At 33.9% G+C, this 69,915-nt stretch overlaps 3 protein-coding genes and 1 pseudogene across 3 annotated transcripts; 1 reads left to right on the plus strand and 3 right to left on the minus strand.

Moving 5' to 3' along the window:
* Positions 1 to 39,646: 39,646 nt before the first annotated feature.
* LOC120114291 lies at positions 39,647 to 60,138 on the minus strand. The gene is made up of 3 exons (XM_039135252.1): positions 60,132 to 60,138; positions 44,440 to 44,443; positions 39,647 to 40,617 (listed from the first exon to the last, which is right to left on the minus strand). The coding sequence occupies exon 3, from the start codon at positions 40,346 to 40,348 to the stop codon at positions 39,950 to 39,952; it is 399 nt and encodes a 132-aa protein (XP_038991183.1). The 5' UTR covers positions 40,349 to 40,617; positions 44,440 to 44,443; positions 60,132 to 60,138; the 3' UTR covers positions 39,647 to 39,949.
* Positions 44,484 to 52,196, minus strand: LOC120114290 (annotated as a pseudogene).
* Positions 48,378 to 49,284, minus strand: LOC120114292 (probable transmembrane GTPase FZO-like, chloroplastic). The gene has a single exon (XM_039135253.1). The coding sequence runs from the start codon at positions 48,891 to 48,893 to the stop codon at positions 48,519 to 48,521; it is 375 nt and encodes a 124-aa protein (XP_038991184.1). The 5' UTR covers positions 48,894 to 49,284; the 3' UTR covers positions 48,378 to 48,518.
* LOC120114293 lies at positions 54,838 to 55,602 on the plus strand. The gene is made up of 3 exons (XM_039135254.1): positions 54,838 to 54,964; positions 55,076 to 55,228; positions 55,477 to 55,602. The coding sequence occupies exons 1-2, from the start codon at positions 54,959 to 54,961 to the stop codon at positions 55,226 to 55,228; spliced, it is 159 nt and encodes a 52-aa protein (XP_038991185.1). The 5' UTR covers positions 54,838 to 54,958; the 3' UTR covers positions 55,477 to 55,602.
* Positions 60,139 to 69,915: the final 9,777 nt, after the last annotated feature.

Raw genomic sequence — 69,915 nt, forward strand, 5'->3', positions numbered from 1 at the left:
TTCAAGGTAGGTGTGCAACGTTTTCAGCGTTATCATTTTTTGTGTATAGTCCATCACGGTTGTTAAAAAATATCTTCAGTCACTCAAAAAGTGGCAAGTGCCACCTTTATAATTTTTTAAAAGTTTTATTTAAAAATTTAACCTGATAGTTTTTTTAAAACGCTAAATTTCTCTCAAATCTCATAAAAACCTAAAACTTTAAAATTTGTAATTCCAAACCCCTTACTATCATCAGCCCCATTGTTGTTGTCCCAGTTGTCGACCTTTTTCATCGACCACTTCATCTTCCATTGTACCCCTCAACGCACTAAGAAAGAATCGTCACACTTGTCTTGGTTGAGTGAAGCCAACGACGTTTGTCGTAGAAGCAAGGGATTTCGGTTGTTGGGTGATCGGCCTGTTGCACAATGTTAGAGTTTAGATCGATTGGCAGCATTGGTGATGGTTGGTGGTGGTAATGGAATTGAAATTAGGGATTTTAGGTTTTTTTGTAATTTTAGGAAAAAAAATAGGGTTTTGAAAATTTAATAATTTTAACTTTTTAAATAAAAATTTCAAAAATATAAATATGATGTGTCATGTAATAATTTTTTTAATGGTTGTGACAAACTAAAACTTAAAATAGTAACGTCGAAAACGTTAACTATTTACTTTGAGCGAAAAAACACTTTAGACACTTAAAATGAGCAAAGGGTATAATTTGAATACTTATTTTTCATTAACTCTTAATAAATCTATAATTTATATTTTTATAATGTACTTAATATAAATACTAATAGAAACTTTTGGCCAAAATTAAAGAAAATTTCAGCGCTCTAATACACAAATCTCTTATTTAATAAGAGATAATGCAAACTAACTAAATTAAATTACGAGTTTTTTAATATTTATTTTTTATCCATTTGGGTAATTTAATTTTTATATTGAGAAATTACATAACCAGTAAGAGACCTTATGAGCAGGCAACTAAATTTAGGTTAGGGTTCTTATCATTTAAAGTTGTATAAAGAATGTGTTGGGAAAAACGTTTCAACTATGTGAACAAAGGTAAGCATGTTGAACATATATTTGATTTTTGATATAACATGAATTATCAAATGACTTAATTTGTTAAAATTACACTTTTCAGAATGAATTTTCGGTACCAATACTAAGGTGTTGGTAACGTTATGAAAATTTGTCATAAAATATTGTCAAATATTTTTAATCATGAAAAATGATCTCAAGTATTCTTGAATAATTATATAATTTATTATAAATATTTTTCAAAGTTAAAAAATATTTGATTTTGTAAAAAACCTTTTTCCAATCTCAAAACCGTAATCCAGTATCAATACCCATTTTTCCAGAATGAATTTGGTACCATTACCAAGGTGTTGGTATCGTTACCAATAGGTGAGTATCGATATTAGCTATAATAATATTGATACTGATGGCTTCAATGGCTATATTTTTACTGTTAGGATGTTAGGTCTCAATACCAAAGTTGCAGGTGAACATTTAATGCACAAAATTAATGATTCCAATGGCTCTAATCAACCACCAATGACTCAAAATGGCTATAAGGGTATTAAAAGACATAAAATGGACCAATATTCAAATGGAGAACAACGATAAAGATTATTTAAAGATCAACTAACATCAAAAGAGTTTTTGAGCTTAAATTGTCATACTCTTTGTAATACACTTGTGATCTACATTGTTTAATTTTGCTCAACTGTGATTTTGGTGAGTGGTTATTATTTACAAACATATTTTCCTTTGTGAGATTTTCCTTTGTGAGATTTTCCTTTGTTTAATACACTTGTGATCAACTAACAATCAATAGTTATTGGCTTCAAGTTTCAGCTCTTACTATGTTAAAGGTTCATAATATATTTCAAGACCTCTATATTTCAATGGTGCAAACTACTCCAATCGAAAGAATAGGATGATGTTGTTTGTTCAAGATAACGATTATTTAGTTTGGGATGTCATAATTGATGGTTCACCTACTCCTCCAAGAAATAAGTCGAGATGGACCAATGAAGATTGGAAGTTAGCCCAACTCAACGCCAAAGCCATGCACATATTCTTTTGTGCACTTGGCTCTAACGAGTATAGTAGAGTGTTCTCATGCTCTAATGCTAAGGAGATTTGGAAAATCTTGAAGTAAATCATGAAGGCACAACTCAAGTGAAGAAATAAAAAATTGGTATTATCACACTTAATTATGATAATTTCAAAATAAAGCACGATGAAGACATCAAAGCCACGTCCAATCGATTTATCACTATCATCAACAAGTTAAAAGGTTTTGGGAAATTCTACTAAAATTAGGAAATTGTGATAAAGTTTCTTAATAGTTTTTATGTCATGAAAATCCAAGAGGACGACTATTGAAGAAGCCAAAGATCTTGAAGTTCTTATTCTTGATGAACTCATTGGATCATTGCTTACTCATGAGATGAGACTTCAGAGGAAAAAAGAAGAAGATGAGGGAAATAAGGAGAAGAAGAAAAATGATGTTGGCGTTGTTTTCAATTCTACTAATGAAGATGAAGAAGATTACATTGAAGATGTGGGTGAAGATGAACAGATTTCCAAGCTTTTCAAAATATACAAGCGATTCATGTTATCCAAAGAAAAAAAGAGAAACATTAATCAAAGAATAAGAAGGATCATATCATATGCTACAATTGCCAAAACCCTGGACATATCAAGAATGATTATCCTCAATTGAAGAAGAAAGGATCAAGCAATCCAAAGAATAAGGCTTTTATGGCTATATGGAGTGATGAAGACGTCACCAAAGATGAAGATGATGAAGTAGCCAACCTTTGTCTCATGGTCATTCAAAAAAAATCAAAGGTATCCTCTAACTCATCCAATTCAAATTTATATACGCTTGATGAGTTGCAAGATGCCTATGATGAATTAGTGTTAGAATGTGAAGTTAGGGATGGGCATGAGGTGGGGCGGTCGATTTTTTTGGTATATGACCCCGACTCGAAAATATATATCTAAAAACGACCCCGCCTCGCCCGGATGAATTTTAAATTTTTTCCTGCCCCAAACCCACCCCAATTTTTAGACTAAAACCTTGATCCCAATTTGATCTGAATATATTAATATTTTAAAATAATTAAAATAATATATTTTATAATATATATATAATTAGTTATTATATTTTAAATGGTTAAAATAATATATTTTATAATAATTTATATATATTTTTAACAATTAAATAAAATATTTTAATAAAAAATAAAATTCTTAAAATATTAAATATAAATATATATAAAAATAAAAACTAATCAGGTTAGGTCATGTCGGTGTTTTTCACCTTAAACTTGGCCCTGTCCCGCCCCAACATTTTTATTATATAACTCACTCTTACCCCCGAAATTTTTAAAAAAATGCCTCTATAGGTCGGTTGGGTCAGGTCGAGACTCATTGGGTTTGATATTTTAACCATCCCTATGTCAAGTCATGATTTCAAAACACAAAAAGATTCATTCAAAAATTGAAAATTGGAAATGACTTTCTAAGGATAATAGTGAACTTGAAAGAAAATTTAACATTTTGCAAGAAAATTAAATGATCTTGATAAAAAAAGAATCTAGACTTGTAAAATTTACTTTCCAAAGTTCGTAAGGATCGTCAAAGGAAAATTGATGACCTTGAAAAATAAAGAAATAGTTTTGACAAAATTATGAAAAATAAATTGGAAAGAGGAGATTGTTCCAAATCAAATTTTGTCAAAAATAGTTTTTTACAATAGACGTATTAATTCCCCTAAATATTTTAAAGGAAAAATGATTAAAAGAATATGGGTCTCTAAAGGACTCATTGCTACTAAAAATAAGGATATCCTATCACAAATTGATACTTAAGGGGACTAAATTATTTTAAACTAATGTCAATGGACCCAAAAAGATTTGGGTACCAAAATTTGTATGATTGGCTATTGTAGGTGTGTTGGAGCAATTGAGAGCAAATTCAAGTCATTTGGAGGCTTTAAACACACTAAGGAATAACACTTGAAGAAAGAAAAACCTAACAAATTAACCTTGATTCAAGTGGTAACAAAATTTAATTTCATATAATTTTATGATAATTATTTAATTTTATATGTTTTCTTGCATGATTAAGTATCCTCATATAGTAATTAATTGCAATTAGTTAGAGGGAGTTAATATTGCATAAATTGTATTTTTGTGGCCTTATATGCATATATTGATATCTTTTTGTCTTTAATTGTTTTTTGTGGTATGTTATGGGACATTGTTTGATCTAGTTATCTCATCAAAAAAAAACCATAATATATACTCTAGTAAAGTACCTAGTAAATGCCTTAATTTAGTACCATTTTTAATACTTAGTGTCTTAATAAGTTTCTAGTGCAGTTTATAGTCTTAAAATCTTTATGTGCTTATTTCGGAAGTGTTTGAGGGCTTAAATCATCAAAAATGTTGATTATAGGTGTTTTGTATCGACACCTCTTTCACGCTATGAAAATCTAAATTCCGGTAGCCATTTTCGATACTGATACCGACATTCAGTATTGATAAAATATGTTGGGTCTTAGATCGCCCTTCTTTGTATCGAGACTAAGGCTCTATTCTGTGTTGTAATACCCTAATCCAGTTTGACCCAAAGATCCATGGAGTTCGTTGTTACACAGGACTACCAAAACAATTACCCAAAAATTTTCTTAAAAATCTGTTTATAATCACAAAAAATAATCCATCCATAATAATAATAATAAAACATGATAATTTTGGATTTACAAATAATGGGAATCTCCAAAAATATATCTCAAAATAATACAATACCAAATGAAATTCAAAGATACGATTGAATACACACAATGGTCCATATATAGTCATGCCCTCTAAAGACGACTCAAGACGTACTCTGATGGTCTAAGATGGTCTGTACTACTGCACTTGAATGTTTAGCAATGATAACTCCCCACGATTTACCCTTAAGAAACTGCGTACAAAAACATATTCTAAACGCTGAGCTTACGAGCTCAATGCCTCACTAATAATTGTATTATACTATATGCATTCACCAAATGAGTTGGCTAGCGAAAAAGGTCTGAACATGCAAAGATACTAATTTAACTGTTGAGTAGGCATTATGGTGCGGATGATGGTTCTGTATCTTGGAGTTCATACACCTCGCTAGCCTTTCTGAGATACCCTCGGGTATCTAGGGTAAGATCCAGAGTTGTATCAGAAATGTACACCCGCCAACTTACTCCGTTGAGTCTTGAGGCATCTACGCTAAGTCGGTCACTAAATTGCCTTGGCACTAACTTTGATATCCACTGACTGTCATATTTCTGCTAAGAGGAACCCAGGTTTTCTATATGATTCCCGATTATCATACAAGGCTAGTTTTATGTAAACCTAATTATTATTGTTTCTACTATTTTGATATTATTTGTTGTTATAGCTTGAAGTCTTATTTATTGTTACTCTGGCATGTTTGGGGTACCTCAAGTATGATATATTAGTCTATGTATTAATTATCCAAAAATGTTAGTCAGTACTGATACTGACTCTTTAGTATCCTCTATTATTGATACCCACATGTTGGTATCGATACCCCCTGACTAACATAGGATGTTTGGGTAAGGTAGTATCAATACTCTTGATGAGTATCTATACTCTGGTGCTGGGGTATTGATATTGGCATGAGTGTCTATACCGAATTGAGATTTGATGTTTCTGAAAAGTACTTACAGTATTGATTCCACCCTTGTAGTATCGATACTTTTTCCTTGGTATCAGTACTCTATGTGAGTACTGGTACCAAAATCGTATACTAGATTGGTGGTCTTGATACCAACATGATTATTATCAAAAATGGGACCCGAGTATTGATACTCCTTGAATGAGTCTCGATATTTCCCCTTTAAACTTGTTTAATTTTTGACTAACTGAAGAACAATATGATATTGTTCTTACAATATCGATACTACTACTACGGGGTGCCATTTTTGGCTAAAAAAACCTATCTTTCTACCCCTAAAATCCCTAGTAAAGTTCATAACTGATGTTTAAGTGTTTTATCTAATATTAGGGGATCATAAAGAGGTTTTAATATATGCTAAAACACCCAAATTATGAATCTACCATGAAAATGCTTCAAGTTTATGCAACCTACAAAATCTCATCTAAATTATCTACACATGGTATAGTTGAGTTAAAAGTCAATTTCCTGAGTATCTAGGCTGCTGGAAACGTCAATGGCTCAACCCAAGGTAAGTTTTTCATTCCCTTAGCTTTGGAGCTCTCTCTAACTTCTTTCACTAGACAATAATCATGTACAAGGGGATTACTAACTAAATGTGGAGGTTTAGAAGACTTTAAAAACGTTTCCTAAGCCTAGAAATCACTGAAAATGGATTGAATCCCTGAATCTTTTAACCCCCAAAACCCATTTGTGACAACTATCACCAAACCTTATAAAAAGGGTCTTAAAATGAAATTTAGATGAGTAGGTTAAGTTTCTTACCTTGTGGATGCTGAAAAAGGTCTGAAATTCTATAAAGATTACACATTTTAGCTTGGAAGAGTTAGATGAAGAAAAGAGCTGGAAATGAGGAAGAAAAAGAAGACAAAAATATGAAGAAAAAAAATAGTGAACGAAACTAGATGTAATATCATCCAATTTTAATGGTTTTAAGTTTTTAATTTGAACAATGATATAATTACTTCCTTGGTCCCTCTGATTCTGACTACAAACTAAAAATACCCTTTTATCCACTATTGGCTTCAATTCAAGCCCAATTTCACTTGTTTTCGGGTCAACACTTCCTACAAGATAGAGATTTAATTCAAGGCCTATCTCGGGTTAGACCAAATCTTCTAACTCAGGATCCGGGGCATTACAACTATCCCCTCCTAATTAAAATTTCATCCTCAAAATTTACCTTAGTAGAAGAGGTGAGGCTATTAGAGCTACATATCCTCCTCGATTTCCCAAGTCACTTCCTCAACGCCATGGTTCCTCTATAGTACTTTCACTAAATGAATCCTCTTGTTCCTTAACTCCTTAATATCTCTTGTTAGGATTCTAACTGGCTCCTCTATATATGTCATGTCTAGGATGACTTCTATTTGCTTTAAGGGTATGACATGAGAGAGGTTAGAAAGATGTCTACTGAGCCTGGAAACATGGAACACATTGTGAATACGCTCCAACTCTGGTGATAAGGCTAGGATGTAAGCCACTGGTCTAACTATATCGAGTACCTCATAGGGTCATATAAAGCGTGGGATTAACTTTACCTTGCACCTAAAGCAGAGAACTTTTTCAAGTGGAAAACCTTGAGTAACACCTTTTACCCAACTACGAACTCAATGTCCTTACGCTTCAAGTACACGTAACACCTCTGCCTGTCTGAAGCTTCATTTAATCAGTTCTAAATCAATCAAATTTTCTCCTTTGTCTCTCTAATCAAATTCGGGCCTACTATTTACACTTACTAAGCTCTGTCCGACATAGCAAAGTCCTACACTTGCACCCATACAATGCCTCATATAGAGCCATATCAATGCTCAATTGAAAACTATTGTTGTATACAAAATCCACTAACAACAAGAGACCCTCACAACTACCCTCTATATCGATAATAGTACACCTAATCATATCCTTAAAAATCTAGATAACTCTCTCTGACTGACCATCTGTCTGAGGATAGAAAGTTATATTGAAGTGTAGTTTGGCTCCAAAGGACTCATGGAGGGCTTTCTAAAAGTGAGAAGTGAATTGAGTGTCTCTATTTGATATGACGGAGGTCGGAACACCGTATAACCTCACTATCTCACATATGCTCAACTGAGCTAACCTCTCCAAGGTATAGTCAATCCTAATTGGTAGAAAGTAGGCTAACTTGGTTAAGCACTCTACTATGACCCAAACTGCGTCATGTCTCTGTCTGTTCATTGGTAACCCGCTCACGAAGTCCATGGTTACCCTGTCCCATTTCCACTGAGGAATTTGGATGGACTGAAGCAAACCTGAGGGAACCTGGTGTTCTGCCTTAACTAGCTGACACACTAGATATCTAGCAACGAATTCTGGTACATCTTTTTTTCATACCCGACCAAAAGAATAATCATTGAAGCTCCTGATACATCTTGTTACTTCTTGAGTATATTGAGAGTGGACTGCAATGTGCCTCATGGAGAATCTTACTATACAACTGAGCGACTATGGGTACACACAATCGACCCCTGAAATATAAAACATCTCTATCACGTAACTCAAATTATGGGGCCTTGCCCTAACAGACCTGCTCAAACTGAGTTCTCAACCAATCATCTGAACTCTGAAGATTCTTGGATTTACCTATCAATTTTGGTTCAAATCATAACTCGGCTAATAACCCACCGTCAATGGATAAACTCAACAGTGCTATGAGAGCTCACAACTCTATCATCGACTTTTAGTGCAAGGTGTCTTCCATAACATTAGCCTTTATTGGGTGGTAATCTATCACACAACCGTAATCCTTAAGCAACTTGACCCATCTATGTTGTTTGAGGGTTAATTCTTTTTTAGTGAGAAGATACTTGAGGTTTTTGTGATCGGTGAAGATGTGACACTTCTCACAAAAGAGATAGTGCCGCCAAATCATTAAAGCAAACATTATTGCTTTTAGTTTAAGGACATGAGTGAGGTAATTATGCTTATGGGGTTTAAGCTATCGGGATGTGTAAGCTACAACTTTACCCTCTTGCATTAGTATGCATCCAAGTCCATTCAATGAAACATCATTGAAAACTATAAAATCCTTACCCGACTCTAGTTGGGTTAACACTAAGGCTTGGGTCAAAGCTCTATGTAGTTTCTCATCTCAAACGAATGGAAATTTCTTCTGAAGTATTTTGGTTAGCGGGGTAGATAGGGTAGATATCATTAAAAAACCCTAAATGAATCATCGATAGTACCCGACTAAACCAAGAAAACCATGCACCTTTGACATATTCATAGGTGGCTCCCACTCAATTATGGCCTGAATTTTCTGCGGGTCGAATCTGATGCCGTCAGCTGAAACGACATGTCCCAAGAATGCTATCTTCGATATCTAAAACTCGCACTTCTTGAATTTGGCATACAACTACTTGTCTCTGAGGGTCCGTAAAATGATACTGAGATGTTGATCATGCTCCTCTTCTGATCGAAAGTATACTACGATATCATCTATAAACACCACCATAAATTGATCTAGGTATGGGTGGAAGACTCAGTTCATTATGTCCATGAATGCCATCGGATCGTTGGTGAGTCTAAACGGCATACTTAAGATCTCATAATTATTGTACCTTGTCCTAAAAGTTATCTTTTCCACATCTACATCCTTAACTTTTAACTGGTTAGCCTCATCATAGGTCAATATTTGAGAAGACGTACGCTCATATCAGCTGGTCGAAGAGGTCGTCTATCTTAGGAAGTGGGTAACAGTTCTTGATGGTTAACTTATTTAGCTATCTGTAGTTGATGAAAATCCTCACTAACCTATCATTCTTCTTAATAAATAAGATTGGTTCTCCCCAAAGAGAGATGCTCGGTCAGATAAAGCCCTTCTCTATTAATTCCTGAATCTGAGCCTTTAACTCTTTTAGTTTTTTCAGTGTCATACGATAGGGAGAATTGGACCTAGGGCTCTTCTCATCAGTACCTCAATATCGAACTCTAATTCACACTCAGGTGACCAACCCGTTAATTCTTTGAGTGTATGCATTGAAATTCGAGTGTTGACTACGTGAACCAAGAATGAATCACACCCACAGTCGATCATCCTTTGGGCTTTCAAAGCTGATATTATCCTTGTCTGACTGGATCTCCCTTTAGTTATTACTAACTTGATCTCATCGATTGTTCTTAGTTTAAATCTCTTGACTTTACACCTCAAACTGACATCATGTTTGGTTAGCCAATCCATTACCCAAAATCATGTTAAACTCCTTGAAGGATAATTCCATCAAATCTTATTGGAAAATCTAATCATGAATTCTCATTGTGCATCGTTTGAAATTTTTTTTCCACATTGACTTCTAGTTCTAAAGGGCTTGACACTCAAACACCTAACTTTAGGTCCTCTACTGGGATTTTTATTTCTTCCACTAGGTCATAATAGATGTAGGAGTGGGTCAAACATGGTCTATCAATGCAGTAACTAGAATGGAAAATACTGTAAAGGTATTTGATATCACATCTGCCACATCAACCTCCTCTTGGTCTTGCACCTCATACTGTTTGAAGGCTACTCTAGGCTCTGTGCTAGCCACCAATATGGATGTCCCTTGGCTATGCTTCTCAAAAATTGTATCGCCACCCTTAGCTAGCCCTCGACCCCTCTACACTGATAGTACCGATCATTGAGTCGCTACGGATGTTTTACCCTGAGCTCCTAGGCAATCTCTAATGAAGTGGACCAGGGAGGCGTAACTATAACAATCCTTCCAACCCTGCTGGCACATCCCTGGGTGCCTTCTCCCACACTGAGTATAAATAGTGTGAGTGAAGACTCTGGTCGACTCACTGACGCTACCCTTGGAGGCTAAGTTCAGTGGTCTCTTCTTGGAATTGGGCTTACCTCCTCAGCCAAAACTCTGTCTAGTCTTGCTCGACTGTGCTGTTGGGGTCTCAACAAACCCTGATTATCTCTGGCCCTCTTGGTCAGAGTCTGAGATTGCCCCTCTAGCTCAGTGGCTCTCCTGATCTGTCCTGAAATCTAGCTAGACTGCCTAGCATGTTTATCCAATGCCCTCTCATCTTCCTTTGACTGGTGAGCCAGCTGGGCGAAAATCTTGGGAGGATCGACTACAAGATGTGTAAAAATATCGCAATGAAGGCCCTCTACAAACCTGTGATAGCGATACTCCTCTATCTGAATCAACTCTATAGTATATTTTCTAAGATTAAAAAACTCTCGCTCATACTCCATCACTGAGTGATCACCTTGAATCAAGTGCAGTAACTGCTTTATCAAGTCATCGGTGTGAGTCTGCCCAATGTACTTCTGCCTGAACTCTGTGAGGAATTGCTCCCATGTCGTCATCTTTACCTCCATAGCCACCTCAATCGTCTCCCACCAATCAATGAAGTTACCTTTTAACAAGGAAGTGACTCACTCAAGATTACCTTCTAGGGTAATATGTAATTTTTGGAGGGTGTGGAGCATATCTTTGAGACAGTTGTATGTTGCTATGGGATCGTCATCTGCAGAACTAAAGAATTCGATAGTCTTATACTTGCGGAGTCACTAAACTGGGGACTCATAAGGAATGACTATTGGATGAGTTGGGGGTACTGGTGAGGGAGGTGGTGCAGTTGAAGAACTAGGGAGGGATCTAGCTATCTGTCTGAGTACAGTGGTGAGGTCCTTAATAAAGGTCATTGGTGCCTACCTCTAAATTGTATCCGAGACAAACTTATCACAAGAATATGTCGCTAGTGAGCCATAACTCTCATCTCTACCCTCCTAACTATAAGATGGGTCATCTACTATGGGTTCTGTTTAAAATTAAAAAGAAAATAGGGTCATTATCGCCATTCCAGTTTTTTATTGTACTCTTGACTCCCAAGAGTTATGTACATATACAAACACTGACTGACTCTAACCCGTAAATTCTAGGAACGACTAAACTTGGATGCTCTGATACCACAAAATGTAACACCCTAATCTAGTTTGACCCGAAGATCTATGGACTTTGATGTTATACGAGACTACCAAAATAGTAACAAAAAAATCTTTAGAAATTATTTATGATCACTAAAAATAATCCATCTATAATAATAAAAATATGATAATATGGTTTACAAATAATAGGGAGCTCCTAAAATATATCTCAAAATAATACAGTACCAAATATAATTCAAAGATACGACTGAATACGCACAAGGGTCCATAAATAGTACATGCCCTCTAAAGATGACTCGAGACGTTGTCTGATGGTCTCGGTTGGTATGTATTGATGCACTGGAATATCTGGAGATGATAACTCCCCATGATCTGCCTCTAAGAACCTACACACGGAAACACATTTCGAACGTTGAGCTTACGACCTTAGTGCTCACTAATAATTGTATTATACTATATGCATTCCCTGAATTGTTCGTCCAGCTCAGTTGGTAGAGTGCAAGGCTCTTAACCTTGTGGTCGTGGGATCGAGTCCCACGGTGGGCAATTCATAATTGCCAGAGGTTTTCCACAGAAGTTGCTCTCAACCTAACGTTGGGGGCAGCCTACTACCCTACCTCCCTTTACCCCATTATATATGGGAATAGGGTCAGCTAATTTTGGGATCGAGTCCTACGGTGGGCAATTCATAATTGCCAGAGGTCTTCCACGGAAGCTGCTCTCAACCTAGCGTTGGGGGTAGCCTACTACCCTACCTCCCCCTTACCCTATTATATATGAGAATAGGTTCAGCTAATTTTTTATATGCATTCCCTAAATGAGTTAGCTAGCGACACATGTCTGATCATGAAAAGATATTGATTTAACTACTGAGTACGCATCATGGTGTGACTGAGAGTTCTACATCTCGGAGCTTACACACTCCTCTAGCCTTTATGAGATACCCTCGGTTATCTAGGGTGAGATCTGGAGCTGCATCGGAAACATACACCAGCCAACTTAATCTGTCGAGTATTAGGGCATCTACGCTCAATCGTTCACTAAAGTGCCTTAGCACTGACTTGGATATCTACTGACTGTCGTAATTCTGCTAGGAGGAACTCGGGTGTCCTGTATGTTTCTTGAGTATCATACAAGGCTAGTTTTATGTAAACCTAGTTGTTACTGTTTCTATTGTTCTGATATTAATTATTATTATCGCTTGACGTTTAATTTACTGTTACTCTAGGGTTTTTTGGGTACCTCAAGTCTGATAAATCAATCCATGTATTAATTATCCAAAACTATCTGTCAGTACCGATAGTGACTCCTCAATATCTATACTGACCCCCTAGTATCGATACCCACTTGATGGTATCGATACCCCCTGATTGACATAGGCTATTTGGGTAAGGTAGTACCGATACTCTTGGATGAGTATCGATACTCTGGTATTGGGGTATTTATACTAGCCTAAGTATCGATACCAAATTTAGGTTTGATGTTTCTAAAAAAATACCTACAGTATCGATACCACCCTTAGAGTATCGATACCCTTGTATTGATATTGATCCTCTATATGAGTATCAATACCAAAATTGCATACTAGATTGGTGGCTCGATACCAACGCAATCAGTATCAAAATCGTGTATCGATAACCCTTGTATGAGTATCGATATTTCCCCTTAAAACTTGGTTAATTTTTGCCTAACTGAATAACATTATCATTATTGTTCTTACATTATCGATACTACTACTACGGGGTGCCATGTTTTGGCTAAAAAAATCCTATCTTTCTATCCCCAAAAGCCCTAGTGAGGTTCCCAACTGATGTTTAAGTGTTTTATCTCATATTAGAGATCATAAAGAGGTTTTAATACATACTGAAACACCTAAATTATGAATCTACCATGAAAATGCTTCAAGCTTATATAACCTACCAAATCTCATCTAAATGAGCTACAGATGATATAGTTGAGTTATAAGTTAGTTACCTGAGTATCTAGGTTGCTGGAAATGTCATTGGCTCAACCCAATGTAAGTTTTTCCTTCTCCTAGCTTTGGAGTTATCTCTAACTTCTCTCACTAGACAAGAATCAGTACAAGGGGATTACTAGCTGAATGTGGAGGATTAGAAGACTTTAAAAACATTTCATTAGCCTAGAAATCACTTAAAATGGATTGAATCCCTGAATCTCTTAACCCCCAAAACCCGTTTGTGACAACTATCACCAAAGACAAAGATATGAAGAAAACAAATGGAGAAAAGATGGTGAAGGAAATTAGTCGTGATATCATCCAAATTTAATGGTTTTTAGTTTTTTATTTGAACAATGGTATAATTACTTCATTGGTCCCTCTGATTATGACTGCAAGCTAAAAATACCCTTTTTATCCACTGTTGGACTCAATTCAAGCCCAATTTCACTTGTTTTTGGGCCAAGACTTCCTACAAGCTAGAGATTTAATTCAAGTCCTATCTCGGGTTAGCCCAAATCTTCTAACATGGGATTTGGTGCGTTACATGCACTTTATAAGATATTTCAAACCCAAAACCCCCGATTCTATTTATTTTAAAACCCTAAACTCGTACCTCATCTTAAAGTTTTTCTACTCTAGCACACTTTTCACTTAAAATTTTGCCGAAATATTCATCATCTGTTCATTTATCGTGGGTTTGCATCAAGTTTTCATCAAAACTCATCATCAATTCATCAAATTTTAGGTAATTTTGTATGAACACTAAACATTTGTCTTTCAAAATTCTGATTCATAAATTGTTTTTAATCATGTGTTTAAGTCGTTTTTTCTCACTGAAATCATTTTAATATCTTTGAACACTTTTTCATAACTCGTATATCATGATTCTCACAAAACATTTTCAAAAATTATTTAAATATGGTTTTGAAATTCCTTTAAATTTATGCAAAACTTGAACTACATTGATTAAATTGATTGGTTTATGGTATATATTATATATATTTTTACTATAGGAAGTTAATCATTCAACAAGTTCCCTTTTAACCCCTATTTTTAGGCTAGTCCACCAAGTGTTTGTAAAAAATCCCCAAAAGAAATCATCATCCTTAGCCATTATTTTTTACTCTAAAATGCCTTCTAAAATGAACCTCAAGAGTCTTAGGACTAGTGGCTCACCTCATTCGGGTCAATCATCAAACTCGAAAAGCTTTGAAAACTCTTGCTTTAGGGATTTTAATGTCTTTAATCTCTATAATGGTTTATACAAAACAAAGCTCATTCGTACCAAGAGAATCGTTGACCCCAACTTCCTTATGTCTTGGTTTATCGATTTACTATCTTTGAAACATTTACTTCCTGAGATGGTTATACCTTCTTAGCATTCCTCCCAAAATTAACCTACATCTCGTTTGTACATTCGTTAACAATGTTATTCTTATTCATGAGGTAGGTAATGTTAATAATGCCATAATCATAGAGTTGTATCTTATGCGAAAAATCTTTTTGCTTAGTCCATCAACCAATATTAGTTTCTTGAATATAAATAACGATGGTCCTTTTAGGGGTGTGCAAATTCGGATATCGGATCTAATCCGAAAATTCATATATCCAAAATTTTGAATAGTCAAAATAGTGATCCAAATCTAATCAAAAAAATTGGATATCTAAATTTTCGGATCAAATATCCTAATATTCGATCCGAGCATGTTATATATTTTAAAAATAATAATTTTTATCATTTTCCAACTTAAGTAGTTTCATAATTCATCACACCAACTTAAATAAAAAGTTAAGAATAAAAATATAAAAAGGTAAAAACAGAAGCTTATAAGAAAAAAATATGTTCAGTTGGGGCAAATCTTTCTAGTTAATAGATGAATAATATGGTGATGAATAAAGTCATACCCAGATCGAATTACTCTTGGTTTTATAATTCTTGTGAGTTGTGTAGTGGAGAGTGGAGATTGGCCTCCAACATGCAATTATCCGGAAAAAATCATTTTTAATTTATCCATAACTCTTGTTTCCAATGAAAAAATCATTCGCTTGTGCAAGCATATTAAGTTGTGTTGGTGAATTTCAGCATTATAATTAATATTTAAATGATAAAGAAATAAAAAAAAAAAGTAAACAAAAAAATATAGGCAGAAAGTAAACATTGGATTGTTGGGATTGAATATTTTTGCACAATCCTACCCCACATCTCTTGAGTTTCACAAATGTCTCCTTATGCTCATCATTACATGGTTTTTTGTCCTTTCCATGATAAAGCCACCAACATGCGTGCATGTGATTATTGGTTGTTTTATTTTGTCAAAAACAATATTCGTCCAAACTTTACCATGGTGATTTTTTTAGAACTTATCGATGTTGACACAAAAGGTGTGAACTATGCCAAAACTCTACCTTATTGTTGTATCTTTATCTTTAGGTATAATCTTAGAGTGTCAACTTCCTTCGACCCTTCCATTGCTCTCGTTAATGTCATTGATCTCAAATCGGCTCACAAGGCCAATTAAGACTTCGATCAATATTTAAGTTAATGGAGTCCTTATTGAAAACAACATTTGGACGATGTTACGGAATAAGACAACGAAATGAAAGAGCCTCTCATGCCACCACCTCAAGAGGAGATCATTATGAACACCATGTATGACTACATGGTTCAAAATTTTGGAAACTTAAACGCGCAAATGCCTTCTATTTATCATTGCTTGAAAAATGTTGAGAATGACATTCGTTTGATGCGTCATCATTTTATGCCCCCTCTCCTTTGTCACCTCCTTCAGAAGAATAGACATTTTATGTTGTTTTCGGATTTTTTGCATTATGACTTAAAGTTTATACAATTTATGACTTTTTATTATTGTTTATGTTTTAGTATTTTTTAATTTTGGCACTTTAATTTAAAATACTCTTGTCAGTAATATTATGTTTATGAACTTTATTAACTTATGAGCATAAATTAAATTTCTCAATCAATGTTGAATATTTATTTAATTCTCTATTACACTGACATATTTTCTCATTTGAAGCTTAATTTGATTTCATTATAACAAAACGTGGGGAAAATATGTGTAAGTGTAAATTTACTTTTAGTCAAAATGATTTTTACTAAGGTGAGATTTAATTTTTTACAAATTTTATATGACAAACTAATTTTAAAGCAAAATTTCACAAAGGGTTTTGTTATGTCGAAAATGGGAGATTATTGAACCAATATTTGATTTTGATATAACATGAATTATCAAATGAAAAATAGTCATAAAGTATTTTAAGTTATTTTTTATTGTGAAAAATAATCTTAAGTGTTCTTGAATCATTATATAATTTATAAATATTTTTCAAATCTAAAAAATACTTGATTTTTCAAAAACTTTCTCCCAATCTCGAAACTAGTAATCTAGTATCGATACCCATTTTTCTATAATGCATTTTTGGTATCGATACCAAGGTGTTGCGATACTGATTGATGAGTATCAATAATAACTAGAACAGTATCGATAATGATAGCTTTAACGGCTATATTTTTTATTGTTAGGATGTTTAGTCTCGATACTCACTTCTCGGCATCGATACTAAAATTGTGGGTGAGCATTTAATGATTCTAACAGCTCTAATCAACCACCAATGACTCTAAACGGCTAAAAAGGTATTAGAAGACATAAAAGGGACAAAGATTCAAATGGAGAACATCAAGAAAGATTATTAAAGACCAAACTAATATCAAAAGAGTTTTTGAGTTAAAATTGTCATATTCTTTGTAACACACTTGTGAGCTACTTTGCTTAATTTTGCCCAAGTGTGATTTTGGCGAGTGGTTATTATTTACAAACATATTTGCCTTCGTGAGATTTTCTTTTGTTTGCTAAATTGATAATTCTTCTTTTGGAGAGAGTGTAAGCAAGGTTTTGAGGTATAAACCTCGTGTGTTGTTGTAAGATTACACCTTCTCATCAAAAGGTAGTAAATATGTGGATTTGAGAAATACTTAGTGTGGATGCTAAGGTAGTGAATGTAGACTTGGTTTAGAAGTTGAACCACTCTAAAATTGTAGTGCAAAAGTTTTATTTTTGAGTTGTTTCCACCACTATTTTAAAAAGGCCAATTCATCCTCTCTTGGCGTATTTTGGTTGATCGATAAAGCTAGTAAAGAATTTCACAAGTTGAGTTAAAAAAAATTGAATTAGTCTAGTTGACTGGTCATGTTCTATTATTCAAGTTGAGCTATTCAAGTTTCTCTTCAAATTTAATTATAATTATTTATAATATTACAATACATATTATTTCCAATTTAAATGGTTTTATCTAATCATGTAAGATATACATATATATTTTCTTCATATTCTTTTTCATGCGTATAATAAGTAAGATTTGTGCTATTTAATAAATCAAATAGCAACTAAAATTATAAAATATATTTGTAATGTTATTTTTTGTTTTGAAAAAATAATAGATTTTAAGGATAAAGTATTGATGAAAATATAAAAGAGTCAAAGATTTGATTGGAATAAAGAATTTATTAAAAAATGTAGTCAAATAATCAAATTAAATAAAATATAAAGTTGAGAGATTAAATTAAAAAATATATATAATTTATTGTTAAAAATTGGAACTGGGGGTTACATAAGTATTATATATTGATAGAGGAGAATGTGATTCAGATTTAATAAAAAATAGACTAAAAAACCAATGAGAAATTGAAAAATGTGTAAAATTGAGAAACTAAATTATAAAAAAAAAAAGAGGATAAATGTTTTCTGAAAGAAGAATGGAATACAAGGTATTCTACATTAATTTAGGAGGTGCTTTATTCAAATTTGGTCAAAGATGAATGAGTAATTTAAAAAAAATGAAAAATTAGATATTAAATCACAAAATAATCAATTTACTTAGTTAAAAATCAAATTACCGTGGTTTTGAAATTCAGTTTTCAAATTAGTAGAATTCAAACTAAACTCAAATAAAAAAATCAACTCACTAGTTTAAATTATGCGAGTTAATTTAAACCCTGTAACCGAAAAGAGATCATTAATGAGTAGAAAGTATTCTATGTTTTAAAATAGGATGATTTTTCTACGTTCAACGAGCAACGGTGAACACTACTAACGATGAATATCATTAATTTAATTTATAAAAATTTAAATTCTTAAGGAATCAACGTATAATTATAAATTAGTTAAAATGTAAAAAGATAAATTATTTAAAATAAAAAGTAAATTATATGAGTGACCACTTAACTATTGTCCTTTTCATTTTGATCAATATTTTTGAATTTTTTTTAATCATGTCACTCAACTATTTAAATGTATTCAATTAAGTCACTTATCGTTAACATTCAACTGAGAAGCTGATGTAGCAGTTAATATATTTGGTATAAATAGATATTTGGTCACTGTTACTTATATATTCTATCAATTTGCTCTTAATTTTAATAAATTAAAATAAACTTAACCCTCAAATCAAATGGTGCCATGTATAATGACTCAAACTTTAACCTTTTAGTTTAATTTACTTTAATTTTAAAAGTTAATACATATTCTATATTTATAACAAAAATAATTTATGATATCAAAGTTAAAACAAACTAAATTTATCGCCCTTTTGATATAGGTCAATCTCATAGTGGAATATATTTCATGCTAAGTCCATCGAGAATCTTATTATGAAATTTTAAAATTTTAAAGGAAGATTGTGTCAAATGTGAAAGAAATATATATCACCTTTTTCTATTAGATATTTATTGGATAAAAATTTCTTAGTTTTACAGGATAGACTATATCACCTTTTTCTAGTAGAATGTCATTTACAAATAGTAGTAGGATAAAAATTTTGTCCAGCGAACTTCATAGGCATGAGCTAATCAACTATAATTTCCTTAAAACCAACAGAGATTATAGTACCATTGACGGGATGCTTCTGAGAACCATAAATGGAATTTCAAGTAAAAATTTTGTTTTGTTATAAACATAGAACATGTCTTAACTTTTAAAATCTTTTAAAATTAAAGTTTTGAGGGTTAAGTTTATTTTAATTTATTAAAATTAGGACTAAATTGATAAAAATATATAAGTAACAGTGATCAGATGAGTAATTATACCAAATATTTTAATTATCACATCAGCTTCTCCGTTAAATATTAATATCAAGTGACTTAATTGAATGCATTTAAATAGTTGAGTGATCTGATTGACAAAATTTCAAAAATATTAGTCAAAATAAAAAAGGAGCAACCGTTAGGTGATCACTGGCATAGTTTATCCTTTATTTCAAATAATTTATCTTTAAATTTTTAACTAATTTATAATTATACGTTGAATTCTTTAGAATTTAATTTTTTATAAATTAAATTAATGATATTCGTTGTTAGTGATGCTCTTCAATGTTCATCGAACATCGAATTTTCCTTTAAAATAAATATAACCATCAATACCTATTTCCTTTCAATAATTCTGTTATTATTGTCCAATTGCATCATCATATTCATACCCACTTTCTTACGTAATGAAATCAATTTCATAGTTTGCCAATAAAAGATGTGCTGAGATTCAAATTATTTTATCAAACTAATTAAATCAAACTTCCTTTTGTTTGTACATTAATTAAATCAAATTATTGATTAATTATTTTTTGTTAGGCAAAAAAGGACATTTAATCCCAAAGTCCTCCCTTGTTTCGCTTTCAAAAGTTCAATGAAGTTATCTTCATAAATGGGTGCATTAATTCGTTATAAAATACTTGGTATTTATTTCCTTTAAAAAAAATTATCAAAGCTATTTCAGATAGTCCAAGCAAGCCACTCTTGCTTTCCCTCTCGGACCTGTTCCTTTCGAAAACGAATTATTTAATTGATTCCATCATAAAAATGTCTCCAATTATTTGTTTCTCCTTTGGCCTTTGTCAATAACACTGGTGATTTATCTCCTATGTTTATTTTATTCTGTATATTTAAGATAATTTTTAAATAAATTATTTATCTTATTATTATACATAACATTTATTTAATTATAATTATATTAAACTATACGGTAAACTAATAAACAATCCCCGACTATAGAGTGATGCTTTGTTGATCTATCAACTATTAAAAGTTATAAAATGGTATCCTGATTACAGTGCATCATTTTGTTGAGTTAGAAATTTTAAGGACCAACTGTTGCGTTGGCAACGGTCGATGACGACTGACAGTGATCTACGACAATGGTGAGTGGTGGTTGGTAACAAAAAAAATCGTGATTAGGTTCAAGTGTTAAATTGATATTTTATCTAAATTTCAAGGGTCAAATTGATATTTTATCTAATCTTTAGAGAACAAATTAATATTTTATATAAAGTTTAAAGATCAAATTGATACTTCATCTAATTTTAAAAGTCAAATTAATATTTTATCTAAAATTCAAGAGTCAAACAAAAATTAACTCATTTCATTAACATGTCACTTTATTTTTTTATAGAAACGACTAGTTTCATTAGAAAGATAAAATATCCAAAATTACAATGAATGTTTACGATCATAAACATAAACTAACCACGTAACTAAGATATTTTTCTATAACTATTAACACAAAAAGTAACCAATTAAAATCACACAAGGATCATACAAGAAAAAAACATAATCAAAGAACTTGAACAAAAAATAGATACAAACAAATCTGATTGCATCGGCAAACAAATCATGAAAGGGGATAAAGCTGTTAAAAGACTACTGACAAACCTAAATCAGAATAGAACGAAGTGAACAAACTGTTCACGAGCGCAAATCGTGTATCCAAATTCAATTCGATGGTCTAAAATAGAAAAGATCATCATAATAACAAATAAGCATCATTTTAATCAGTCGCGGCGATATCAAATCCGACTCTTAAGAAAAAAATATAAACTAAAACAAGGACCAAACGAACAAAGATGTACTACGAAGGTAGATAAAACATGTCATAAAAATAGAAAAAAAATATATACTATAAAGATAGAATTATTAAAAATTAAGAAAATTCAAAAAACGATTAAAAGAAAACTAATAGTTGTCGGTAGTAAACGACCAACGCTAAGACTAATGTAACCACCAACGTTGCAGAGATTGAAAAAAAAAACGTTAAACGGGATAAAAACATCGAAGAAACTATGGTAACATAACATGTCAATTTATCAAAGCAATGATATCAACGTTATAATAATTAAAACATTATAAATGGATAATATAGATATTTAAATTATTTTTCAAAATCAATGATAAATTATAAATAAAAATAGAACGAAAGTGATATTTTGATAGTTGACCCCAAAATGAGCAATATACAGGAATGGAAGATAAACTACCCCACAACCGCAAGCAGTCATTGCTGATGTCACTATGAATGGGATTTTGAGAGTTATAAAAACTGATATTGATGATAAATGATACTTATCCATTTGGCAAGATGCAGTTACAAAATTCAACCAAATCATGAGTAATTAATTAATAATTAAATGAGACGACTAACGTTTTATTGGATTTTTGAGGAGAACCGTATTAAGTGGGTGAAGCATTTTCACCCCGCATGTCACTGCATAGTATTTGCTTCTTTTTTTCAGTCTAATCATCATCATTTATACTCTCTTCAAAGTCTATTTTGACCACTTTTGAAACTTAAAAAAAGTTCAGATATTTTCAGGTCGAGACATTTTCTGCCTAATAAAAATTACTATAAAATTAAAAAAGTTGCAAACATGTTATATAATTCATAATATATGTATATTCATTCTCTTTACAATTTATTTTTTTTTTTGAAAATAAATGATACTTTGTATATAGGATAACACAGTACCATCCTAAGATCTCGTTAAAAAATCTCCCTACTTCTAAATGGAAGAAAAAGAGTGTCCTTAGGATGAAAATTATTATACAACCGTAGCCATTAACAACAGAACAAGAAGCCAAACACGCTACTACGGCAACACAACCAAGCAAAAACTAACAGCACCAGGCCACCCTAGAGAAAATACAGACGAAACGACGCACTCCAAACTGAAAACCAAGACCTGCTACAGACTAGGCAATATAAAAAAGTTCTACAATCTATCGCATAGTAAACCGTGATCCACCACCCCTGAGCCTTGAAAACTTCACCTTCCAATAAACCAGATCAACTTAGAGGAAGAAAAGCCTTGAACGGAACAGACATTAGACTTGAAACAAGAAGACAGCGAGCTGCAATGCTTCTGAACAGCTAATAGAACAACCAAATTCAACAAAACAAAAACGAAATCAGCTCAGCTATCATGCCTCCACAGAACAAAGGAAATTGAGCACCAGATAATTGAAACAGAAGCCTAAGAGACCCATCCGACTGAGTCCGATCATAGTAAAATTCGAGAATACAAACAATACTTGAACAGACAGATCGAACAACGACCAGCAGCAGTGGCGGATCTAGAAATTAAAAAATAGGAGTCTAAAATTTTAATACCCTATTATAAAAAAATTGGGTATGTAAATTTTTTTTTTCTATTCCTATTAATAAATTAAACTAAATTTAATATCTTTCTCAAAATAATGGGTGTGCAATGACTCCCCTAGGGAGCCATGTACATCCGCCCCTGACCAGCAGTCAGAAGCTCAGAGCCCGAACGCCTTACCAAACCTGTAACACAGCAATATGGATAATCTTCAAAAAAACACCTCGACAAATAGCTTCTGAATTCCGTACAAAATCATTCACCGCTGGGACCAACATCGGCCATAAATAATGCGCCCAGACTCCTATCTGAAGCAAAGCTTATAATAAATCTGTTCTGCCGAAAAGGATAAGCCATTAAATCGGGTTTTGTTCCTACAAAGCCATATCGTCCAAATCACTCCAAAAAAGCCAATACACCATAGCGCCCGCACTCTCCTCGTAAAACTCTGAGCGAACCAGACTTCTAACAATTGACTAACATTATTGGGGATCACCAAGTTGATACTCCACAAACTACACCATTGAAGCCAAACTTCCCAAACTGCTGTACAATGACTAAGGACATGGTTGATATCTTCCAGCTCTTTATTACAGAAAAGGCAGCACATCTAATCACTGTAATTGACCCCTCTTTTAATCAGCTCAACCATAACCGGCAATCTAAGGTGCACTGCTTGCCACACAAATGCAGAAACTTTAGGCGGAACATATTTAAACCAGACCGGCCTCCAAATTGGGTCATCCACAATACCTGTTGCAGCCACATTAAAACAGAACACTTTAGTATTATAAATCCCATCCTGCGCCCCAGACCAGATAACTCTATCGGGACCTTGAACTGCACTAATCGCTCTATCCAAAATCTGCCTGAACTCATTCCATAATGGAATTTCCCATTCGAATAAAGTTCTCCTCAAGACAATCCTCCAAACCAATCTACCTTGAACCCAGCAACCGAAGTCCTTTATCCTACCACATTTAATAACCGCTAAACTAAAAATTCTCGGAAAAGAGGATTTGAGAGAAGGTTTTTCTGTCCAATAATCTGACCAGAAATCAATATTATTCCCATTACCCATATTGCACCTCAAATCAGCAATAAAAGCAGACTCCAAGGACCCATTTGAATTCACTATATTGCGCCACACCCATGAAGAATTTCTGATATTTACTGCTGATGGAATGATTGCATCCTGATCATAATTATACTTAGCAAGCACTATTTTTCTCCATAAACTATTACTTTCCACACTGAACCTCCAAATCCATTTATTAAGAAGCGAACGATTTCTGATTTGAACATCAAAAATACCCAACCCCCCATGAGATATCGGTTTGCAAATGTTGTCTCACTTAATCCAATGAATACTCCTACCAGAATTAGCATTCCAAACGAAATTCGCTATATATATATATTAATCTTATCAGTAATAGACTTGGGCATAGTGAAAATTGACATGTAATAAACAGGTAAATTAACTAAAACAGATTTAATGAGAGTTAACCTTCCACCAAATGAAAGCAATTTTCCTTTCCAACTTTGGAGCCGACTCTTAACTTTATCCAAAATGGGCTGCCAAAGAGACTTAGAATTCTTAACATGTCCTAACGGCAAACCCAAATACATCGACGGAAGCACTCCCCAACCATAATGAATCAAATCTGCCCACCTCCTTACTGTACCACCTTCCAAATTGATGCCAAATAGCTTTGTTTTACTCAAATTCAGCTTCAAACCAGCAACCACTTCAAATAATTTTAACAAGCGATAGAAATTAGAAATTGAAGTCGGATTAGGTTCAGAAAAAAAAAGCAGATCGTCAGCAAATTGGATGTGAGATAATGAAAGACCTCCAGTCCTAACGTCCACTCCACAACAAATGCCCAAAGAAACAGCCTTCTTTACCATACCACTGAGCGCCTCAACAACAATATTGAAGAGCATGGGCGACAACGGACATCCTTGTTTGAGACCCCTCTTGATGGAGAAATATTTTGACGGACAACCATTAACAAGGACAGCAATAGAATGAGTAGAAATACATAATTGAACCCAATTTCTCCATCTTCTACCGAATTTCATTTTCTTAAGAATCAAGTTTAAAAACTGCCAATCCACTGTATCATACGCTTTACTAAAATCAGCTTTGATCAACACAGCTTCTTTCTTGCTCTTAGCTAGCCCATCAATAACTTCATTTGCAATCAGACTACAATCGACTATTTGCTTACCCGCAGTGAAGCCGAACTGATTCTCGCCAATCACATCAGCTAGACAGCTTCCCAATCTCTTCTCCAATAATCGAGAAACGATCTTATACAAACTACTTACCAATGAAATTGGTCTGTAGTCCTCCGGGGAAGAAGCCTCTGCTTTCTTTGGGATAAGCGCGATGAAAGATTTATTAAAAGAGAAGTCCGCCACTCTGCCCCAATAAAAATACTCCATAAAATTCATAACTTCGCCTTTAATTAGCTGCCAAAATTTCTTGAAAAAGTCCAAGCTAAAACCATCGGGACCAGGCGCTCTTGAAACGTCAGAAGATTTAATAACAAGCCAAACCTCCTCCTCCAAAAAATGACTCTCAATGGACCGTCTGGTGGCAGCGTTAACTCTCTTCAAAGGGATATCAAATTTCTTCAACGGGATTGTCTTCACCTCATTATAAGCAGCAGAAAAATAATTGACAAAAGCTTGTTGAATTCCAGCCTGATTTTTTAACGTTATATTCTGAAACTTCAGCTTTGAAATCTGATTTTTTCGACCCCTAGAAATAGCCGATAGATGAAAGAATTTCATGTTTCTATCTCCCTCTTTGAACCATCTCAACCTAGATTTTTGCAACCAATCACACTCTTCCTTCCTAAGTATTGCCCAGAATCTAGCCTTCGACTAGGAAATCTCTTCCTGTAACAAAGAATTACAAGGGTCTGACAGCCATCTCTCTTCTAACTGATCAATCTTTTTACCCAGCTCTTCTGCCGATTCAGGATTCGCCTCCCGAAATTCTCTCTCTCTGGTCTTGGTCGCGTTCTTCGCAAGCTCCAACAAGTTGTTAATGCCTTTCCCATAGTTAACCACGCATAAATCAATGATTCTTTTAACCATAATAGAGTCTTCTGCCCAATAGTTAAACCATTTAAACGGTCTGAAAAACTTGTGAAGCCTCTTCTCTTTCAAAAATATCGGTCTGTGATCTGATATCCCCTTTGGCAAAGGACATTAAACCAGCTGGGGACACATATTGAAAATTTCAGTAGATATCAAAAATCTATTGAGTCTGCTAGCTGTAACACTTCCACCACCCCTGAACCAAGTGAACAAGCTTCCCTGATTAGGCACCTCAATCAGGTCACAATCATTGATGAAATCCTCAAAAATCCTCGATGCAGACTCATAATCCTGAGCTCCTATCCTTTCAGACTTCTTCCTAACAGAATTAAAATCACCCCCTACAATCATCGATAAGCTCCAATTAGAAATAATCGACTTCAGAAGTACGAAAAACTCTCTTCTATCCCCTTGCACATTCGGCCCATAAACGTTAATAATCCCTATCTCCCTATTCATCGAAGTCAATCGCCCTTTAAGTGCTAGCACTCTTCTATGAATATGAATGCCACTGACTTCAAACAACACCTTATCCCACATTGAAATCAGCCCTACAGATGCACCTTCAGCAGGCGAAGAGACAACTTCCTTAACAGAATTCCCTAATAGCCTTCTTAACACAAACCCACTCAACTCAGAAACCTTAGTCTGCTGTAACAATATTAGATTAGCCTTACTCGATCTGATAACCCTGTGAACTTCTCTAATTTTTTTCGGTCTCCTTATTCCACGAACATTCCATGATAAAACTGAAATATTGTTTGTCATAAGCAAAGAAAACTCACAAGACAGGAAAACTACACAAACCTGAATAGAACTAACCCAATTCCTCATTCTCTACCAATCTCTTCAGCACAAAATCTCTCTGACCAGAGAATTCCACTCCCAAAACTTCTACAACAGCTAAGGCCTCCTCTGCTTCAATGGTTGCGTTGTCCTTGCCACCTCCAATTTCCCCAACCATACGCCCATTAGAATCCCTACTGCTGCTAATAATCTTCTTTTTGGCTCGACCCTTACCTCCCTGTTTTTTCCGCTTCACTTTACTTAATCTGGAGGAAATTTTCAGACTTGCTCTATTTGCCCCAATCGAAACTGGATTAGGAATGATATCACTGCGCGAATACTGATATTCTTTATTCCTCTTGATCGAAATCCCTTTTCTGCTGTTACACTGGTCAACAGTAGTAGCACCTTCCATCGATCGTAGAGAAGACACCACAGCGATTGGGATCTCTAAAAGCCTTGAGCAATTGGAAATTGATTGGTTCTCCCCAATAAAATAAGATTCCTTATTTACGGCTATGAGCCCCACGCTATCGTCAGGTGCATGCTCAACGTGAGGACCACTCTTCGAAACAATGGGCACTTCGTGCAAATGCATAACTTCATCCGAACAAATGCCGTTGGATGGAGGTGATAAAGGATCGATTGATATATGGAAATATGAAAACGGAAAACACTTGCATGGATGCAGCAAAAGAAGTCGCAAATTTCCTCGTGCGTTATATTTATTTTTGGAAACTTTTGTATTCTCTACAAAAACCTGGATTAAGATTTAAGAAGCACATTTTAATCATGGCAGGGATGTTTACTCTGCTCAAGTATGTTGGTTTTATCTGAAATTATGTGTTTATTTTATTTTCAAAGTGTAATGGATGGATGACATAGTGTTAACTGATGCAAAGATTGTTTCTTTGATCTTTATGTTAATTAAATGTTAAACAAAGTTCTCATTGTTCCTTACCCAAGTTCAAAATTATGTACTTCTATTTGTAATTGATGACAGTAGCTTCTTTTTTTTTTAAATTAATCGCTGATATCTGATCTATTGACCCATTAATTTAAATCGGGTACTACAGAGGCAAAGGCGACCCTCCCAACCTAGTTTGCTCCATTAGCAAATGTCAGAGTTCGAACCCCTAATCTTGCTTAAGGACCTATAATATATATTGTTATCATAAAATATGACATAAATTAAGTGATCAATTATGTTATAAAGTTATGGAAATAAAAGTGTATATATTATTAAAGTTGTATTTATAATTTGATGATAGACAGAGTTATAAGTACAGACAATAACTTATTCTTAAATCAGATATATAAAGGGGTTATGGTCCCCAAGAAATAAATACTCTCGTATTTACTCTTATCTCTTCAAAGAGTTTATACTTAAAGGACCATATCTTCTTCGAAGATCACAACCAAAGAAAGATTTAATGATTTCAACCTATCAATTAATTCAATTAATTCAAATACGCTTCCATTAATCTAGTATTTATTTTATTCCTGGTGGTTTGACATGATTAGAACCTAGTTTGATTATATATTTATTTATAGTTTGATTCTAACAAATGAATCATCGCCTGATCATATTGAACCATTAAGATTTCATTAATTTATTTTTTGACTTGATTCGTTTTTATAATTTTGTGGGTTTGATGTTTGAATTTAATGTTTTATTGGAACTTTACGTTGATTCTGTATTGACGTTAAACTCCTTCATGTCCTTAGGTTCTAGTATTTTCATATTCAAGTTTTATGCCCTATGAGTTACCACAGTTTTAAAGATTGTATTAGTAATAGGTTAATGCGGTAAATTATTTTTTATCACAACTTCTTAGATTATCTTGGTATTTGTGTTATTAATCAAGTTAAGAAGTTTTCTTAATCTCTCTTGTGTGAATTCAATTCTTTTTTGGTTAATAAGTTTTAAATGGAGAATAAGTTTGATGCTTAAAAATATTATGATATATATGCTCTTTAAAGTTATGTATTTGGCTTTGATTTATTGTATCATGTTTTGGTTTAATTTGGTGAAATTAATGATTAAGAAATTCTTAAGAAATAGTCAAAGATTTAAGTTTTTGGATTTTTTATAACGTCTTTTAGACAACCTTATTATGGGTTACTTCGGAAACCATGATGTGATTAGAAAATTCAGTTTTGACTTTTGCTTGTTATGAATTATGGAATATATATTTGGCATTGATATATTCAATTTTGATTAAAAATATTATTATTATTATTATTATTATTTAAACTTTGGAAAAAATTTAATTCATTAATACGTACTTTGACTTTGACTTTTTGTTAAATGTTGATAGTTTTAAATTTAGTTTGTCTATGGTAATTTATAAAGTTATGTATTAAATGCTTATTTAAGGAATTCTTCAGAAATAATCAAAGACTTGAGTTTCCAATTTTTTATAGCACCATTTATGTAACCTTATTTTGGGTTATTTTATATATTATAGTGCAATAAAAAAAATTTAGTTTTGACCTTTTATTGTTGAAAAATATTAAATTTGAATATTGATACGGCTTAATTAAAGTAATAAATTGTCAAAGTGACCTCAATTATGGAAAATGTTTGATTTTCCAAATATAAAGGTTATGTACATGTAATATAGGATATGTTATTATTGATCGTCCCAAAGAAAGTTTAATAGTTGACATAATTGCATGTACACTTTGGTAATAAACATGTGATAATTATTCGGTTTGATGTGTGAGTAATAAATTCGCCCAAAGGAAGATTTTTTACTTACATATTCTTATTATCAGTGTTTGGTTACCGCACCATATATCACATGAGGTGCTTATTTTGTCTAAAGATAAAGTATTAATGGAACATCTGATATCTTGAGATAAGGTTTAAGTTTATTCAAATTTAATATTAATTTGGTTATCTTTTAATTAAAAGATAAAATTAAGAGAAATTGGTTGATTGATAATATATATAATTTTGTTTATATTTTTAATGAAATATATGTGTATATTCAATTCGGTTTGGTCAAAATTTCAATTTTGGTTGTTGGTTATTAGAATATATGTTGAAACAAATTAATTCATATTTTTAACAGGTCTAATATTTTTATAGATTAGTTGAAACAAAATGTCGCCTAAGTGACCTTTTTTGTGTAGATTGATTTATTTGAAACATCAAGATGATTATGTGTTTCTTGTGATTCATGTGTTTATTAATAGACTCAAAGGAAAAGTAGTATTTGGTTGAATTTCAAGCGACATATGTGGTAATAATATGTGACAATTTTAAGGTATTTTATGTGAGCATTATATTAGTCCAAAGATTAGTCTTTTGTTTGACATAATTTATTTTCAATGTTTGATTACTACTACAAGAGTACCATTCACTATTGATATTATTGTCCAAAGACTTGATATTGATGTAGTGTTTGACATCCTGAGATGAGAATTAACCATTATTTTTTAATTTATTTGTTTACTTAAGATGTGAGCTTCAATTTTTTTTTATGTTTTGTTCTGTATTCAGTTAATTTTTTATGTAGCGCTATCACAATATTTTTTATTATACATTTCATGCTCATGCTTAAGAAAATGAATTTCAAGGAATAAGAAAATGCACTTTCATAAGGCTTTGGTTGTATGAACATAAACTTTGCACTAAGAAAAGAATAATTTCCACCTCTCATGGGGATCACATCCTTAATTAGCATAAGGAGTTTTGAGAGGTGAAATTTGTTCAAATTGAATAAGTTTAATGGTCACGAAGCACAATATTTTAGAAGCCTTCATGAGCACATAATCTGAAAATATTACTAAGGTTAATGGTTTCCTTGAAGAAATTAAGAAATATTTTCCCAAAAAACAATAAGGTTTGAATGACATCACTTTTGACTTCTTTGATATCTATAAAGTATAAAGGTCAAGGAAATGTGGAGTATTATGGATATGTTTCATATTGCTTCAAGATTTAAGGCACCTAAGATCGATTTTTTCTGTAGAATTACTTGTTCTTATAATTTTAGCATCATTTACTATTGAGTTTAATCAACTTAAAGGGAGAAATGAACTCTAAATGAGCTCATTTTTCATTAAGTGCAAAAGGAAGCAAGGTTGAAACATAATAAATTTTAAAGAACTCATTTGAAAAGTGCATATAAAGATAAGAGCAAAAATATAATCAGAATATAGTTGTTAAGGGTTCAACTCTAAAGAGACAATAATATGTTACAAATGGTTGTTATTTTTTTAGATATGTTAGGACATACAAGAAGAAATTGAATTCTACAACAGTAAGCAATTACTTTGGTTATTCTAAGCAATTTAGGGATTATAAATTTTATGATCTCATAATTAGGAATATTTTTAAGGTGAGATCTATAACAACTCTCTATTTAAGATGAGAAATTATTCTGAAAGAACAAACTCAACAACCTCAAAGAATAAGTGTCATTAGGAAGATCTACAAGATGAGAGAAATATTATTTTAGATTTTTATGTTTCTATGAGAAATAAGGATGACATTAGAATGATGAAAGATGATCTAATCAACTTTCATCATGTCATAAAACTTCTAGCTCTCAAAAGTGCCTTAATGCCATGTAAGAAGAGTACAAGTTTTATACAAGATAATAATGTTTGAGAACGTGTCTCATTACCTGAAGGTGCAAAGCTTATTGGATGCAAATGGATATTTAAAAGCAAGATGGATGCAAACGTGATGTTGGTAGGTATAAGTCATGTCTTGTATCTAAAGAATATACTCATAAAGAAGGCATTAATTTTGTAGACTTTCTTTTTGGTTTCATTGAAAGACTCATTCACGATAATCATGATACTTATTGCTCATATTTAATCTTAAGTTACATAAGTTGGATTTCAAAATGGTAAAATTGATGAGATATTTTATACGGTGCAATTAGAGAATTGTGTCTGATGGTACAAAATTAATGATATGCAAATTAAGGAAATCCATTTATGAGTTTAAGTATGAATCTCGTTAATTGTATAACAAATTTCACAATGTGATTATCTCGTTCGGTTTTGAGATAAATTTGGTTGATAATTGTGTATACTATAAGCTCAGTGGGAGTAAACCAAATGATACCCCTTATTGCTAAAAGAAACAAGTTTAGTCTTGATCAGTGCTCTAATGATGATTTTGAAACTAAGGAAATGTAAAAAGGTTTCTTATGCTTCAATACAAATAAAGAATTTAATGTATACTCAGGTTTATACACATTTAGACATAACGTATGATTTTAGGATATTAAGCAGTTATTTAAGCAATTTGGGTATGGATCATTGAATAGTAGTCAAATTGATTCATACAATACATTTAAGAACAAAAATGTTACATGCTTACAGATCAGAGGTCTAGTAAGTAAGAGATCATCATGTTTATGGACTCCTATTTATTGAAATTTGGATGCAAAATTTTGTCATGTGAACTACTAATTATGGATTGATAAGAAATGTCACTTGAGTTATTTTGTGACAACTAAGTTGCAGTCCTTTATTTCATATATGACAGAAATACCTTAAAGTCTAAGCACATAGACATTATGTTTCTGGTTGTTAAAGAAAATTCATAGTGGTTATATGTTTATAGAGCTTATTGGTACAGACTCATAATTGTGTGCTTACTAAGGTATTGTCACCAAAGGTCTTTCATGAGCACACTACTCATGTGGGTATAATATCGCTTAAGGATATTCAGTTTTAGTGAGAGTTTGTAACTTTAAAAATGCTCGTATGTTTTAAACACAATTTTAGTTACTTCGGTTTAAGGATATTTATTTTTTAAGGTTATTTTCTAGAGAGATAAAGTTTGTTTTGGTTTATTCGTACTCTAGTTTTGGTAAAATTTGGCTCACTAATGTTTAAAGAGGACCGGTTGGAAATAGATATGTGCGATTCACATTGCATGTAATTTTCATGCTACACTCCATGATTGATCTATGTCATTTGACTGTGTTTGTATACGTGGTCATTGATGGGTCTAGTCATGATTAATATGTCAAAGGCCACTTTGATCCTATATGAATATAGTTGATGGACGAGATCATTATAGAATACCTATCGCATGATAACAAATTTTAAACTCATAAGCTTATACATTTATCAGGAAACATATGTTGCCCAAGTGAGAGATTGTTGGATTAAAATCCATAATTATGGGCACATATATATAATGTATATTGTTATCATAAAATATGACATAAATTAAGTGACCAATTATATTATAAAGTCATAAGGTATTAAAAGTGTCATGTAAATAAAAGTGTAGATAGTATTAAAGTTGTATTTATAATTTGATGAGAGGTAGAGTTATAAGTATAGACAATAACTCATTCTTAATTTAGATATATAAAGGGGGTTATAGTCCTCAAGAAATATACTATCGTATTTACTCTTATCCCTATCAAAGAGTTACTTAAGGAAATTATATCTTCTTGGAAGATCACAACGAAAGATTCAAGGGATTTCAACCTATTAATTAATTCAGATACACTTTAGCTAATCTAATATTTATTTTATTCTTGACGATTTGACATGATTTGATCCTGATTTGATTCGATATTTATTTATGGTTTGGTTTTAACGTCAAGTTGTTTTGATGGCACTCGGTAAATTCTTTGGTTCTTAGGCAAGAAAGAGCTAAGCAATTAACTAATTAAGTGCATGTTCATATTGAGCAATTTTCTGATACTTGTTTTCTCTTATGAGCGTAGTTTTCCAGCAAATTCCTTTACCATCTGTTTTCACGTAATATTAAGAATTCATTTGATACCGTTCTCTTAAGTTATACCAAACCAGTCTCTTAAGTTCATTGATTCATCATATACATTGATATTTGATATAGATGCTGTATCATCGAATGGTTATTTTCTTATTGCTGTAAGTGGAGGACTAAACCAACAAAGAACAGGAGTAAGTGGAATACTTTATTCATTATGCTATTATTCCCTGAGTGGTAACTATAAGTAGTGTAAGTTGCGTATTTTTTGTGAAATTAGTTGCATCGATGCTTCAAATTATCAAGACTACCAGTATCTTTGTGGCAATAAGATGAAAATTAAACAAGAGAGATGATACAAGTTATTAACTTAAATTCCTTTGAGATGTCTGCGCTGGAAAGTAGCAGTAAGCAAAGGAAAAAAGAATGCCACAAACAATTATACAGGCTTTCGTCTATGCTTACTCTCCAGTTTTGGTAGTTAGAAGAGAATCAAAAGTGGCAATTTTCTCTATTTTTACCAATTAGATACCATCTTCTATGACTTCATATACAAGATAATACTTGTTTCCAGGAATCCCCCCTTATGCTGATTTTATTTAGTAAAATCGCACTCATCTGTGTATTCATGCATGATTTAGATGCTGATGGAAGGTAAGTGTCCACTCACTCCTCATGAAGTAGGATTGATGCAGTTTGGATTCGAGGACTAGATTTATAATGTCTGACAGAAAATTTGGCAGAACATGCCATTCCATTTGAGCCAAAGCACAGTCAAGTGAACTTGGGTCTTGTTTCTTCTCGTTTGGCTGGTTGCATGCATGAGAAAAAGATGATACAGACACAACTTTTGAATGTTCTGTCTGCGTACGTAGCTATTAGAAACGATTGAAGTACGATACTAGAGATTAATTTCTTTGGTATACTACATTCAAATTCTACACACGTACCCCCGCTCGGGATCAACAACGCCCAAGAATCATGGTTTAAATCCCTTTTGGAGAAACACAAAAACTAGAACAAAACCCCAATTGATGGGTCCACCCACAGAACAAAGATACCTGGATAAAGCATATGAGCAGTTAGATGTCACTTTGCAATGCCGCTATGCCAATATCAAGCCTAACTACTTTGATGAGCGTTCCATATACAAAGCCTACAAGATCAGATTCTAATATTTCTAAATAAAACTAAAATCAAAACATATATTTGCATATAATCTACTGTTACAACAAAAAACCCAAAGAAGCAATTTTCATTCCTAGCTTTCTCCGCTATCGTCTGAAAATTTACACAACCTACACTGCTGTACTTTGGTTCCTCAATAATCTCCGGATTTCTTCGAGACTGGATTCTTTTAGTTGCTCTCAACCTTGGTTATTTCCTGTTATTTTCCAGGCAGTTATCATTACAAGTATCATTGTATATTTGAAAACAAAGGATGCTAAAAGCACAGCAATATTGATTCATAAATTTAACTTTCACCTCTGGTACTTCTGCTATGACTTGTGACTTTTGTCATACAAAACAGAAATCTTCGAGATAGTCAATGTGCTTTGTATCCCTTTCAAAAGCTGTGGGTAACAAGAAAGATACATAACCGGATAAGTACAAACTTTTAAAATAAATGCATGAAAATACGTGTGCTCAGCGATGGTAACGGATTTCCTTCTTTCTGATAACATACATTCTCTTCATCAATCATCACTGAACGGAGACTAGTAGATAGAATATAAAAAGAAGATAGACAAAGAATTCTTAGGATCAAGTGAATATGGAGAGTGATTTATACTAGTTTATACAGCCTGCACCAAGTGCAAGTAAACTCCTTAAAGAAACAAAAACAGAAATAAAACTCTTTAAATTCCCACGGTCATTCAACAAAATATTGTACATGGTTTGAAACTACCCCCATGATACCCTAGCAGCATAGGGTAAAACCCAGTAACGAATTTATATTTTTGACACATCTGTCTAACCAAATACGTCAAATTTCATAACACAATGGTGATTTCTCTACAGTCCGATATTGGCAGGAAGAATAAGAATTCAACACATTTGCCAACTGTCAATTTCATATCCCTATTCCCCTACAAGGGAAATGTTGTTTCTATATTCCAAGCAAACCTCTACTTCCCAACTTGTTCCCGACGAGTCTGAAACCACGAATCTTACACAAAATGTCACCCGTTTGCAAGCAAAGAATTTTGCACACAAAAGTTCACATGCGATCATAATGTAAAAGTAAAGAAGTTTTCAATTCATTTTTCGCAAAAAGTGCAGTATAATTAGCATATGATTTTTATTTCAAGATCTAGAAATTTTGATATTGCAATATAGTGACTATAACTTATGAGATAAATGATCATATATTTTAACTTACCCTTGATGTTGGCTGAATCCTGCGGTTAGATCTACGAGGTTCAACGACATCAGAGCTAGTTTTTGTTGAATCGCCATTGAAGACTTCTTCCTCAATTTTTGCCAACTTCCCAGCAGCTGGTACAAGTTTCCCTTTATTAATCCTTTCAGATTTAGCATTTGACGCAGAACCTTTCTTGGGGAGAACATCTAGTGAGATAGTCATAGAAGAAAATAAGACAGGGCCCTCCGCCGCCCCATCCGAAGATGGAAATTATCTAAACTCCATCACGTTTGCCTTTCCTGATATATTCTCATGGCTTATAGAATCCTCCAATTTTGATACATCTGAGGCCACATCACTATCATGTTCAGAAACCATAGTGTTTGATAAGTAATCCTTCTGAGGAATACTTTTAGAAACACTAGGAATATATATATAAGATGGTTATGAGATTAACGAAAAATGATGGAGTGTGGTAATGGAAGTATAATGAATGTGATGAAAATGAATATGAAAGATAGTATCTTAAAGAAGACTCAAAGAAGAACCACTATTAAAGAACAAAGACTCATACTTTATATTGCTTCTTTAAGGGATAGTAACTAGGACCTTGACCCGCTATCTATAACGAGATAGGAACCAGAATTATCAGGGTGAAATAGATGGGGTTGACGCCACAAGCATAAGCTTGATAAGTCGATAAAGTTCAATTAAGAACTAAAGAGAAAAACTCTCACAAATATTTGATTAAAACCAAGTCCTTTTTACAAATGTAATTTGAAAGCCTATTTATAGGTCTTGAGAGTGCTTGGCCGAATGGTGCATGTAATTTGGCCAGCCTTTACACTTTCCTAAATATATAATTTGAAATGCATAATTAACATGCTCAAATAAGTGTTTGTTCGGTTAAAGGTGCATTATCTTGTCTCTTGGTTGATCAACACTTGTGTTCCTTTAAGTTGCTTAAGTGGAGACAAACACCTTGCTTTGCTGGTCACGCACATGGGCTGTTTAGTGGAGACAGGCATCTTGCTTTGCTGGTCACGCATATGGGGTGTTTTTTGAGTGCAATTGTGTGTTGGATGTGCAAAGAATAAATGTTGGAATGTGCAGCATTATGGGCGTGTAAGGTCTTCCTCAAACATGCGTGAGTGGATAGCTAGTCATCAAGTATGGGGTTGATTGTGATCAGATGGTTTTGAGCTTTCCCATAATGTTCCACGTGCTGCCTCCTTCTTTGTGATATGTTTAATGTGTTGTACATGTCTTGCTGAGTGGATGTCCCATTAGTGTTCCACCAAAACTGTCCAACGTGTGTCAGCCTCCAATATATTGTTTGTGTCTTCTAAATGTTGTCCCAACGTCTGTGTGAGTTGTATATGTTGTCATAGTGCTCCACCAAGTTGTTCCAACGTGTCCAATGTGCATGTGCAAGGAAAACAAAGGCTTGTTGAACTGAATTTGTAAATCTCGTATTAATTTCCAGCCTGCACTGTCTTCAGTTATCTGGGCATATCTCAAGCTACCAATATCAGATTGATACGATTCAAAGAGCATTGGAAAGCTAAAAGATAGAGGGTTAAATGTTAAGAAAACTCCATCATTCAAATATGCTTGGAACTTGTTCAAAATTAGCGATCAATATGATTAACGTGCACTGTCCACTGGACTGCCTTGAATGTACCTAGACAAAGTATGTAAACAAATAATTTATATATGAATTGAGCTATGATAATTATGAATGCATGCTTCCACCTATTTTATTAATGCAAATGAGCTAACTATGAATGCATATTCTTGTTGATTCTAAGAGAGTTTTACCTTATTTTATTATTTATTTAATTATTTATGCATTAGATGTCATGTGAATATGTTTAGCTTATTCTTAATTATGCTTGAATATTATATGTTGTCATTTATATGATATTCATGCATGACTTATTAATTCACATCTTTATATAACTCATTCAATGCATATGCATTCATAGTTAACTCATTTGTATTAATAAAATAGATGGAAGCATGCATTCATAATTATCATAGCTCAATTCATATCTAAATTATATGTTTACATACTTTGTCTAGGTACATTCAAGGCAGTCCAATGGACAGTGCACGTCAGCCATATTGATCGCCAATTTTAAACACGTTCCAAGCATATTTGGATGATGAAGTCTTCATAACATTTAACCTTCTATCTCTTAGCTTTCCAACGCACTTTGAATCGTATCAATCCGTTATTGGTAGCTCGAGATATGCCCAGATAACTGAAGAAAGTACAGGATGAAAATTAATACGGGATTTACAAATTTAATTCAACAAACCTTTGTTTTCCTTGCACATGCACATTGGACACGTTGGAACAACTTGGTGGAGCACTATGACAACATATACAGCTCACACACACGTTGGGACAACATTTGGAAGACACACAGTATATTGGAGGCTGACACACACTGGACAGTTTTGGTGGAACCCTAAGGGGACATCCACTCAACAAGACATATACAACACATTAAACATACCACAAAAAAGGAGGCAGCACGTGAAACATTATGGGAAAGCTCAAAAGCCATCTGATCACAATCAGCCCCATAATTGATGACTAGCTATCCACTCACGCATGTTTGAGGAAGACCTTACACGCCCATAATGCTGCACATTCCAGTATTTATTCTTTACACATCCAACACACAATTGCACTCAAAGAACACCCCATATGCGTGACCAGCAAAGCAAGATGCTTGTCTCCACCAAACAACCCATGTGTGTGACCAGCAAAGCAAGGTGTTTGTCTCCACTTAAGCACCAACTTAAAGGAACACAAGTGCTGATCAGCCAAGAGACATGATAATGCACCTTTGACCGAACCAACACTTATTTGAGCATGTTAATTATGCATTTTAAATTATATCTTTAGGAAAGTGTAAAGGCTGGCTAAATTACATGCACCATTCGGCCAAGCACTCTCAAGACCTATAAATAGGCTTTTAAATTACATTTGTAAAAAAGACTTGGTTTTAATCAAATATTTGTGAGAGTTTTTCTCTTTAGTTCTTAATTGAACTTTATCGACTTATCAAGCTTATGCTTGTGGCGTCAACCCCATCTATTTCACCCTGATAATTCTGGTTCCTATCTCGTTATAGATAGCGGGTCAAAGTCCTAGTTACCATCCCTTAAAGAAGCAATATAAAGTTTGGGTATTTGTTCTTTAACAGTGGTTCTTCTTTGAGTCTTCTTTGAGATACTATCTTTCATATTAATTTCCATCACATTCATTCTACTTCCATTACCACACTCCATCATTTTTCGTTAATCTTATAACCATCTTATATATATATTCCGCTGCCATACTATCTTTCCATTCCATTACTTCCATTTAATCATTCTATTTTAAGCTTTCTTGTTTGTGCAGAATACTTGTTGCTTTCCTAGATCAAAACAAATCAAAGGTACAACCTCGTCTTCCAAGGAATGCTAGGTTGGATCGCATCAGGAACACTAAGTTAGCACATGATACGGGATGGGTAAACAAAAGCATAAAGAAGGAAATAAAAGCAAAATTAATAGACATAATGCTTCAGAATATACATACCCGACATACTGCTGACAGCAACAACAGGTTGTAGGTTTGAAACTAATTCATTCACCTTGCCACCTGCATCGAACGATGAGGAATCAACAACCTTTGTTACAAGTGGGGACCCATCATCACAACAACCTGCACTACTACAATCAGAAGGCAAATTGGTTTCCTGCTTTGCAGCAGCTGAAGCACTCTCATCACATTTATGATCATCACTATGTTTGGTGGTGATGTACTTTTCACATACCCTCATGGGTTCAGCTGCCAAAGTAACATGAGAGCCTTTATCATCCTTAGAACCTTTACCATCTTCCACTGACAACAAAGATTTCTCAGACTTGCTGCTCAAGATTTTTTTTATCTGGGTAGCAACCACTTTCTAACAAGCCCTCAATAGCATCAGATGCTACCTTCACATATAAATTCACCTTAGACTCTAGACCCGTACAATTTACAGTATCAATATTGCTACCCTCATTTTCATGCACCTTGAGGGTATTATCAATAATTGGCATTGATGATGTGTCATGTAGCTTTCCTTCTGACAAGACAATGTCTTCAGACTTGCTAGTCTGCAGAGGCATTTCTACACCCACACCCTCACTGCATTCTTCCACCACATGGGGGTCAGAACTCCCTTTCAATATCTTATCAGAAGGCTCATCCATGTTAGTTGTGTTGTTTCCAATAGCATGTTCTTCCCTATATTGCATGTCCAAAGCTGAATACATCTCCACATGAGAGGTAACACTTGCAATTGTATCATCAATCAAGTTCCTACCACTAATGTTATGTTCAAGACTTAAACCTACATTTTCTCTCTCTAAACTGTCCACATTTTTATCAATGGTATCATTTTTCAAATGTGTGGAATGTTGATCATCTATCAAAACACTACTCGTACATGTTCTTTGCACAGAAGGGATTACAGTATCAACTTCTGACCCAGAAGCAAATTTATCTTCCTGTCCCCGGTTATCCAAAGGCTGATCAACCGAAGCTTCCGCTTAATTTATGATAATAACAATTTGTTTACCATCTTTAGACTCATCTGTTTCAGTCACACTCACAGGTATGCCAGTATTTCTGTTATTTGGATCTTCTAATGCCTCATGAACAGCTGGCTCTCTCTCATGGGTTTGAGAAGCATCTTCAACCAACTGATGGTCTCCTATACATTTGTTGGGAATCTCACCTATCTGTACAGCAGGTTGCATTTGTATGTCACCATCTTTTTGTTTCAAACTTGGGTTCATCTACTGCTTTATTATACGACAGTTCATCAGAGGCACCTGAATCCTTATTAATAGTTTGAGCAAGTATAGTTTTATCCTGCCCTAAGGATTTTAATAGCAATTCAACTGATTCTGAGGACGCTGCCTCAGACCAGAAATTGTTGTGACTAGAAACCAAACAAGGTTTTGCTGCAGTTGAACTAAATGCAATCCCAGTATTCACACGTGACTTTCAATGTCGAGAAAAACCTCAATTTCAACTAAACTATCAAATCTTAAATGCCCACGAAGATTGTCATCAAAATCAAATCTAGGTAGATCATATGGCCGCAACACGGGGAAATTTATTGTTTCCTTAGCCAGCTAAGTGGAGATTCTGGCTTTGGGAATCGTCATCATAATCCATGATTGTATCCCTACAACAGAAAAAGTTTAGAAGAAAACAAACTGTAGAATCAGATAAAGTGATCAGGCTTCTCGAGTTTAAAGAGTGTCCTGACATAGAATGAATTGCATAGGAAAGGTTGAACTTTACAACCTTTCTACAAACAGAACAATCCACAATACCCATCTAACTACTTCTAGTAGAGTTGAACAATAATGTATAGTTCAAAGAAGTTTAAGGTAGGGAAAAGAAGTTAAAATGTTAACATTGCATAGCCCAACCTCATCTCTTAGAGTTAATATGCCACACGATATCCAAAAGCAGAAATTGCGGTAATGAGTTCTTTTCACTAATTTATACTTCTTGTACATAATTGTCCATGTCTCCAACAAAAAAATCAACAGTACATTATCAGGTTAACACATATAGTTAAACCAAAGCATGGCAAGTGAAAAGCCACCTGTGGAGTTCTCAAGCCTACTACAGTGTACGAATAAATAATCTCGAGAATAAAAGTAAGCATTTATTTTTCTTCCTGAACTATCAGTCGGTTGCACTTAAATATTATTAATACAAGTATACCTCCACTAACTAATTTCAAACAAAGATCTAGCTCAAACCATTAATTAGCCAACTACAAATTGAATTAAATAAAGCCTCCATCTCAATCACATTAACTATTAGAAAAATATTAAGAATAGAAATAGAAAAGGAATTGACTGAGCAGACTTGAAAACTTAATAAAAGAATTCCCTTCCAAAATATTTAAGCGCAGAATCACAAAAATTAAGTTACAAGCCTAAAGCAACAATATACCTCACAACTTCAAGAAGATGGATAACTGTTTCCAAGTTCTCTAGTTAAACAAGAACAACGAAATGCCTAACTAGAATTTGTTTATCAAAAACAAAGTAGGAATGGGAACACTCACCAGAGCAAGTAAGTCTAAAGACGCTACCTCCCTCCATTCGGTTGCAAAATCGTACTGTCATCTACTGCAGCACAAAACTCCAGTTCAAAACAATACCACTTCAACCACACCATAACAACAAGAACAGCAGCAACAAGAAGGAGCCGGAGTGAGCAAATAGAAAAATTAACTAAAAACTGAGACTTACCGGAATCTTGATTGTCTACCTGGTTGAGTTCGGTTTCCCGTTAAATTCAAGTAAAAAAGAAGTCAGTGAAAGAAATAGAAAAGGGGGAGATTTTTCCGATGAGTAATAAGGAGAGAGCTTCCGTGTCATGGCTGAGGCGCATGGTTTTCAGAACTAGATCAGTTAGCGAACCGATCATGTTATCAGTTTATTGGTTTAATCGGTTGAACTGGTTTGATCAATCGGAAGAACAAGACGATGTCATAATTATTTAAAATATTAAATAAAAATATCAAAAATATTTAATAAAAAATAATTTTGTATATCACAAGTCATATTCAAAACAAGTAATAACATATATAAGTTAAAAACCATAAAATCAAGTAAAACAAAATTATTCAAATTAACTACAACATAATATTTAAGGTAAAATATATTAAATAATAAATATAATTATATAACTATAATTAAAAAATAAATTTAGGGTTAAAAATCATTAAAAATAATATTATTTGGTTTAATTTTTAAAAAAAAACAATCTCACATGGTTATAAAACATAGAAGAGTATCCCAACTAACTTCTATAAATAATAGAGATAATTTGACATTCAAAATCATGGAACCTTTTGGTGAGCATAGAGTGAACTATTCTTTCACTTCAATCTAGCTCGAATTTTAGGCTTCAATCTAGCTTCTAAATTTTTTTTTAGTTCAAGTCTTTTCGAGTTCAAGTTTCAATATTATATTTCGAGTTCGAGTTGAACTTGATAATTTTTAGTTCGTGAGTTTAAGTCAAGCTCAGCAATACTCGAGTTCGACTTGGCTCGTTTAACAAACGACGTCGTTTGGTTTAATTTTCTTTTTTAAAAAAAATTTGATGATTTTTTCCGGTTTTCAGTCGGTCCGGTTTGAACGGTTCAATGGTTCTAGTCGGTTCACTAATAGTGGTTTAACCGATTTAATTTAAATCGGACTAGACAACGATTCTCGGTTAAACCGGTTGAACTGACCAATCCGATCCAATTTTCAAAACAATGCTGAGGCGAGAAAAAAAAAGGAAAATTAGGGTGAAGCGAGGGTTAGGGATTTGTATATCGGAAGAAATCGAGGGAAAAGGAAAATTAGGAGGTAAGAGAAATGCCAGGCTTTTGATGTTTGAGGAGGATACGGATCTAGTATAAAACGTATACTCAACCCAAGTAAAGGAGATCCATGAGGGACAATCTCGAAAGCAGGCCTTGTTGACACAGCTCAAAGCGAAGCGAACCCAATGATTTAGAGGTGCAGAGCAGCTCTATTTTGTAATCAAGAACTTTGATAATAAAAAAATTGTTACTTTTTAAGCTCCTGGATTTGAGTATAAAAAAATTATGGATATGAACACTTAATATTATTTAACGTAAATTATCTTTAAACAGATTTTATCTTGTATTTATATCATATTAATCAAAAATAAAAAGTCTAGGTCATGTATCTTCGTAACAATATGATGGTTTAATTTTATTGTAAGTTACTAATAGTTTTAAAATCATTGTAATTAAATTTTATCTGTTCCAAAGTTTTTAAATTTTATTTATTTAAGATCCTGTTAATCTTAAAATTAACATATTTAAGTCTTGACTTTTATTTTCTCTGATTTAATTATTTTTTAAGATCTTTTACTTATTGTTTTTTAAAACCATGTTCATTTTAAAATTAAACAACTCGTCCCGCACAATTGAATCCTGGCTCCGTCCTAAGAATTTGCATAGTACTTCTTGGCTAATACAAAACCACTAATGATGATATGGCCATTTGCATTGGACCATGTCAGCACCTAATGAGAACTTAAGGAGCCGACTCTAGAACTTAAATTAAAGATGATTACAGTACTGTCAATAAGTACATAACAAAGAAGTTTATAATCATACTTCACAGTCTACACCGAAATTCAAGGCTTATCACCGTCCGAGAGCAAAAAACGAAACAGACTCATAAGCTAAACTTGGCAGGCTCTGCAATGGTGTTAACTCCAGATGAAGCAGAATATATGTTAAATGATCTAAAGATTAGAATGTACAATGATTTTGACATGGATTTACATATCGAGACAAGATGATGGACACCTCCCTCGCACCCGTCGTTACGTTTCATCTCTCACTAGATATCGACAACCATAAGTTAATTCGTCTAGAGTCAAACTCACACCCACCATGGGTTCTCCATCAGGTCCTTCGAGAAAATGTACCTGAAACTTGAACTATAAGGCAACCAGTCAATGACCTGCCATGGTTTCTTCTTGGATTTTTCGTCCATACATTTCTTTATTGAATTGTAGATCTTTTTGTCTACGCTTTCGAGAACCCAGTTCACGAGATCATCGGAGCCGATGGAGGCTTCTTTTGCGAACCTTTCAACAACTCTGGGTAGAAATACTTTGTTTGTCTTCTTAACAACTACATTTTCTTGGAGAAATTCTCTTGTTGCAGCTTTTAACTCTTCTTTAACATTTGATGCTGTGTAAACTTTTAGCTACAAAGGGTAAGATGAGCAGAGAACAGATTAAATACTTATTTATATATCGAGGTGGCATGTTATTGAGATGAAAATAACTAGACAAGTTTGAGAATCATGAACAATCATACTGCAATACAATCAATGCAAGAGAGAAGCAGAAATTACCACGGGATCAGAAAATGCACCAGTACAGAGAGCAAAGCAGGCGAGTGGTTGGGAATATGAAAGGCCAAATTTTGAACTGATAATTTGCCTTTCTTCACCAGATTTTTTCCTCAAAGCTGTGGAGAGGATGCTCTCTAGCCACTGGTAAAAACAGATAACAACATATTAGCAAGATTATGAAACATCAAACAATCTCTATATTTGTACTTTTAGATGCCGAAAGTTATACCCGTCCGGTTCGAGGTGTATGGAAGCAAAATATCGACTGCTCTATGGCATTTGCACTAATGACATGGCCACCGATGTTGTATGAAGCCTGCACTATACAGAAAAACATGTCAATTTTATCTGCTAATCAATCATAGTGAAAGAATGCCGAAGATGCATCGCATCTTGTTAACAGCAATTGTTTAGAGAAATCGATATAAAGCATCTTCCAGAAATCAGCATCACTATAAAAAAAATGTGGCCAATGAAAATTTTGAACTGCCTAATATGGTTGACACACTTTCTTAAGATCTTGTTAAATGCTTAATGCACCTACATTCCAATATTATTTCCTAAATTGTCTTTGATTTAGATAAAGTAAAGGACTACCTTGTGAAACAAGGCTAACCGTCTCAAAGAACCTTGGGGAATTCCATATGCTAAATATGCCTGCACGAGGAAAATTTGAGAGTTTATGATAGTAAAAAGAAAGAGACAATCAAGGAGCTAGTAAATAAATTTAAGCTTACATGCATGACAAGCGCATTGCAGACATTGATCCAGAATGCAATTTGGGCATCATATTCCATCTGACTCACTGTCACTTTTTCTAGTTGTTCCACTAGAGATCTGAAATTAACAAATTAATGCACAAGAAATAAAGAGAGCAGAAGTTTGCCTTTGCTTAGGGAAGAGTTTCCAACAAGATTTATGCTGCAAAGTGTACCTTAATTTCCTTAAAACACAGTATTTATACATACTCCATATAATTAACCAACCTGTAGTTACTAATGGCATAAGATGCTCGAGAAAATTGGTTCCTATCAGTTGATATCCAAGATATTTCAACATTGGATGTGCAAGAGAAGTCCCGGTCTTCTCCAACGTAACCTTTGGGAAGTAGAACCTTAGTTGATGACCTTGACAATAAAAGCGATGAATTTTTCTTAGAATTCGAAGATGTTGCACTATGGAGTCCGAAATATACTGCTGCCATACATCTGACCATCTCCTCCGACAGCTTGCTTGGACATTGGTCAGATGATCTTTCAGAGTCTGCAGCACCGAGGTTTTTTCAATACCTTGAACCTTTTCATGAGCCTGGAAATGCAAGGAATAAGAAAGTCTGGACAACAAACATGAATGACATTATATGACAGATAAGCCATATGATGCACACGTTATAAAAAATCCCTTGATATGTTAGAGTGAGCTTCAAAATGAACAAAACAAGAATTAACGACAAACATTTGTAAAAACGTAAAAAAATGATTACCCTATTTTTACCTTAACTAGGTATGAAGATGTCTTGTCCAATAGAATACTTTTTCCACAAAACTGTGAAACATCTATACTTCTAAAGAGTCTTTTCCCAGAGTCATTTGTGGAAACTAGAGCTTGCCAAGGTCTCAGAGGGAACTTTTTTGAAGAACAAAATGCACTTGAAATAATACTCGTGTGTTTCCTTGATGTATGCTTCATATGTGCAGGAGAAGCCTTGCCTGAGCTCTGCTCAGACGGTTGCCGACTAACACAATTGTCAAACATATCCCTGTAGAGAGAGAGTACATGTTGCTCACAGTTTGCAACCTCTTCCTCGAGTAACTCGATCTCCGCAATCAATTCCTTTGTCTGAAATTAACTCGTTGTCAAGTTATTTTCTAGCAGGGTTCCTTTTACATAACTCACATATGGATATCATATACATTGGCAGAACAATGGTTTCCAGCAGAATATGAGAAGATTAGAAATATTTTTATTGATTTATCTTTTCAATCTGATACATTACAAAATCTGTGTGCCTTATTGGTAGCTGTGTCTTTGTCTACAAAGCATACATGTTTACATTGCCAGTCAAACAATGTTGGACTTTCTCGTTTGATTAAATAAATACTGGAGGAGAAACCATCAGAATATTTGCAGAGAATCGATTTTAATGTTACCTGTGTGGCATAATGCCTGTGCCCTGGAGATAACGTGCTTGAAGCCCTCCCCATTGCTCTCTCGAGCATAAGTCGCATAGTTTTTTCTTGTTGCAAACGTAATTGCAGCAGTTCTATCTGAAAATGGGAATGTTATGACCCTAGGAGATTAGAGAAGAAAATTAGACGAAGAATTGAGTGAATTAAGATTAAGGAGAGAAAAGAAGAGATTCAAGAAGCTTAGAATTCATTTAATCAAAGCATGCCTTCTCCTCCTCTAGTACATGGTTTATATAATTACAGTGTACCCATAGTTACCCTACAGCTGGCAGTCCTTGTTGTACTGAGTATAACCACCTGCACAACTAAGCAAGATGTTTCATATCCTTAGTCCGATTCTTACTCTGATTCTTATCTCCAATTCCCTAACCCTTTCTTTGATTTCCCCAATTCTCTTACTCCGATTCTTATCTCTTCTCCTCTGATCGTGACAATACCCTCCCCACGAAATGATCCTTGTCCCCAAGGATCAAAATCTGAGAATTGTGCTGGAAGTATAATATAATTTACCACAGTGACGTTTTCCAGTCCTAATTTCATCCACTGCATCTGATTGTGCTCCTGCTCCCTACGTTTGTCGAGCATTATAGAACCATAGAACCTTACTGCCAGCTTTAATCCCTTTCGAAGAGCAAGTGAGGTTTGATGGTAAGATTGGAATTTCAAGTAAACTCGGCCCCTGACCTTCAAATTTCTATAAATTTCCACTTTGCTTTGTCCCTTAAAAGATTTGGCAGTATTCAGAATTCTTCTTTCAAAGCCATAAATTCCCAGAATTCGCAATATGGTAAGCTTAAAATCTCCAAATTCCTGACCATCATTATCAGATAGGAGTTTAGACATAATAGTTGGAAGATGAACATATCCTATCATTCCCTCAATAATCGTTGTGAAGTATGCTCTCTCTAGATTTTGCACCCAACGTGGTGTGTCGAAAAGCGACCAGGTCATACGAACTTCTTTGAGCTTGTTGGTGAGAGATTTGAGCCTTGATCTATTTAATGCGAATTCAACCACCCTTTCTTCTAAGGTGGTAGGTAATATAGATGTTAGAAGTGAAGCTGACAAACCAGCTGCTCCGAGTCCACCGAAAGTTCCCAAGAACGCTCCGCGAATTTCACGCTCAAATAGTTTGGAAGCAGCATTGGCACTGAAGTTCTCTATCACTCTCAAGCTGAATCGATTTATTTTCTCAGCAGTTCATAGGTCTCCAAGGCATAATGTTTGTCTGAGAAGGTAACAGATGGCCATCTTTTCTCAAACGATTCCTTGTATAGATTTCCTTCACGTGCATTATTCGACTGCAACCATGCTGCATAGTCTCCAAACAAGTTTCATGCATCAGTAAGTGCAGGACCAAATATATCATTTTGAACCCTTGAAGTGGCTGGTAGTGAGGAGGTGGATGATTCCCCCTTGAGTAAAACTGAGGCGGCAATATCAAGATTTGATAACTGTAAGGTAGATTCTACGATCTCCAGAATCCGTGATTTCGTAGCATCAATCATTGATAGAGTTCGTATTCTCCAAAAGATGCTTTCACCTTCCATCTTTATTACATACTCTTTCATGCTATTAACAATTTCATTTGCATAAGTCAAGTCCTGCTCTACAGACTCGCAGTCTTTTCTATTAAGAGTCTCACGAGCATAAAGTATTCGCTCGGCAATTTCAATTGGTGTTCCAAGTTTGAGCTTCATTCTCTCCATTCCTCTCCTAATTGATCCATCTAAAAAACTATACAAGAAGTCTTCAAGCTGGTAAAAGCTACTGGTTCTCCAGTTTGAATCAGTGACTACTAGTTCCCTTAATTTTTTTCTGGCACCAGAAGTAGCGGAAAACTTTTCTTCAAGAACAGATCGTGCAGCCACTGGAAATAACGTCACATCTTCTGTGTTTAGCAACTTTTGTGTATTCTCTTTGATGAATGAAATTGCTTATTCTAGCTCTTGCACATTCTGATAAAAATCAGCCTTGTTCAACACAAACACAACTTTCTTCTTCCATTGCTGAGTATAACGAAGAAAGGTAACCTCACTCTCTGTTAGAGGGAAATCTGCAGATATAACAAAAAAAAAAGCAAATCGGCACGAGGCACAAATTCCTCTGGAAGGTGTTGTTGTCTTTGAAGAATCACATTTGTCCCTGGTGTATCGACAATATTCATCTGGCAGAATGTTGTGACAGCCAATGTAGCCTTATAGTAAGAAGCAGCAGCAACCATGATCTATTCCATATATATGTTCCCCAGGTTGGTAAGATCTTGGGAATGATTAGGTTGCAAATTGAGACAGTGCTGATAAAAGCATGCATCGATAGTTTTCTGAACCAACCCTGTTTCAGAGTCCGTCATCAATTCTTTCCCATTTTTGGCTTCCACGTCTACATCTCCAATATTCCTCAATTGATAATGGTCTACCCTCCATCCCGTATCATAATAAGGGGCGATTATCTTTCTTAGTGCATCTGTAATCTTCATTTGATTTTGAAGTTGATGTCCATGTTCAAAATTTAACTCAACCCTCATAACAACCTTGTCATCTTCCGTGGTTTGTTTCTGCTGCAACCGTGAATCAACCTTCATGGAACCGGTGATGGATGGGAATACCACATGATCTACTCTTGCTGACATTTTATCAAACACTTGCGAAACATCATATGTTTCGTCTATTGGCACTGGTAATATTTTTTAGGAGTAAAGAAGAAGGGTTTAGATTCACCAAGTGAAAGCTGACCCATTTTTTTCTCTCCATGATTTTGCTCAGTTTTTGGGCTTAGTGGTTCTTGGTCATCTCTCCTTCCTGTCAAGTTCCTTAGAATCTGCTCCAAACAACCCTTATTCATTGCAATCCTTATCTCCAGGTATTGATCTTGCTTAACTAGCTTTGATAAGTCTTCAATCTGCTGTTGAATCGCAAAAAAACCAGAGTATGCAGCCATTGCTTTGCCAAGAGTTGTGGCTCTGATACTAATTGTTATGACCCTAGGAGATTAGAGAAGAAAATTAGACAAAGATTTGAGAGAATTAAGATTAATGAGAGAAAAGAAGAGATTCAAGAAGCTTATAATTCATTCAATCAAAGCATGCCTTCTCCTCCTCTAGTACATGGTTTATATAATTACAGTGTACCCATAGTTGCCCTACAGCTGGCAATCCTTGTTGTACTGAGTTTAACCACCTGCACAATTAAGCAAGATGTTTCTTATCCTTAGTGGGCTGTAAAACGTGTTAGGTCCATGTCCAGTCCCAATTTCAAATCCCTAACCCTTTCTCTGATTTGCCCAATTCTCTTGCTCCGATTCTTATCTCGTCTCCTCTGATCGCGACAGGGAAAACCATGGTGATGCTATTGTTGAAATTTATTCAGAAAAAGGATATATTATACAACTATTCAGCAATAGAGGCCATTGATCCATTGTTTAGGTGCACCTGTCAAGTTTCTCATAGAATACATATAGGGTCATTACACATTTATTGTCCAACTGAGTAGAATTAAGGATTTCAAAACATATAATTTCAGACATTCGATCAAACCCTTAAGGATTTTCAATTGGCTTTCTTAGATGTATGCCTTTCAGTCATCTTCATGAAGGAAAGTTGTGGGAATTGAAAATCTAAGTTAATATACATTGGTTCATCTCTGCCACATTAAATGTAAATGTCCCTATCTTTACAGAACTAACATTTAGCAAATAAAAGCATCTACCTTCAAGGCTTACATCTTTCTCCAAAGAGGCTCGCTGGTTCAACGGTGTATTCTTATTGCTATAAGCAAAGCTGTCATGAAGAGGACTTCGAGTCCTGTAAGCTCTCGTTGACAACAGAGATGCCTCCACCTTTCACATTGGAATAACAATAAAATGGTAAATAAAAAACGAAGAAGTATTCATAATTCTCATTCAACACTGCAAAACATGGCTATATACATGTAATTGTAATCACTTGAAAAGCTTGAAGCCAAAAAGATAACTGAGATGGCTGACAGTTTGACATTGTTTAGAAAATGTATCCTCACATGTAGTTCATTCTGCCCTTTCTTCGTACGATGCAAAACTCCGTCTCTTGAACCATCGATATTTCTGTCCGATGAACTGAAAGAAAAACAAGAATAGTTATTGGAACAGTCCGAATGAGATTTAACAGATTACAATCAGCTTACAGATCTCATTATTCATCACTTATGGCTAAAGTTCATCAAACTAATCCTATATAACTAACGGTTACAAGAATTACTACTTGCGAAAGCAGTCATTATCCATCACTTCAAAATCAAAGCAAGAAAAATGAAGCTAGCAGCTTAGACATTATGCATTCATGGGGGCCAGATCTGACATAAACTCCATTAAGCCTAAGCCAGGACCATTGACCAATATTGCACCGTAGCCAAACTTCCAAGATCCCAAATCTTTCACTTGCAATTCAAGTAAAGGCAATGCCAGAGAAAATTGAGAAAAAGAAGCGAACACCAGTTAAGTACAAAGAAAAATAAACCCTCAAAACTCCAGAAAAATTGACATGGTTAAAGAACTCCTATAAACTTGATTCTCTGTTGATTATTAGCCAACAAGTTGACAAAACAACGTAAGAAACTAGTAAGAATGTGAAGGTCACCTCTTAGAACGCCTATGCTGAGCCTGAATATGTGGATTCGGTGACCAAGAAGAATCTTCACCCTCTTTCTTTCTTCCTCCTGCTGTTGCAGCTCCTTCTTCCTGATCTAAATGGAAACCACCCATTTCTTGTTATCTCTGCAGCTCTATACACTATTCAAACTTTCACGTTCTTTAACTCTAGTCTATATCATAAAATAATGATTTACTATTATTTGTTAAAAGACACTCAAACGTGACAAGGAAAAATATACACCCGATAAAGATTATATGATGAATTTGTAATAAAAGTGGCCAAACTCAAGAGTTATAGCTCACCAAAATGGGGTTTTGCGAACAGAAGTAATTGAATTCAAAGAAAACATAAATGTTCAAATCCAAGAATGTGAAGTAAATAAGGCAAAAACTTTCCCTCTCCGATGGGGCCAGATAGTTGCCTGCTTTAGATGATCACCTTCAGAGTTGTTGAGTGCATTCAATGTGAGGAGTTATTTCACCTTGTCTTTTTTTCCCTGTCTTGGAATTTCGAGTATGAGAAATTTTTCAAATTAGTGTGGCTTCTAAAGCATGTCGCTAGTCTACTCTCCATTAATCTTCCACTCACTAACTATCTTTACTCGCCTGCACACTGTCGCCTGTTAAATCGGTCAGGAAAATAAGGTTAAAAACCACAAAAAAACAGTCAACAGGAAATTAGTAGTGATTCTGACAAATTTTACACTAGGGATGGGTTCATGGTCATTGCATAACATTGAGATTTTACGTCAAGAGTGCGCACTTAGAAAGATGTATTAAAATTCTAAGAGTTATAAAACTAGATTATTGATAAAAAAAAATATAAAAGGAAATATTAACTTTATACAAGGATTTGAACATTTTAGAAGATAGATCGATCCCTGATTCGTATATTGTAAAGATTTATAATTTGTAGCTTTAGCCTTTAGCAGATGGTTTGTATGAATGTTTGAGTTTAGACCTCAAATGAAAATTGGTCATAGATGGAGAAATCGACAAATAAATTTCAGTTTGGTAAATATTTCTCATGTGTATGAGTATGAAGTATAATTGGAATTTACAAATGGAAGAAAAACTTTCTTACCTGAACTTTGAATGGGCAGTGGACAGAACACATCTCCCAAATTGCCCGTCTATTGTCACATAATGCTCGACGTGGATGGTGAATGTACCCAATTTATATTGCATGATGAATACTCGTGACAGCAGCAAGAAGTAGTTGAAAAGTCGCAAGGAATTAGGTACTGACCTTTTCAAGTCCATTACCACTCCTTTTTTAACGAATTAATTTGAGAGTAAGTTAAATATTTAGTCACCCAATTATCAATTCGGTTCTCTTTTGATCACCAATTTTTTTTTTAAATTATCACTAAAGTTACGTTTTAGTTTTACTTTGATCATTCATCGTTAAAAAATTAACAAAATCATTCTCATGACATTTTTATTTTTAATGATGATGTGAAATTATCTTATAGTAACACTTCAGTATTACCATTAATCTTTTAACAATGGTGATCAAAATGAAAGAAAATCGTAATATTAGGGATGATTTTGAAAAATTAGCTGACTAACCAAAACGAAATTAAAATGATAGTTAAATGACTAAATAAAAAATTTACACTATTTTTTATGACAAATTAAGATGACTGTTTCAATATTCACCTATCACAAATTTCTTAAATTTTTTAGGGATGTTTAATGAGTTAAGCAGCTCGTGAGTTGCTCGAATTCAACTCGATTAAAACTTGGTCAATACTCAATTTAGGTTGACTCGACTTGAACTCAAACTCAACTCAAGACCTTAACGAGTTGAGTCAAGTAAGGTCCTACTCAACTCGATAAATTCACGACTCGATAAGATCGCGAGAAGTTTGTTAATTTTTTAAATAATTTTTTAGTACACACTTTAAAAATTATTATATAAAAAAAAGAAAGTCTATATGCATAGATTTTTTCGTATGGATTTATTTGCAGGGATTACTGCCCAAGTACAAACGCGCATATGATATTAATGATATTAATGTCTGCATATGAATACTGTTCAACTCTGTATTTATATATTTATTTATACATGCATTACACTTTATCTATATTTTTAATTTTCTGACTGCCGGAGGTCTTCCACGGAAGCTACTATCAACCTGACGTTGGGGGCAACCTACTACCCTACCTCCCCTTTACCCCATTGCATATGGGAATTGGGTTTTGTTGTTGTTGTTGTTGACTAGTCGATAATAAAAAAAGATGTTAAATTATTAATTAATAATTACTATTGAATTACTAATCTATTAATTTTCTAATAAACAATAAGAAAAATATTTAATTATTTATTATTAATTTACTATACCTAAAAATCAAACACTAATTATTGTATCTAAAAAATTTGGTGAGCTTAATGGGAAACAAGTCGGGCAATAATTATTTTAATGAGTCAAGTAAAATTTTAATGAGTTTAACGAACAACTAGTCAAATCAAGTAATCGATTTTTTTAATGAGCACAAATCTAAAACCACTCAATAACCGATCGACTCGCTCGATAATAACCCCTTAAAATTATGTTGAATCCAAATTATATTATTCAATAAATAAATTTTTTTATTCAAATTTGGTATAAATTCATATGATTAATAATGATTTGATCACTAACATTATCTATTTATAATAAATTAATCACTCAACCACTAACAATTATTAATAGAAAATATTGATGTGACATGTTAGCCTAATTTTTTGACATCAATTAATCGTGTTAGACCATTTTAATTAGTCATTTTTTTCTTCCTCTTCTCACATATAAATTAAACAATGTTATTAAATTAAATTAACGTGTCAAATCACATTCTATTATAAATTAATTTATTTAAGTATTATTATTTTTAGATTAAGTTAAATTAACGTGTCAAATTTATATGCTATTAACGTGTCAAATCACTCGGTTGTTAATAGTTGAGTGATCAATTTATTTAAACCTTAGTGACTTTTTGTGTAGTTTACCCATAAATAATAATAACAGTTGAGAATATCCCGAACAGATCCAGATTTTCCAGATTAAGTATCCCCAAATCTTCTCATGTCTGTTAGTTCCTTTCATTTCATCGCCCGGTGACCCAAATCCTTAGCGATTCGAACCAGAAAGCCCCCAAAATAATGCCCGTAAGTCTCCTTCCTCGGTTCGATCCAGGTCTCGAAGTTCATAATGATTTTTTTTCCTAATTGCATATCAAATTGATGGTTAATGTTGGGTTCTGGTTGCGTTCGGTGCAGTTGAAAGCAATGATAGAGGTTGAACCACCGAGTCCATTAAGATATATCATCGGAGCAGCTGTCATGATGATCGGAGTCGTATTGCCCGTCGGGTACATGATGTTCCGTAACAAACGCGTCCCTTCCTCTTCCTCGTATTCCAAACAGACGTAGGTGTGCCTTTACTTATATGCTACATTTCCATTTCCTTTAACATGATTTTCATCTCCCCCTTAATTTGAATCGCGTGTTTTCAAATTAGATCTAGAGTTATTTGAGGTCGGTTCCATAACCTCTCAGTTAGTTTTTGAGATTTAATAAAATTTATTTACCGAATTTATACAAATTTGGACTTTGGTTGGAACGAAGAATATTTTGTTTACATGACAAACTCGTATTCATATTTGGTGTTGGCATTTCAGGAACAAATTTTTAATATAGAGATATTTGTTGAAGAGACATTTTTTCATGCAAAATTGGTATTTTAAATTTGAAGGACGATGAGGGAAGTATTGAAAGAAGGCCTTGAGTGACCTGCACATACAAAATATGTAAATGACTTGTAAAACCCTCAGTCCTATTTTGTGTTAGTTGTTTGGGTATTGATTGATGTTTAAAAAATGAAATGTGTTGTTTTCTTCAATTTATGGGTTTTTTTCTAGGTTACCAGTTTAACAGTTTAACACCATCATGTATCAATTCTATGATATTGTTTGTTTTGCTACTAATTTGAGTTTAAAGAAATCTGTTTTTTTCTTCATATGCTTATGGTTAGGTAAATATAGTCACTAGCATCTATCATGTAGCTTCGTTTACTTTTTGGTACATCTATAGGTTCTTCCTTTCATGCGGTGTGCGATGAAAATGTCATTTTGATAGGGTCTCTGTTGTGTGTTTCATGGACCGGAAAATGGCTTGCATCATGGTTGTTCTGTGGTTGAAGTGATGGGTGGACATGCTTAATTTTATCACTATTAGCATGATTTACCGGTTGGATTAACCAAACGAGAACATATATTTTGCACTACACATTAGCTTAGAGCTAGTGCTAAAGCTATCTGAAAGATCTTTTTTTTTCCATTTCTTTTTCTTGATGTTAAACTTATTTTTGATAAGATGCAATCATGAGAGATTGTTTGAATATTAAATTGACCATTATTTGGGACAATATGTTTCATGTAAAGAATAATAGCGAAGAACATTTGTATTTATATACTGGTTTATTAATAGGACATGGTAGCAACTTTTCCGTGGTTCATTTTACCTGAATCCTGTAGATTTACATGTCCAACTATTGACATTAGAACAACACGCCATGGCTGCACCACATTGCTTACATCAGCATTTACAAAAGGAAATAAAAACTTTAAATAATCTTCAAGCATGCAATGCACCACTTAGTGAGGAGGATGGTCTAGAAAAGCGAGGCATTGGCTAACTTTCTTAGTTGAGGAAGCAAGTTAATGACTCATTATTTTGCCTCTATGCTTGTCACCCGCACATATAGCACACTGTCGCCCTATGCTCCATAAATATAGTCCGGGAAACCATGTAAACTAGTAATTGTGACGTTAGGCCTTCAAATATACACCTGTTTCTAAAATATACCAGCAAACAAAACGGAAACAGCAAGGCCAAGGAACATAAATATGTGTTTTCCCATAGATTAAAAGCTCAATCATTCATTAACGGAAGTGATCATAGTTGCCTCCGTTGGGCGGGCGGCCTTATAAACTCCTTGATTCTGGACATTCACGACACAAACGTAGACTACCCTATGAGATATCGCACCATGGGACATTTTGGATTTCCTGCTAAGCATCGTCTAATACGATGTTCCTTGGTTTATTCGTACGAAGATGAGGTATCATAAAGAAAGATTCTTCAATCATATTCGTAAAAATGTTAAGAAATAACTGATAAAAAGAAATTCTAAAAAATTACAAGAAAACAAGAAAATTAAAATAATTAAAATAAAGGAAATTTAAACAAAACACTCTTGAAGTAAATTAAAAAAAAATACTTTTCGGGCTTCTCTTAAAATTTAGCGCTTATTTGCTTAATTGTTTAAGCATGATTCGGATAATGTATAAATTGTGCAGTTTAATCTGGAATCTCAACTACCGACCAAATTAGTTAATACTAACAATGGCAAAATTGGCTCAGTAGGCCAAGCAGGAAAAAGATAGCCTTATAGGCTAACCTCAAAATTATTTTGAGATCTACAATAAATTGTACAATAAATTATACATTATTGGGTAAACTCGTCACGTTCACATGACGAGTTTACTCAAAAATTATATTTTAATGGATCCAGACTCATGTCTGTAGGTCATGTGGGATTCAATATATTAATATATTTATTGAAACTTGTCATGCTCACGTGATGAGTTTTATTTAAATAATATTTTTTGTTATTTTTACTTTTTATTATATAATTATAATTTAAAAAAACTCATGGAACTCATCATGTGAACGTGACGAGTTCTATTTGATTTAAAAATTCACTAGCTGTTGAGTTTAGGGTTATAAATAAGGGTTTGGGGATTTAAGGTTTGTATTGTGATTTGTTAAGAAGAAAAGAATTTGTTTGAGGGAAAATTTTGTTTTCTTTGAAGTCTACCCGAGAAGAAATGGTATGCCTTGATGATGTCCATATTTCCTCCCTTGAACTCCATGTGGTAAAATCTTGTTCTTATATTTTTTAAAAGTTCAAATTATTAATTTTTTTGAAAATATTATTATTATTTTTAATTTATATTGTAGAAAAAATAATGTAACATTCATCAGCGAGGAATGAAAATTAATGATCCACATGAGCGGACTATTATATATCTACAACAATCCGGGTTGTATCCCGACACATTTCTTTGTGGTTTTAAGGTGAACCTGGACTGATTTTGGTGCTGATTGAACACAGAGGTCCGAAATGCATACATTTTATTTTTCGAGTGGTGAAGCGACGATTTGGAAGATGTCGCTTATCAACTTCGGTGTTCTGATAAATGGTGCGACACTAGTGAGACACAAAACTTACAACCAAGTCACGATTTGCGAACAAGTATTGCGAAAGAGGCCACCATCAGATGTCCTAGAAGGGTTGCAGATACGAATGACTTGGTTGGAGAGTGAATTTAAAGTGGATGAACACTTTACCAAGGATGAAGTTAGATTTGGAGCATGTCCATATTTTCTCCAATTGATTGGAGGGATATTGTTACTGGATAAATCTGATAATTTGATGCACACTCAGTATCTTCCGATATTGGAAAATTTGACTGAATATCGTAAATATAGTTAGGGTTCAACTATTTTAACATTTTTATACCGAGAACTTTACTAGGCTGCAATCGTTACAAGGGGCGAAAATTTTTATGTAGCGGATTGTCTAGTCTTACTACAATTTTGGGCATGGTATTATGTCTGTTTTTACGCCAATTGCAATAGATTCAGTTGAATTTCCTTTGGATTTAAGGTAATTTTTTAGCTTTATATGTTAGTAAAATTTTAAATTTATAAGTAAATTTTTTAAATTTGTATTTATTATATTGTTTAGATAGCGACATAGAATTATGGAGTCAAAAGTGATGGGTGCAACAAAATTAATGTGCGAACGAGGATAGATATCGTCGGTAGACATGCGGTATATATTCAAAAATATTAATAAATATTAAAAGAGAATTTATTTGTTATTTATACTAATAATTATAATTTAATTGATGTTTACAGTTTAATTAGATTCCATATTATGAGTCGGAGATCCAACAGTTACTATGAACATCATTTTTTGAAGGATCGGAGACGTGGTGTGTCATAATGCCTTTGCTTCATTTTGTGATTGTTGAGATCCATGTCGCTGACAGAGTGTTACGACCCCATCAGTCGATTCCAATGCAAATATTTGTCATGGACGATCTCCACAGAATTGATGCAAGTAGGAAGTATAAAGATAATTGACCGATGAAGCATGCTCGATGCATACAACAATGGAATGAACAACATCTATTTATGCTTATTCGTTCGAAGATTACAACTGATGATCTTGGTTTCACAATATCTCCTTATCTCCAAAATTATAAAGCAAATAAGAAACCATATTTATCAACATTAGAAGATAGGGCCAAATGAAACAAATCAAGGCAAAATATGCAAAGCCTATATAATCATCATCAACAACATCTTCTTTTGCTTATCCTTTTGTCAAATATTTTTCATCTCAAACAAGTTATAGTTTTTATCCTTAATATCATGCTTCAATAGAGAACCAACCGAATTGGGTAAATGGTTCATGAGATGCAGTGCCACCCTCTCAACCATATTCGACAAAAGATACATGTGAATGGAATAATATTATATATGGTCAACGAGGAACTGATTTTGGTGAACAATTTGAGTCAATGATGACATCAAATACCTTAAATACTCCATCACTTTCACTCTAAGGTGGAATAAAAAATAGTGGAGCGATGTTCAGTACACTTGTTGAAGAAAAAACAAATGAAGAAGAAACAAAAGGAGATGAAGATGATGCTACGAAAATGTTATAGCAATCATGCAAGTGTACGCGTTACAAAATCAAGTAATAAATTTAAAACTACAAGAGTTTCAGATGTTGAACCTACATGGAGCATCTTGTTTTCATTAGAGTGGTAATAGTAAAAAGCATAAAAGAAATGAGAAAATATAGAAAAAGTAATGAAATCAATAACAAAGAACACCAGTTTATGCTACAGCATTCCAGAAGCAATTGGTCAACTATCGAATCAAAGGATATGATATTATGGCTTCCAAATTTTATGCAAACATGAAATACTTAATCTATGTGATTAACATTGATTAAATCCATTTGAACTAATTTAATAATTTTCATTAATTAAAGAATCAAACCATTAACAACATTAATCTATGGCTGCACACTTTTCAGTGTACCTATGATACTTTGCAACACGACAACTTGAAAATATACATAGCATGGTAACATTGTAACAACTAACAGACGCTTATCAGGGAATTCATCTGGAACTACCAAAATGATGCCATCTTCGTTGCTAGACTCTAACCTAGACAAGTGATCAACCACTTGATTTTCAGATCCCTTCTTATCAATATCGAATTCCTAGAGTAAAAACACCCACTGAATTAAACGAGGTTTTGTCTCATTCTTAGAAAACAAATGCTTTAGTGTTGAGTGATCATTATAAACAATCTCTTTTGTACCCACCAAGTAGAAATAAAATTTATCAAAAAAGACCACCACAACAAACAACCCATTTTCAGTTATGGTGTAATTGATATGAGCTTCATTCAGTGTCCTACTTGCATAATTATAGCATGAAATATTTTATATTTTTGTTGCCCTAACATTACTCCTATAACAAAATCGCTAGCATCACATATTAATTTAAATGGAAATGTCTAATATGGTGCTGTAATAACAGGTGCATTTACCAATTTTTTTCTTGATTGTATGAAAAGATTGAAACATTTCATCATCATTAACAAACTTCATGTTTTGCTCCAACAATGAGCACAATGGCTTAGCAATATGAAAGTATTCTTTAATAAACCTTCTATAAAAACCAACATGACCAATAATGCTTCGAACTGCCTTCACATTAGTAGGTAGTGGCAATTTCTCAATAACTTTTACTTTTTCTTTACCCACTTCATTGCCATGGCTTGAAATTTGATGCCCTAGCACTATGCCTTTTGTGACCATAAAATGACATTTTTCTCAATTCAAAACAAAATTGGTCTCCTCACATCTTATCAAAACTGCAGCCAAATTGCTGAAACACTTTTCGAAGTCTTGCCCAAAGATTGAAAAATCATCCATAAAAACTTCAAGATAATCATCAATCATATCGGAGAAAATGACCATCATACAATATTGAAATGTCGTTGGAGCATTACACAACCCAATGGCATTCTATGAAAAGTAAATGTGCCATACGGACTTGTAAAAGTTATTTTCTCCTGATCTTTCAAAGCTATAGCAATTTGGTTGCAACCACTATATCCATCCAAAAAAAAAGAATTACCCGCAAATCGGTCTAGCATTTGGTCTATAAACAACAATGGGAAGTGGTCTTTCATCGTTGCTTTGTTGAGCTTCCTATAGTCCATACATATCCTCCAACCAGTAGTTATCCTTGTCAACGCTAATTTATTTTTATCATTTGTTACCACAATGATGTCGCCCTTTTTGGAACGCATTGCACAGGACTGACCGAATTGCTGTTCGAAATCGGGTATATGATCCCAACATCCAACCATTTTATAATATCCTTTTTAACTACTTCTTTTATGATCGGATTTAATCTTCACTGGAGTTCAATTGAGCTACTGTTCGGATTCTCCAAAAGAATTTTATTCATGAAAAATGTTGGACTAATGCCTTTTATATCAGGAATGCCCTATGCATCAAGCATAGAATCATATTTAAGTGATCAATTCTATGCCTTTTATATTGGGCGGGTTGTAGCAGAGTAGAAAACTTTTGAATAAGTTAGCCCAAGATTCCATTGATCCAGAAGGGACTCCACTAAGCCAAGCTCTTGCTCGGTCACGTAGAGAGTAGGGGAACTGTTTAAGCTTCAGCACATCTTCATTAACTCATTGTTGCCTGAACTAATTGCACACTTCAAGGAAAGAACGAACATGCTGTCTAGCATCCTCATTAGGCGAGCCACCAAATTGACCGATGGAGTTTAACATGTTGAGCATCACCAGTTTAAGTTCAAAATGGGTTGCCTGTATTTCAGGTGCCATGATTCCAAGGTTGAGATCATCAAGAATCATATTTAATTGATCTCTTATTGCTCGTGGTCTTGCAATATTTATGGGAAGATTATTCGATGCGACATCAGGATCTGCCTGATCTTCCATATTATTGTCAGCTTGATACTGTAGTCGATTCATGTAATCCCTGGCACGATAATTACATCACGCTTGTCAGAATGATTGTTCGATCTCAGGTTCGAATGGTTCACAAGCATATCTCAGGGTCATGCAACGACAAAAACCTTCAAAAGAAAATAAGAAAATAAACAATTTAAACTAAATAGAGAAAATGTGACAAGAAAATAAAATTTTGCCATGGCAGAAATTAACAAAATTCCTCCAGTTTCCAATCCCCAACAACAACGCCAAAAACTTGATCACTTGTTAATTTATATGCTAAGGTAAGCAAATATGTGCAAGTATACACAATCGATGCAAGTAATATAGTAGTAAGTAGAGTTGTCGTCTCCTTAGGGACTGGTGGGAATTATTGATGTTTTGCTATAGCTAGAACTAGATGTCATGAGTTAGTCCTAAAATTCTTGTCGAAGCATAAAACAATTAGTATAAGAGGATATAAACAAATGGAAAAGTAATGTCTTAGGCAAGAAATATTTTGAAGTATGGTGTGCTGAAAGTTTGGTCGAGGCAAGGTAAATTTGCAAGAGTAAACAAATAAAAAGTGTAAAGGCAAATAAAAGTGTTGAGTTCAATATATTCAGAAAACCCTCACACAATCAGATTTTTTTATGGAGTACTTAGGTTGGTTTTGCTATGACGAGAAGTTATTCTATGTCTAGAATGACTTAGTGTGCTATTTTTAGCTTGCCCAACAAGATTACTGGAGTATTCAAGAACGGTTGCTACAATACTACTCGGCGTGAACTACAACCCTTGGTTTGTCAAACTTTTGTTGTGGCAATACCCCTTAGTGTAAATTGCAGTCGTTGCATATCCTACTCAAGTAGTTACCCCTTTTAGTCGAATAAAACCCTCTCCTTATCTCTAAGGTAGATTAGAACCTCATCATCTCGAATCAGTCCCGTTGTTCACATATATCTTCCATAACTTTCTCGATATTATGCATCTACTCCTAGAGGAATGAAAATATATCAAAAGTTCTTACAATGTCTAGGAATGTTTTATCAAGGCACCAGTCAATCTCTCAAAAGCTCTTACAGTGTTACGGCAAAATATTAAAACAAGGAACAAAACAATATTAAACATAAGCAAACTTCTTCATTCAATAACATTCAAATAATGTTTCATCAAAACAATAAACAACACCAAGTAAAGCAGTTCATGGTGTGAAAAATATCATCCAAAAGTTAAACATTCAATACAAGCCCTTTAAGCGAATTAAAAATTGAAAAAAAAGGAAGAAACACTCCTAAACAGAGCTCTATCATAACATTCTGACCACCACCACACTTGCTCCAGCGGCAAGCCTCTCTCGAGGGTCTGACCACTGCTCCAATAAAGCCCAGCTATGGAGGGCACCAAGGACGGTCGAGTGGGCAAATGGTGAAAAATAAGGTGCTTCAGTCCTTTACTCCAAGCCTAGGGTGAATCCTCTCCTTTATTGTCTCTCTTTTGGACGACTATAATGAGGTATTTATAGTGGGAATTTCTAGGGTTTTGTGTCCTTAGAAATTCCCTAAATACCCTCATTGATTTACCCATTTTACAAATGGCATAGCGACTGGAAGTGGCCAATTTCCTTGATGAGGGCGTGATTGCACGTGAGGATGAACTGGGCAAATGACGTCAACATTAGTTGAGCCACGTCAGATTTGTAAGATAAATCTTGCTTCGGCAAAAAAATATGTTCCTCAATGTCATCTTCTTATGTTCCTCTAACCCTGGGAAATAGTTTTGTCTCGGTAAATAAATTCTCCCTTAGTTATTTCCTGCATCAACACAGCCAACAAAGACCTTCCTCCTCAATAACATCAATTAAGCCAAATAAATCTTGCCTAGGCAAAACTCAGCCACTACATGTAAATATGACCTAAATGCAACTAAAATGCTGCGACAACAACTTTTAGACACACAATAACTTAAGTAAAAAGATATAAAACATAGTCTTTTTACGGAGTTATCAGCTTCCTCATTCTTCTTATTCAGTTCTTCAACTGGGTCCTCAATATAAAATCCACTTCTTGTGGTAATGGCCTTGCAATGCTCCTTACCATTTTGCTTAGGATTCTCAGTTTTTCGCTAGGTAGCGATCCTGACAATTGACTATTTAAAGCATTAGTCGTTTGCCCCATCTGATTCTCCATAGCCCTTTGTCGACACTAGTTTTCGTCCGAGTGGCGTTTATTATATACTTTATTAAATAATAATTATATTATATATAATTATATTATATAGCTCGAAGGCCCATTTACAAGTTTGGAGGCTCGATTGATAATTTGGAGAGCCCAGTTACAAAGGCACACAGACCCATTTACAAATAAATTCAGGCCCGATTATAACCAAGCCTAAAACTCGATTCAGACCTAACCCAGAACCATCCAGGCCCAACAGATCCAGCAGGCCCAAAGAACATGAGTCCAACAGCTAAGGTTTCCAGTATGTTTCTCCAACCGTCGCTCCATTACTGTTCGATCCAGCTGCAGATCAACGCACCAGATTACTTCATATGATTCCAGAAACCCTAGGGTATCATCACTCTAGGGTCTATTCTAGCCACCGCCTCCATCGCTCCAACCAGGCATTGCCACGAAAGTCACCTCCTTTCTAGATCTCACGAGAGCACTCTAGAAGGTTCCAGAAGGTGAATGAGGACCGCACAACACAACACTCTATGGTGAGTCACCACCGTAGGACCGATGACTCACCGGATCTCCTCATCATTACAGATGATTTTCCGGGGCTATATAAAACCCAGCCTTGCAAGCAAACAACACATCAAGAAAGAAAATTGAAACAAAAGCAACGAAAGCCTAGAGCAACCAAGCACTGAAAATAGAAGAGAAAGAGAATGAGCATACCTTGTCGTGTCGTGGGAGCCCGAAAGAGTTGTCGGAAAACATTTTGTTCGAAGGTACTCTTTTAGATCTAGGAAGCTTTATTGGGTTTTAGCAAAAGGGGAGACCAGATTCGAGTTGAGAGAACAACGACGAGGATTTTGGTGTAATTTTATATTTTCCAGCCACCGTTACTGGTGGTGGTCACTCTCCGATGGAGGAAGTTTAGAGAGGGAATATAGAATTATTTCTCTCATATTTAGAGAGAGAAGAAAAATGAGAGAAATGGTGAGAAATGCCCTTAAAGGGCCGGTTGGGGTATATTTATACCCTCCCAAAACTATGTCATTTTGGGGAGGGGATGCAGTGTAATTTTAATAGGGGTAAATCATACCCGTGGTCCTTGTAATGTTGTAAGATTTGCAATTTGGTCTCTCAATTAGGTTTTCATGTATTTCAATTTGGCATTTAAATTTTGTATTATTTATATTTTAGTCCTTGACCGTATGTTTATATTTAGGATAAAATTATGCATTTAGTCCTTATTATTTTCAATTATTTACATTTTAATCCCGCATTAATATATTTGATTAATATATGTAGTTTATAATATATGTAGTTTATAATATTTTGAATTATAGACTATAGTTTTATTATTTAACCACTATATTTTATAATTTAATTTTAATAATTAATATTATTATAGGATATTTATATTTTAGTACCTAAAATATATAATATTTGCACTAGTAACCTAGAATTTTGATATCTTATATTTTCAATCATTATTATATATATATATATATATATATATATATATATATATGTATATTTAAGTTATATTATTTCATACAATAGATTATTAAATATCTTCTTATTTAATTAAGAAGGTATTTTAAATGATTATTGGTGTGAAATGATATTCCTATTATTATATTGATTTTTATAAAATTAAATACAAATCTATCATTTACTGCAAAGACATTTAATTAATAAATACTGGTACCAATTTTGAGCGTTGTGGGAATGCTAATTCTTTTCCATACGTAACCGACTCCCGAACTCATTTTTCTGGTAAAGCAGACCCGAGTTGTATTATTTTAATATTATTCTTAGGGATTTTTATTAAAATAATATGACATTTTGGTGACGAATCTCACCGAATAAAAGATTGGTGGCAACTCTATAATTTGGTGTTTTATCTGATTCATGGAAGATAAGCACTTACTTTTTCGAGACTAGTTACACCGTCTGGGGTGTACTATTTGCACTCTCTGTCGCCAGGACAGAGAAACGTCTCGACAGCTTTGGGGTGTTTTTTTTAAATGAGAGTCCAACCACCAATTTATTAATTATTCGTCTTTACATTAAATAATAATTTTTTTAATTTTGTTATAATTATTTTTATTATTTTACTAACTTTTGCTTTTATGTGTACAAATTTAATTTGTGGGTCATTTAAAATAGAATAATAGGTTGTATATTATTTTTATTTTATGCTTTTCCTCACCCATTGTGCACTGCATTCATGACATGAGCTAAAACCCCGCTCTTATCCTGTTTAAGTGAATGAGAAACTACTCCCTCGTGTGGTTTTCACCTCCGTATGGGATAGGGGGACCATTCTTTGAGCTTACACCTTATGTTCCTCGTGTGGTTTTCACCTCCGTATGGACATAAGGAGCTGTGTTCCTTCGAATTGAACTTAATCCAAAAGTCTATAATGGACCAGGATTGAGGGCTTGGTAGTCCAATGGGACACCAACAAGGGACAATTCGTTGACCCTTCTTACTCTAGAGCCAAAACCCAACATATAATGAAACTTAGAACTTAAGTTCAGACGGAACCCAGACCAATTAAGTTCTAAAAGATTTAACACACAAGAAAAAGCATGTTGAGTCTTTTACTTTTTATTTATTTTTGAATAAATGCATGCGAATTAGAAATCATGCGGTTAGGTTATTTTTCCAAACAAAACATGGAACTAGAAAGCATGAGGTTAGGATATGATTTTTCTTACTAACCAGTTTTTGTACATATTCTGGAAATGCATATATTAATTATTCTGTTTGCATTTGCATAATCATAACATACTCAAGGGTGTGATTCAAGAGTGATTATCAAAGGTTTTCATTATGGACAAAGGGTTTCATGATCAAGTAAACTCTGAAGCAATCAAATAAGGATATCTGGAAGAAGCATTTAAAATAATGGAGGGGTATGCACATAAAAATCCTGTCAGATTGGTACCAAAAGCTTTTTATGATAAGAATATCAATAGATGTAGTCATAAGGGAGAGAATTTTTATGAAGCTCAAGCTCGTTTTTGGAAAGACGAAAATAAGAAATTAAGCACAGAGGTCGAAGCCATGCTTAATTATTTCTGAAAAGTCAGTCAAACCTTCAAAGATGTTGGATTCAGAAATACTCCTGAAGAATGGATAGCAGAAATCATTAAACTGAAAAGTGATACTGAGTATTGGAAAAAGCAACATGAGGATCAAACAAAAAAATTCTCCTATGACTTTCAAATTGCTGAAGCCGTCACCAATTTGGAGAAATGTCAAGCTAAAAACCAGATATTGAAGAAGGATATAGAAAACATGGAAACTTCATATCTGATCCATCAATACGAGATTAATGCTGAATTAAAATCTACTAGAGCTCAAAACCACACATTGATGAACACAAGGGCTCCCTTATGAAGGAAAATGAAGAATATTTGTCTACAACTTCAGGAAATAGAGACAAGATTCAAGGAAAAAAAGATGAATTGAAGAAAGTTATTGCTCAAGCAAGAAAGGTAGCCCACAAGCTGGTGAACTTAGTGGTTTCACAATGGAACTAAAGCAGGATGATGACCCGATTCTGGAGTATAAATGGAAATTAACTTGGCTTTTTAAGGAAATATAGAAACTAGGAGGAAAAGGTATCCCTTATATGTAATGATCTTTTGGATATATTGAAAATCCCTTTTTGTGTTCAATGGAAGTTGTTTTAAGATAATTACTCTTAAATTACACTCTTTTATACATGCATTTACATTCACATTTATATTCATGTTTTGCATAGCATGATAACATGTATCAATCATGAAAACATGGGAGTAACTAGTGAAAGATTTTGAATTAAGGAGTTCTGCAAATCAGGGGCAAATTTCTAAAATATTGAAAGCAATGAATGAAATATTGACTCGAGTTGGAAGGATTGAGAGAATCCAAGAACAACTTGTGGAAATCCAACGAGAAATGCTTGAAGAAACAAGAAGGTTCCAAGCTGAGTCTAGGAAACAGATGTCTAAAATGATGAATACAATGATTACTTTATTATATGGGGGGAAAATGTTAGAAGACCTTATTGAGCATGAGGTCTCAGAAAAAATTCTGGATTTCAATGATATGATGACAAATGACCAAGAACCTATTGTGGAATATAAAAATCCAACTCATTTTCATGAATAAGGAAATAGACAGATAGCATGGATATTGAAGCTAGTTCAAAGAAGAGAAACATGGAACAAGTCCTATTGAAAATGGATAAAAAGGGCAAGAAGGAAAAAATGATGGCACATATCTTTCCAATTCCAATTTTGTATTCAGAGTTGTTACCCTTTATCTTTGAAAATGGTCTTGTGACACCCATTCCTCCTAGTATTTATTTGCATCCAAATTGAAAAAATATCAGGAATCCATTTAATTACCATTCTGGAGATTTTGGTCATTTTACAGAAAATTGCATAATGCTGAAATTAAAGGTTCAGGACCTTATGACATAAGGGTTACTATGTTTTGAAAATAGGAAACCTAAGCTCCTCAGAAACTCAAAGCTGATTGAGAAAGAGAAATTTTCAAGTAATCATCTCTTTCAAGACGATGGTCAAAAGTCAAACGTTCAAAGCAAACTTTTTTAAGAAGGCAATAGTAAAGAGACGATCATATTAAGGGAATCTCTACCCTATTTTCCTTCAATCTCATGTAGCAAGTTATATGCCAAATTACATGAAGCCCAGTTTATTGCCCCATGTCTAGCTAAACCATTGGTACCTCCTTACCCAAGATGGTATAATAAAAAGGTCTTTTATGAGTATCATGCTGGAATCTGAGGACACTCTATTGAAAATTGTGGCAACTTCAAACAACGAGTTCAAGATTTTCTGACTCATGGTATTATAGAAGTGGATGCCAACAGTCAATCCATTTTGATCAAACATTTGGAAGTCACCCCAAGAATAAAGTTGATAGTGTCAATGGAGGATCAGGCAAATCCAAGAAGGATGAAGTATGTATGGCAGATTTAACTCTCGATACCTCTCTTAAGCTAAAGGATTATGCAAAAATGAGAAATGAAAAAGAAAAAGGAAAGGTAATTCGAGATTGGCCTACAGGTTTGGAAACACCCATATCAGAACTTCTGAAATCAAGGGAAATAGGGGACAATTTAGAAAATGCTACTTCAGTTACAATTGCAAGGGATATTCAGAATCAGGATACAACCATCGTCACCAACGAAATTGATCCTAAAATGCAAAGAAAGCCCAATTTCCAATCATGGAAGGTAACAAGGAAATTTGACCAAGAAACAACTCAGGAGAAAGCTGAGATTTGTGTACCTAAAAGCTCATCCAAAGAATCTACCCATGAAATGATCAAGAAATGAGGCCAAATATAGACAAAGATCATGGTATGATTATACACCCAATATCTAAGGAAAAATAAGGCAGTGGAAGTTGTTATCTACCATTATTGTACTTTTCATATTGTAGCATCTTGTTTGGATATGTTTTTGTTTCCTTCTCCGCCTTTTGAAATAAAAGTGTGTTGCTTTTAAGGTTATAAGCATTGAATCAATTTCACAATCTTGAAGTTCTTTGAATATCATTAGAAAATAAAAAACTCTTTACAATTAGAGTTATACATTTTTGGCAAAGTATCAAGATTGAATACCAGAAAAAAAAAGAATCCTGACCTTACCTCAGAAGAAATGCATCCCCAAATACTACCTTTCCATAAATATGAGAGAGCTTTCTCCAATGTAAGGAATTAGACAAAAGGCTTGGTATTGATATTTAGAAGCATACAACATGGGGCATCTTTCATGACATT

Source organism: Hibiscus syriacus, unplaced genomic scaffold (assembly GCF_006381635.1).
Source record: "Hibiscus syriacus cultivar Baekdansim isolate YM2019G1 unplaced genomic scaffold, ASM638163v2 tig00110221_pilon, whole genome shotgun sequence".
Classification (NCBI taxonomy): domain Eukaryota; kingdom Viridiplantae; phylum Streptophyta; class Magnoliopsida; order Malvales; family Malvaceae; genus Hibiscus; species Hibiscus syriacus.

Coding starts and splice junctions, on each gene's coding strand:
- LOC120114291 (XM_039135252.1), bottom strand. CDS start 40,348: ATGTATTCAGCTTTGGACATGCAATATAGGGAAGAACATGCTATTGGA.
- LOC120114292 (XM_039135253.1), bottom strand. CDS start 48,893: ATGGAGAGAATGAAGCTCAAACTTGGAACACCAATTGAAATTGCCGAG.